Source organism: Mytilus trossulus, chromosome 5, assembly GCF_036588685.1.
Source record: "Mytilus trossulus isolate FHL-02 chromosome 5, PNRI_Mtr1.1.1.hap1, whole genome shotgun sequence".
NCBI classification, from domain to species: domain Eukaryota; kingdom Metazoa; phylum Mollusca; class Bivalvia; order Mytilida; family Mytilidae; genus Mytilus; species Mytilus trossulus.
The window spans coordinates 38,003,345-38,075,433 of NC_086377.1; the positions used below are offsets into that span (position 1 = coordinate 38,003,345).

The 72,089-nt window shown below is 33.5% G+C and overlaps 1 protein-coding gene across 1 annotated transcript; it reads right to left on the reverse strand.

Annotated features, from left to right (window-relative positions):
* Positions 1 to 38,949: 38,949 nt before the first annotated feature.
* LOC134717916 (zinc finger MYM-type protein 1-like) lies at positions 38,950 to 41,814 on the reverse strand. Its single transcript, XM_063580416.1, has 2 exons — positions 41,543 to 41,814; positions 38,950 to 40,990 (listed from the first exon to the last, which is right to left on the reverse strand). The coding sequence occupies exons 1-2, from the start codon at positions 41,812 to 41,814 to the stop codon at positions 38,950 to 38,952; spliced, it is 2,313 nt and encodes a 770-aa protein (XP_063436486.1).
* Between the last annotated feature and the right edge of the window lie 30,275 nt (positions 41,815 to 72,089).

Below are 72,089 nucleotides of genomic sequence, written 5' to 3' on the forward strand. Positions count from 1 at the left end.
TATTGAAAAGCTCAATTTAAATTTATCATTGCAAGATAAAATTTCTGTGATAACAAAGTCGAAGCATTCCATTCATTTTTTTTTAAGTTCTTTATTTTAAGTGTGTCATGTATATAGTTTTAGCTTTTGAAAATGTTTATATGTTTTAGTAGAAAGGAAATTGAATGACTGTTTAACTTTGTAATTGTGAACTATCATATAAAAGTAGGAACAGTCCATCAAATAAAAATAAAAATTATTTTTTATCCATTTTACGATTTTTTCATGATTTTCGAAGATTTTCAACCCTTGTTGGTAAAAAGTATTATTTAATATTTGACGGACAATTTCTTCTCTCCATAGAAATTATGTCTACCCAACCACGAGGATTGGTCACTATTAAAGATGGTGAGAATTTATTAAGAGTAACTGGATCATTTGGATCGTCGAAGACGGTCCAAATAAATAACTATAGAGGCGTGACCTATATCCCATCTAACAAGTCCAGCGGGAAAGACTAGGTCAAGCGCATGGAAAACCTTTACCATGTCCTTTGCTGAGTATTGCGACTTGGTGAGAATGGTGAACGTGGAAGAATTGACAGAACTGTGTGAACAGTTCCAAAAGCAGGTAAAACTCTTTTAATCATTTTATTTATTTATTTGACCTGCGCGGTAGGTCTGGTATCCAGTCAACTGCGTCCGTCCCCATTCCCGTTAAATCCGTAATTCAAAAACTATGAGATTAGCATACCATTTATCAAAGACCCCGAAGAAGAGATTTTAAAAATTTTGTAGAAATAAATTTTCGTAGATTCATTAGAAAAATTAGAAATTGATAGTGATAAACTACAAAAAAAAATAAGTAATACTATTTTTTATGAAAAACTCAATTTTCGAGACAAATCCTTTAAAATGGTGGGTTACAAATCAGAACAACTTTCCTAGTCTTATAATTTCGGAAAACTTGTATATATAACCATTCTCGAAAAAACAGTATCGTAAGATAGAATTTTTTTTTCTGCAGGACTGTTAGTTAGTTAGAAAGCCGACTTCTCCAAAAAATTACACAAGTTATATTACCAATAACAATAAATTCGTCGTACACCGTAGTTACCCTCCATAAAGCGCCAAAGACTTCTAATCATCTCACCTTTGTAAATGTGATTTCTTTACGATTACGGAATATAATTGTTGTTTTTATCAGGTTTGATTTTGTAATTATTGATGTCCAATTTGTATTTATTAAATTGATGATTTTAGATAATTGTTAACTTACTTACTACATATATAGTAATTAAAATGAGCTTTTAGTTGCGGGTTCCCACATAACCAATTTCAATGTGTATATAAAAGGGATGTTAATTCGGTGAGATATTTTAATTACTTCATATATTTTTCACAACGTCAACTTAGTCGTTTTTTAAAAAAGAGGAGGAGGAACTGTGATATAATGGGTGTTGTTTGAAAGAAAAAAACGTGTAAATATGTATATTCTCTTTATATTTTCTTAAATCGTTGCCGAATGTTAGTATTTTCCCACTATCTCATTATTCGCATATTTGTAGAACAGAGTCCAGATGAAAGAAGAGGAGGCAGCCTTGAGGCTGTTGGAGGAGAAAAGCCGGGAGCCTCCACACAAGAGGGTGAGGAAAGTACCCGCCAGAGCATTCCCAATAGAAGACAGCAGCAGTCACACGGATTAAGATTGAGGGAACTGTATAAAAAAATTATAAACCTATGTAAACCATGTAATGCTTATACTCGCGACATAATAGTCAAACTACCAAATTTACTACTAAGGGAAATAATAATTTTTTTATCTTAAGACATTGAACGTGGGGATGACGATGTATTATCTTTAATACAAGAAATCATTTTTCAAAGGAATTTTGTTGAGGAAAACACGGATATTTATTTGGATGTCATAAAACAATGTGCATATTTATCAATAGCAGAAATTAAAATTTTAATTAAAGATTATTCCAATAAAGTTAAGGTTGATCTAATTGACCTGTTTCCATTTGATTCTTGGGCATAATACAATTCCAAATTTAGTTAGAGATTCCGAAAGGTAGGATCACTTTTTCGAGACTGATCACTCATTCACATATATATATGTTCACTATTCTTATATAAATAAACATGTACAAATCCATTATGTCGTCTTTACTCATACCCAGTCTTCTCACATGACTGTCCGTCTGTTTGTCTGAATGATTTGATCTTGTTTGGTTTTTTCTCCTTCCTACACGGTCTTGTCATATGGTCATATTCAGAACCTGCGTCTGATCTAATCTTCTTAGGCTGAGCGGATTGGAACATTTGTTCTAGACCTTTTGGAACCTGTTTCCCAGTTTTGTTTTTCAATGGATAAACCCTCGCAAAACGCGAAAATATATCAATGGCGACTAATAAATATCTAGCACCATTCTCTTTAGATTAAGATTGCATATCTGCAATGTCTACATCCCATTGCTCATTAATGTCCGACACAACAAATTTGGCTCGTGTAAACCGTCTACGTGTAGGTTTTTGCAAGCTGTAGTCGTCACACAATATCACACACCTATACCCCCCTCCAAAAAAAAATGACCCCTAAAAAATACCTTAATGCAAAAAAATGCACTAATTTTCCCCAAAAAAGCTAAAAACACGCCAAAACAATTTTTTTTTACCCCCCCCCCCCCCCCCCCAAAATAAAAAAGCCGGGAGAACAGGCAGAGAAAGAATTCTGTGGGATTTAAGAGAAAAAAAAATTCCCCCAGTGCGCCCCAACGGTAAAAATGTAAATTGTGATTTTTAATATATTCATGTTAAATTCCTGGTCTAGTTATTAAAGTGCTAATCAATAGGACATGACTTTTTAAATTTATTTTTAGTCTATTTAAATCGATTATTGCAAATATTTACCTGGGTGTCAAGAGTATGTTTACATGTGATTAACAACGTCGGCATCACATGTAAACATATAGCAGACTGGTGCGGTCTTTCGTTTCAAATTAACAGTGGTGAGAAGATAATGTCGCAAGAAAGTTGTTCTACTTTAGAACTTCAAAAAGAAAAAGATGACTGTTTATCCTCTTCATCTAAATTGCTGGAATATTCAAGAAATGCAGAGACATTAATTTTACCTTCAAATCAGTGTGAACGTGAAGCAGATATGGAATCAGAACAACAATGGACTTCTACCCAAAAACAATTGATTATAGAATTAATTATCAAAATATGGGATTGTTGGTTAACTAAATTGATTCAAATGGACCAACCGGAAAGATGCCGAAGCTTCCTAAAAACCCTAAACAACGGCTTAGTGACGTTTATGGACCGAAAAAAGTGAATAAGGAAGAAATTACCCCTCAAGAACTGCACAAATATCTAACAGAAAACATTGCTGATATTAACCACACAATTTCTAGAGAAACATTCAGCTACGCTTATTTGCTTTCTGGCAAAGAGAGAGACGAACATTGTGGATAAATTAAATAAAGGGATACGAAATCTAAAACGACAGGATGCTCAAACACTTTTAATTTATATTAATTTTGGAAATTTTTTAAATCTTACCAAAGCCTGGCTGGAAAATGAAAGGAAAGAAGGAAGAATTAAACAATCTTGGTCTGCATGGTTATAAGAGAAGACAGGATATTCCGATGACCACGCGAGGAAGCTACGTGCTCTCGCAAAGGTTCTTCACGGATACGAACAATTTTTTAATGTGGGATTACCTCTAAATTTCATTTCATTTCATTTATAAAAGGGAACCGCTCGCTTTGTTCACTAAATGAAGTTTCTATTTCTTTCACAGATGTTTCTGCATTACTTGATGTTTCTAATAATTCTTGTCCTTCTTGTTGTGTAGATATTTCTTGTAATGGAATTTCTATATTATTGAGTTCACGAATTGGTGCTTCATTTAACATTGATCGTCATTTTCCTAATCATATATCTGCAAAGGTTGGAGCGAAACGCGCACATCCCGCTAGAGACTGTGTAGCTTGTAACTATAAAAAGTCTTTGAGACAAGCATGCAAAAGAAAGCAAACAATATTCTGGTGTCCTACATGCAAAGTTGCATTATGTGTGCCTTATTGTTTCCAGGTGTACCACACGCGACAGAACTATTGCGCAATCCTTTTACCTGCAGGAGAAAATTCCTCGGACTCTGAATAAACAGTTAACTTACCTAGTATTACTGTTTTTGAAAAGTAATTTTGATCATTAGTAACATTAATTAATTTTACAAAGTTTTGTGTTATATTTATGCTGTTTTATTTACATTTTAAAGTGTTATTTGTCCTTAACAAGTTTTTCGACTTACCTGTGCCATACCTGCAGTATTACCTGTGACTTTTACAAGTTTTTTTGCAAAATAGTTTTTGCAAAATATCTATACTTACAAATGTTCTTGTTTTGCAAAGTTTTATGTTTATTGAATTGTTAAATTATATTAAATTATAAAACTTTACCTTTGTATACCTTTATTTACAACTGCACAGAAATGCCAAATTCAAAACCTAACAATGTTTTTTCATATAAGTTTTATTTATGTACAGTCAATATTCACAGAGATATACCAATTTAAAGTAAACAAGACAATTTCATAAAAATATCATTTTTATTCAGCATTGCACAATAACACAATGGAAATCAATGCAGCAGTCTAAGGGTTAAGGTTACATCCTTGAAACAAACAGGTAAATCAATCAGTGTACTATTGATTTGATTTAAAATTTTAATTAGCATTTCAAGCTCTGCTGGTGGACTATTAGTCCCCGAGGGTATCACCAGCCCAGTAGCCAGTACTTCGGTACTGGCATGAACATACGGATTTTTTGTGTTATTAAAATTTGCTGTTACAAAATATTATAAATTATTATAAATTAAGGAATGTATCTCCCTCATGCAAAGCTCTGATTCCTTTCACGGATTTGGCTATACTGTTTGGACCTTTTGAATTATAGCTCTTCATCTTTTATATAAGCTTTGGATTTCAAATATTTTGGCCTCGAGCATCACTGAAGAGACATGTATTGTCGGAATGCGCATCTGGTGCAAGAAAATTGATACCGTTAATTTTATTAAAAACAAAGTTGGACATAAGTTTGGTACTGATAATAGTAAATCTTTTACAAAACTGGATATTGTCTTAACAATATTTTTATACATTTTTCTTTCATTACAGGTGATGGCACGTAAATCAAAAAAGAGAAAAGCCTCCAAAGCCAAAGAACAAAAACTAAGAATGAGAGAAAGAAGGTAGGCAGAGGAGACTTTGCAACAGTCTACTGATATTGATAACATTGAAGGTGAAAGCACTGAGAATGGTTGTCCTGAAAGAGAAAACACTGTTAATGAATTTACTGTCAATAAGATTGAAAGAAATGACACTGTTAATGATTTAACTGGGCAAACTGATGCCAATAACACTGAACAGTATCACTGTTTACTCTGTTGTCAATAAAACAGATAGTAATCACACTGATAATGAATTGACTGTTAACTCTGTTGTCAATAAAACTGATAGTAATCACACTGATAATGAATTGACTGTTAACTCTTGCTTACTTACATTATTTATGTCTAAAAAGGTTTATGATATGGTTAAAACCCTGAAGGTCCATCTGTTTACAGAACTTGGTATCACTTGATGATTGGAGTTATCTTTCTTTTTTAGCTTCTTCTACAAAAAAAAAAATCTGCCATGATGGGCTTTTTTCAACCCCCTCTATAAAACAATCCAAATTGCTGTTCTTCATTGATTTATATATTGAGGGTCAAAATGGTTCTACAGAGAAAATTAGAGTTATCTCTCATTATATACAAACTGATCACTGGCTGGGTAAAATTGTCAAGCAACTTGGATTACAGACAACTTCTCCTTCTGAAAGAATTGAAATAAATTTTGTTCTTCATTTCATGTAAAAGAAACCCGAGATGTGGTGAATAATGAACAACAGTAAATAACTATAATGAACAACAGTAAATAACTATTCGTGTTCCTTCGTACACAAAAACTTAGAAGCACATGAATTGTGACTATACAAACTAGAACAGGTTGAATCATGATTGAAGACTGATATATAAGACTTCATTGGAATTCAGTTTTACGATACCATGCATGAAAGTCTAATCCCATGTAGTAATAAAGAGTCTTTACCGAATGGGTTAGAAATAGCTGGACTAATCTACCTCTACCCACCCACCTCTTCACTATGACCTGGAATCAACCGACCCTGTATCACCCGAAAAAAGCTGGCATGCCCTCCTTGCTCTTAAAAAAGTGGTTTTTTTTTCTCTAAAAAGCCAGCTTCCTATGCTGGTTTGTACCTATTAAGACAACTACTGACACTATCCGCAATGGGGAAACAAATGCAGATTTCATAACTACCCATGCATACTAAATATTCACCCTGTGTACTAATGGCAGCAATGGGGGCACCAATTCAGATTTCAGAACTACCCATGCATACTAAATCTTCACCCTGTTTACCAATGGCAACGATGGGGGCACCAATGCAAGTGTTGCATTTACAGCAAAGTCAAGAAGTTGTAAATTATACACTAAATTGTCAAAAACCAATACTAGGGGTATCAATGTATCAACAAGATTCAACCTCAATGTTTATCCGTGCCCAGATTAGAGGATACAAACATACAACAACTCCCTTTAAAAGGCCGAGAACCTCAGCAGCATATGACCAAGTACGGGGTAAAAGATTAAGATTTACAGAGCAGTATGAAACCATATCTCCACCATCGGTTTTGTATGAGGACTGTGAAAACATACCTCAAGAAATGTTTACTCCATATTATTATCTTTCAACGTTGTATGTTATAGAATATAAAAGATAAGATTGATTGATTGTTTGTATCTAAATTGTACTCATCTATTTGAATGATTTTCAAACATAATGTACCAGAGTACAATTTAGAAACAAATATTGATATAATGTACAAGAATTTTTACAATATCTAAAGTAAATTTAAACGATTAATTTAGGAATTTAAACGACTTTATATTTCGATCGGAAACAATATATCATTAATTTATTCTGTATCTTATTTATTGACCTTTGCACATGCTCATATTGTGATGATTGAAGAAGATTGGAAAATCAAAAAAAAATTAACTTGTTGGTTATGCTATTTATCCATAAACGGGTTTGTTCAATTTGATGTTCCACATGAATGTATCAGAACTTTCCCATCGGAAATTTACAGTTGTGATTTTAGGACACCAAATTACTATGTTTTGTTCGGAGAAGGAGTCGGCAGAATCAAAATTAATAGAATTTTACCTGACACCACGTTAGCGATTTTAGAAGAGAACATTTCTGGCTTAACAATCATCAAGATTAATAAGGGGACATGCCTTATAATAGTTTCAAACAAACCCATTAACGTTGAGCTAAAAGGACGTTTATGTGATGTAAGTACATATTTGACATTTGTATACCTACAGTACTATGTAACTACCTATCTCATCATATAGAATCACTTTGTTGCTTGAAAATTTGAGGAATCAGTGTTGTTCGTGTTTACTTTGTTGAACTTTTATTCCTTAGTTAATATTTGAGACTACAAACCATAATAAAGCTTTATTTTTTGTACAATAAAAAAAATGCAAAAACTTTCCAACCATATATATGTATAAATACATTATAACAATCATACGATCGTATAGTCTAGAATTTCAACAAAGCTATTGTTTCATACTTAACTATCATTTCTAATGCACCAGAAATAAACTGAAACACGATCGGTGAATTAAATGAAATATGTATCACGTGTATCCCTGGAATCATGAGACAACGAACTTTAAAAAAAATAAAATACGGGAGTACGCGCATAATGAAAAGCTTAAAAAGTTGCACGAAAATACCGCTCTACCACCCTCGTAACAACATATTTTGTTTGTCCTAGAAGTAATTGATAATATGCACTATTATCATGGATTATACATTCTTTGCAGTCTGTTAGAAATCCGACCATTCACAATGTAGAATGTTTATCTTGGGGTTTGTTTTTTACATCTTCAATTTGTAGACCCAACTTTAAATAAAGACACCATGCCAGTTAGTTTCACAATATGTCAGAATTTAAAATATAACCTTAAAGAAGTAGGTTCTTGTCAGTATTTCGGTATTCTGGTATGTCATAATATATATTAATACAAACTTGTTTTAAGTGATTATGTCTATTGTGTTTATTATTCTAAAACAATATATGATTTAACATCTTTGATTTCTGGATCCAATTTAAAATTAAAACACTTTTTTTCAGAGCAGAACTCAATTGGCAAAGGAAGAGAAAGCTTTGCAGATGGTAGAGGGAAAGAAGAATGTGTCGACAACAATACCCCCGACGATACCAAAAGATGTGGCGGCGTCACCGACAATAATAGAAGAGCTGTCAACAGACGAGGATCTTCCTGCTTTACTGTCGGATGAGGAGGAAACGCAACTACCACTAAAGAAAAGAAGAATAGTAAAAAAAATCAAGAAACCCATAGTGGAGGAGCTCATAGACGACGAAGCGTTGGATTAAGGGTCGTATGTTTGAAAAATCAGTCCATCAATAGAATTATTCAGGTGTTAATTGAGTCACCAGTAGCATTAATGACTCGTGATGTTTTATGTCAAATGCCTTCTTCAGTATTAACTGAAAGATATTCACATTTGAAGTTAAGATTTCAACAAATCAAGGGTTACCGATCTAATGATGTTGTTGCATAAAGTGCTTTGGCAGAGGAATTTTTCGACTGGTAATGAATCTTTAAATAATTTGGAAACTTGTATAATGGTAAAAAAATGCGGCTTTCAACTACCAGTCAAATATCTTTTTTGACAAGAAAATAATTATCTTTAAAACAATTGGATGATATGAGGATATATTTGCTTATGATCATTGGCATTGTCGTGTCATGATTTTAGGAGTGGTAGTAAAGAAGTTAAAACACACGTCACGTGTGCTTTTGAATAATAAAGCATATTGAGGAGTTGCTTGTGTAGGTGTTGCGGTTTTATTATATTCTAGCTCATATTTAAGCATTCCATATTTTATGACCCCATGTAACCATCTCAAATTTTACATATCCAAGGCTGTGGATGTTCAGTACAACCCAATGTTTTAATGTCCCCAAGTAAGTATATACTCAATGGGTATTCAGTAATCATCTCATATTTTATAATCCCCAATGTTGTGGGGTGTGGCGTTCAGTAGCCATCCCATATTTTATGACCCCAAGTAAGTTCCCATGTTTTATGACCCCAAAGTTGTGGTTGTTCAGTAATCATCCCCTATGTTATGACTCCAAGTAAGTTCCCATGTGCTATGACCCCACAGTTGTGGGTGTTCAGTAACCATCCCATATTTTATGACCCCAAGTAAGTTTCCAGGTTTTATGGAACCACAGTTGTGTGTTCAGTAACCATCCCCCATCTTATGAACCCACAGTTGTAGGTGTTCAGTATTTCAATGTGCAGTGACTTGTTCAAATGAGTTGCAGATGTTTGTAAATATTGCAAATACCAATCTGTATGTATTTGCAAGAATCGTTTTGATCGGGTGTATGAATGGAGGAACCTTCAATAATTCAAATGCATAAACACTGATTTGTTCAGTGGAATAACCATTCATTACGAACTGAAAAAAATATGTTACCAGAGCAGATTTGGATTCATCAGCTGCTTATAAACGAACAGCCTGATTTATAATCTTCTTTTAAACAACCACCATCAAGTCCTCCAGCCGGAAGTCAACAGATACTACAATGTCAAGAGGCTGATACTTTCATGAATTATCATCAGGTATGAGGATGGACTTCATACAGCACTGACTACCATACTTAAATAAAATAAGCAGTCAACAAACTTTGATCTCTTCAGTGATCGATAGAGGAATAAATAAAAATGAGATATGAAAATATATCTCCCGCGCAAAACGTTTGTCTCTTGGGAAGTATTGTTTTGTGTGTTATTGTTAATGTATGTTTATTTTTATTTGTTATTAATTCTTCATATAAACATAAAAAGATATAGTATGATTTTCAATGAGATAACCCTCCCTCCATACAAGACCCAAAGCAGTGAATATAAATCATTATATTTAGTCATACTTTTTTTTCCATATTCAACAGCAAACTAATGTTCAAGATGTAAGAAAGCAAAGGCGACTACCAACCCCACCAGCTGGTTTCAGCTTTCAGTTCCAAATTCCATCAGCTAACTTAACATATGCAATTTAAAAAAAAAATAACAATTGAATCAATTTCTCTTATCAATAATATAAATCATATTCCAATAAGTGTGAACGATAAAGATAAATAATTATCTCTTTACTTACAGATTACAAATGAAGAATCTTTGAAGACATGGCAGGGTTTCGGGGAGTGGAGAGTAGTCCGATTCATGTAGGAACATTTTCCACCAAATGTTTCGCAAGTTTATTTTCTTTTCTTGTTACTCGATATGTCAGTCTGAACAGTATTTTATATATATATATTTCACATTCAATTTTTTACGGAAAATTCTTAATAAAGCACAAAAGTGTCAGTATTCACCTCAGAAACTAACAAAACCTTTGAATAGACTTATTAAGAAGGGACATAGCTACGATACTGTTGTCAGGTTAAAGATTGCATATTTTGGCGTTAATATTGATTTACTTATTGGGTCTTTGCGTCGGAACTAAACACATTTATTCAAAAACCAGTTGGTATCACACGGGTTATGTTCTTCCCATATATGTTATGATGGTATTATACTAAACCCCTAACGGGAAGGACTGTCCCTGATGAAATCATAATCTTTCAAGCAGTTTTATTGAAGCCTGGAGCTGGCATTTCAGTTAGTAGTCTGTTTATTTATGTATTATTGTCATTTTGTTTATTTTCTTTGGTTAAATTTTCTAACATCAGACTCGGACTTCTCTTGAACTGAATTTAAATGTGCGTATTGTTATGCGTTTACTTTTCTACAATTGTCTAGAGGTATAGGGGGAGGGTTGATATCTCACAAAAATGTTTAACCCCGCCGCATTTTTACGCCTGTCCCAAGTCAGGAGCCTCTGGCCTTTGTTATTCTTGTATTATTTTAATTTTAGTTTCTTGTGTACAATTTGGAAATTAGTATGGCGTTCATTATCGCCTCCGGGTGCGGGAAATTCTCGCTACATTGAAGACCTCTTGGTGACCTTCTGCTTTTGTTTTTTCTATGGTCGGGTTATTGTCCCTTTGATACATTTCCCATTTCCATTCTCAATTGTATTACTCTCCATTAATGACTGAACAAGATATAGGACTAGCGTTTAATAATCTAGCTTTCCAACTGCAAAGGTTAACAAACAAATTAGGGGCACAAGGGGGTGGTTTATCAAATGATACCGAAATTTTCGGAATATGCTTCAAAGTTTAGAACATAGATTCAGCAAATAGAAAAATATATTGTTTTCCCAGGGTTGGGGTAGAAATGAAGCGAAAACGGTGGCATATCAAGCTAGTGAATTATTGTGACAGATATTAGACATACATTTTGGACGTTACAATTATTAATTAAATTTTATTCAAATAAGAAAGGTAATGATTTTTGTTAATCTCTAAGTATACAGTGGGATAATGCAAACAGACATTTTAAGATTATTTATTATCAATTAAGTCAAAGTGACCTCTAGTATATTTGGAACATTTACTTATGCAACATTTTGACTTTATTTCGGACAGTAACGTTAGTAGGTATTTTCTTGATAAATATCGACAAAGAAAACCACGTTGGCATAACATCAATTAAATGATTACTAAATAAGTAGAAGTTCTGCTTTGAGACGTCAAAGTTTGAATTTTGAAACTTATAGGTAAGTGATGATTTTATAAGTATTCAGATTTAAAGTAAAAATTTTTTAAATAATTTGAACTAAAATAAGGATGATTAATAGCGATCAAAAATAGTTTATCCAAAACATTTATTGATTTCTGTTAGGGAAATAATTGAAGATATTTGTTTTACTTTATTGTTGTTTGTTTTCTTTTTTTTTCTATTTATTTTATTTAAAAAAAAGTTTGAATTTTTGAAACTTATAGGTGTCAGTCGATCCAGCACTGTCTCTACATCGGCAACAACGCCCGGTCTGCCTTTACAGCGGTAGCAATGCCATGTACCATCGAAGGCATTGTCCACGACTAGTTCCCCCACAAAATGTAAGATTCCAGACTCAGCTCTCACAGATGTAGTTCGTCTGTCGCGAGTCCGAGAGAAAATAGCAACAAATAGAACAAATTACAGCAGACGAATAACCATCAATAATTGTTATAATAGAATCGCAGGTTAGTGATTTCATCCATAGGTGGTACGAACAGAATGACAGGGACGAACCTATTGGGTGAATCGAGTTAAAAGCTCGATAAGATGTAAGATTTTCAGGAGTGTCGGATCCACAAAATGCTTTCGACCTTTAAAGCAAAATTAATTCAAAAACCTGGTAATTTTTCCATCTTCGCTTAAAGACTGTATAACCTCGCGGAAGAAGCTTTCAAGGATCATATGTAAATTTACCTACAATTCAGAAACAATTGATAAACTTTCATAAATGGCCTTTCTTAAGACTACCTGGAAAAAAAAAAGGTTGTTGTTAAAATATTAAGGTATGTTCCAAGTAACAAAATAAGCTACGTTAATATATATACAGGTATATAAAACAAATTGGTCAGTAATAGCTCCTCTTAAACAAGTGAAACTGCGAGCTACTGCTCACTGATGATACCCCAGCCGCAAGTGGATAATATTAATAGTGTAAAAATATGCAAGTGTTCGGTAAACAGGAAGTTGTCGAGTGATGAATCTGAAAACGCATCACACGGTATAGCTGCCTTCATATAAATCCTGAAACCAAATTTCAGAAATCTTTGTATTGTAGTTCCTGAGAAAAATGTGACGAAAATTTTCAACTTGGCTATCATGTGTAAAATCATACAAGTGTTCGGTAAACAGGAAGTTGTCAAGTGATCAATCTGAAAACGCATCACACGGTGTAGCTGACTTAGATAAACCCTGAAACCATCCTTGTATTGTAGTTCCTTAAAAAAAATGCGACGAAAAATATTCATGGGACAGACAGAGGTAAAACAGTATACCCCTTTTTTTAAAGCGGGGGTATAATTATTATTCTTGTCTACTATATCGGTTAAAAGTCCATTAGAGCTTATGTTTGTCTATGTATATATACCTTAGTCGACATGCACATAACCTACGTTAAAATAAAGTCGTCTTAAAATAATATTGGAAAAAATTCAATTCGCTTAAACCGATCATTCTCGTAACACAGTTCATATTAAATTTGAGTTTAAGACTCTACAAAGGGTGGTCATTACAACTACTTAATCTGGATAAAACTGCTAGCACTTCATATGTCATTCGTTGTTTTCGTTAACAAGCAAGGTTTAGACTAGATAAATGAAGAGCTTCTACATGACTTAGCTAAAGTTCAGTATGATTCACGCTGGCGTATGACCCTACATCGTTATGCTATCATATCAATCTGTCAACAAAAGGTGGGTCCTAGGTAACTAAGCTACGTCACATACAGGTAACCGAAAATAACTTTGTCGTATGTAGTATACATGACGACTGTAGATGGAGATCGTATATACGTTTCCCTTTCGTCCTACAATGTTCGGCAAACATCGTATATGTAACAAGACTCCGGAATTTCACCAAAGGAAACAAATTGATAGACCTACATGGTATCGTCACTGAAACGACATAAATATATTATGCCATACCTGATATGTCACGTCATAATCATTAACAGATTACAAAAAATAACATTGACATTGTTAGTTCAGAAAAATGTAAACAACAGGTTATTAACTTTTAACTACATGAAAATTAAATCATGAGGTCTATAAAATTAATAAGGTGTGTTCCAAATAACCCAAATGGGCTCCGTTACATACACAATTTTGTCGTTTTAAGTTCTTAAAATATTATTCTCGACTACACTTTTAGATTGAAAAAATAAATTCTAATTTAGTATAAAGATGCATAGACCCTACGTTAAATTGGCGTCGTCTTTATATGATATCGACAAAAAATCAATTCGTCTTTACCAATCAATCTCGTAATAAAGGTCGCTTATAATTTGATAGGTTTTCTTTAAAGGGTGATCGTTACAACTGCTTAAATAGGATAACACTGCTAACTTATGTTGTATTCGTTAACAATGTATTGACAAGATAAATGAATAGCCTCTACATGACTTAGCTGAAAATCACTATGATTTACGCTGTTAAAAGACCCTTCTTCGTTATGCTAACATGTCAATCAAAGTTATGTAACTTAACCACGTCACATACAGGTAACCGAAAATAACTTTGTCGTTTGTAGTATTCATGACTGTAAATGAAGGTCGTATTTACTATGTTTCCCTTTCGTCCTACAATGTACGGCAAATCCTTGTTAAACCTACTTAACTGTATATAAAACAATTCTCGGGAGGTTCCCTAATTTTTTTTTCATACCTGATATGCCACGTCACACAGGTAGGTTCACAAAGGTACATTGAAATAAAAAAAAATGACGTTGACATTGTTAGTACAGAAAAATGTAAACAACAGGTTATTTTATTTCAGGTATTATCGCTGTTCATATACAAATTCACCAGATTTGCTCAAAGCAGTATACATAATAGAGCTATGTTGGATAATCACAATGAAATTAACGAGTAACTATTTCATGACCATGAATATCAGGAAATCTGTAATCTGTTAACGTAGTTCTGCCATCAAGGCACACCTCCATTCACATAGAGTAAAATGTCAATACACAATATATCACAACACAACGCGCATCACTTTATATATTAAAATATAAAAAAAATCCGCCACCTCAAGAATTTAAGTTTCATACACAAATAAAGCATGGGAAAAATCTTTGATAGAAATAAAATGAAATGTTCTTTGAATACAAAATCAACTTATTCTGGGACCATGTGTGCCCGTTATGTACTTGCAAGGCCAAGCTTTCTAAACTTCACTATTAAGTATTTAGAAGTAAGATTTTCTACTGCCTTGCTTATCTATATTATCTAATAAAGCATAGCGTTTGTTCTGCGAATTATAAAGCAACTGTCTACACAGGAGTTCCAAAATGTTACTGGTTTCCTCAAAAACAGTTCTGTTTGCATTATTAAATGTCTACATTACAGAATGGATTGATAATTAGTTGGATAATATCACTTGGAAACGAAGTTGCAACTTTGGCTAGGATCAGGCTTCCATTATCTAGGATCTTTGATAAAAGTGGTATTCTTGACTCTTCTAACTTTTTACACAATAGAATAACATGTTCCATCGTTTCATCCGCTTTACTACAGAGTTTACAAGTTGGGCTTATATAATTATTCTTTGAAAATGATGCCTTGTGGGTTTGTAGGATATAGTTCCCAGTTGAAATTTTAAGACGAACAGGAATTTTTCTGATGTCCTTTAGATTTGCACTAACAGAAATAGCTAAAAGATGTACGGATCCAATATTATATTTATGGTCGATGAATTTAAGAGTCATTATGTCACCTTGAACGGTATTTTGTTGTTGAATTTGGTCTTCCATTGAAAAGTCAGATTGCTTCTTTAGTTATTTAACAGTATCTGAGACAGAAGTTAAATGATCTTTTAAGTCAGATACTGCCTTTGAAAGTGTATTTAAAGAAGCTCTTATTTCATCATTACCATTGTAAATTGTTGTGCTTGTACTAATTTCTTCTAAATTTACATCTGGCGGTTGTACTGCATTTTGAAGAATTTGATTTCTGGTATATAAAGGTGGATTGTTCTTGTTTGTGGGTCTTCTAGCTGTGATAGAATTCCTAGAATGTCCCCTGTCTGGTTTTGTCTCGCTGACCGCCTCTCTGTTTCTGGATTTATTCCTGCAGGCATCCTGAAATTAAAGTTCTACTGACAAGTGTCATTAAAATATTTTAATTGTAGTAGCGACTAAATTAACTAAATTGATTAGTATTGATTTAAATATATTATAATATACGAATATTGAGTGCCAAATAAGTCTATGCTTAGATGGTTTTTTTAATTTTATACTGGTAGTTCACATTCAACACGTATAATGTACATATATGACTGTTAGTGTCATACCAGATTGTATAGACATTATATATATGTAATCAGTGCATACTCGGTTCAATTATTAGAGTCATTATGTACATTGTATTTATAATACATATACATTTGCATTATAGCCTTTCATTTCTAAGTAACATATTATTTATGTTTCAATAATTATGTCTGTATCTGATGACAGTATCTATACTTGGTGACCAAATTTAGCAAAGAGCTGGTTACATGTGAAAGAGGGTGCAATGTACATATTCAGAATGTACAATGAAAAATGACAGCTAAAATCTGTATTAAATGTTTATATTGTACATATTTATATGTATCAGAACAGCAAAGAACTGTTCAATGTATGCATGGAAGATATTGTATATATGCGTCTAAATCTTTGTGTAAATGTAATCAAACATGTATTTAAAAAATATATACAGTAAAATTATATTCTACTTTTACTTAAATACTACAACATATTTAACGTAAATACTGAAACAATGAGTTTCTTAGAGGCCCATAACCAAGAAAGAGTTGATATGTGAATTTAATTCATTAAATACAATGTATCAGTTATATGGATTGCACTGATATGTACATGTATTTTTTAATGTTCTTATTTATTTCATTGTTTATTTTTTTAAATTACCCTATTTTTTCTGCGTATATCAGGGCTCCTCTGATTCTCAACCTTAATCTTTTATTTCCTTCAGTATTTAAATGTACTCCGTGCTTGTCTAAAATTTCATGTGTTGGATACCGAAGCCCACGATGCACCCAACATGTAATTCTTTTGCTGAAGAAACGTTGTGAGTGCTGCAGCTTAATTCAATTACTCTCTCATTATACTTGGACACTGTGAGTCCCCGTTTTGCCAAAACCTTATTCCGATTGAACAATAAGCCAACCATAACTAAAGGAATGTTAATTAAAATTAATATTTCTATAAAATACTGAATAGCAAATTCAATGTGCACCACTGAATCTTCACTGCTGCCAATATCATTACTGTCGATCTGCATAAACACAACATCAGGGCTTAAACGGCGTATGTCTATCAAATATTTAAATAAAGAAGAGATCATGCCCCATTAACACCTTGCATTTGTATCTCGTGATGTTTAAGTTTAAAGTCGTTTATCCTGCAATTGGGTGTCCTACAGATATCGCTATGCTGTATCTGTATACTATACAGATATGCTGTATCTGTATACTATACAGATATCGCTTTAAAGCTCCACCCACTGTCGGATTGAGTATTGTTTGAACCTGTGTGACCTCATAATGTGTATTCCAGTTGCATTCCAACGACGATAAAAATTGTCGACTTCAAAACTTGAATGTGCATGATTGTTTTGAAATAGATAATTATTCACCTTGAGCGATGTATTATTGTTGAGCATTCGAGATTCTTTTTTTTTGCGAACCCGTCTTCAGCGTAATGTGTGATTTTGATATTACTACGCGGGCCTCCAGGGACTACAAATCAAAAATAAATATTAAATGTGTTAGTTTTTGTGTCTTTCAAAATACGAACAATTTACAGAATTAATTGCAGGATAAAGACAATAACTGTTTAGTGTCTTGAAATATCAGTTTTCACAAATTCTACACGTCTTACATATGTCATCTGCTGAACATTTTTCGAGACAGGATCGGCTAGGTACATGACCGTCCGTGCGTTGATTATTATAATTGCATGAAATCCGATGGCAATGGGTACACGTTTTACATTTCCTACATCTATCTCTGTCCGTGCATGATTTCCCACACGGAACGTTAGGTGCATACCCTTCTTCGCTCGACATCTTTTTGTTTGGGTTGTTTCGAAATCGTAAAAAATGTATTTTCTCGGTTATTTCTTCGTCGTATCTTTTACTGTCTAACGTTGATAACACCAATGTGTACCTTTTTGTTATTCAAAACAATTTTTATACTGCCACTCACCGCATTTATGTTGTTCCGGTGAGCGTTTCTGTCGACACAGAATCTTATGACAGTTTTTACACTGGTAAAATCTTTCGCACATCGTTTTGCTGTTTTCCTTGTCCCTTCTAGACGTTTAAGTATTGAGTCTGTCATAACAATCTTGGCTGTGACATGTTTGGTTGCATTGGGTGCAAATAACAGGATGATTACTAACGCGACACGAACGGCTACCACGCACGGCACATGTGTCGACGCAAGAGTGTTTTCCTTTATTTTTGTTAGGTTTAAAGCAAGGTTAACCATTTTTCGTAAATTAAAGTTATCTTTTACAAAAATCTTCTCCCCTGAAACTACTGGGCCAAATTAATCCAAACTTGGCCACAATCATCTTTGGGGTATCTAGTTTAAAAAATGTGTGGCGTGACCTGGTCAACCAACCAAGATGGCTGCCGCCGCTAAAAATAGAACATAGGGGTAAAATGCAGTTTTTGGCTAACTCAAAAACCAAAGCATTTTGAGAAAATCTGACATGGGATAAAAATGTTTATCAGGTCGAGAACTATCTGCCCTGAAATTTTCAGATGAATCGGTCAATCGGTTGTTGGGTTGCTGCCCCTGAATTGGTAATTTTGAGGAAATTTTGCTGTTTTTGGTTATTATCTTGAATATTATTATAGATAGAGATAAATTGTAAACAGCAATAATGTTCAGCAAAGTAAGATCTACAAATAAGTCAACATGACCAAAATGGTCAGTTGACCCCTTTAGGAGTTATTGCCCTTTATAGTCAATCTTTAACCATTTTTCATAAATCTAAGTAATCTTTTACAAAATCTCCACTGAAACTACTAGGCCACAATTATCTTTGGGGTATCTAGTTTGAAAAATGTGTCCGATGACCTGGCCATTCAACCAAGATGGCCGCCACGGCTAAAAATAGAACATAGGGGTAAAATGCAGTTTTTTGCTTATAACTATGAAACCAAAGCATCTAGAGCAAATCTGACAAGAAGTTAAATTGTTAATCAAGTCAATATCTATCTGCCCTGAATTTTTCAGATGAATTGGACAACTGGTTGTTGGGTTGCTGCCCTCCAATTGGTAATTTTTAAAGAAATTTTGCCATTTTTGGTTATCTTGAATACTATTATAGATAGCGATAAACTGTAAACAGCAAAGTAAGATCTACAAATAAGTCAACATGACCTAAATGGTCAATTGACCCCTTAAGGAGTTATTGCCCTTTATAGTCAATTTTTAACAATTTTCATTAATTTGGTAAATTTATGTAAATTTTTACCAAATATAGTTCTCTGTTACTAATGGGCAAAGTTCATGATAGATATAATTGTAAGAAGCAAAATCGGTCAGTAAAGTAGAAACTTCAAACACATCACCATCACCAAAATACAATTTTGTCATGAATCCATTTGTGTCCTTTGTTTAATATGCACATAGACCAGGGTGAGCGACACAGGCTCTTTAGAGCCTCTAGTTCATTTGATTCAAGGGATATGCATTTTCAACTGGTAAACCATAACTGATAGAGACCTAGGGTCTTCATGAGGTCAATGTCAAAGGTCAAGGTCATATTATAAATTTTGATTTTGGCTTATTTTCACTTCTTTTCAAATACTGTATGACATTTTGACAAATAATTTTTCCTAAATTATTAGTTGCGACATGTCCTTACTTGTATATTTTGGTTGAAAGGCTGCGCATACAATAAAAGGGAGTTTTTGTCCATCTTACATTTAAAATTACGCATCAAGTGGTAGTACTCATTAACCAAACATATTAAAGACCTAGGATATTTTGATTCAAGGTCCATGGTTTGTGACCTTGAAATTGAGGTCAAGGTCAGAGGTTAATAGGACGTCATAAAGCCATAGGAACTAACATTTTAAACTGATTTTTCATATTTCAATATAAAAATAGATCTTTTCTAGTGGAAAGACTTCAATTGTTCTCTGAATAATTTGTTTTTAATTTACTTCATATTTTGTTGGAGAAGGGGGTATCAGGTCTGTTTTTGCCCAATACACTTTCGCACCTCGCACGTTCACACCCAAGGTCCGTTCGCACTCTACTCATTCGCGCCCAATTTTAATTCAAATTCAAGTTGAATAATTGGAAAATTATGATTGTTGTTTTAAATTGCTTTGGTGTAAATTCTGAATGTATTTATAGCTTGGTATGAGTAAAACATTGAAGATTTTAAAGGAAAAACACAAAAGATAATTGTTTTTAAGCCCTTTGATCTGAAACAACGAAACAATAAAATATAGGAACCAAAATATAGCAATCCACTATTATAACCAAAACATGATAAAATTTATTCAACACACAGAAAAATAAATAGTCAGAATCTCACTTCATTATGAAAGAGGTCAATGAAACAAAGTATAGCAATACACTAACCAAAACATGATTAAGAGTTATTCAACGCTAAATAAAACGTTGACAAAATACCACTTTATTTAGAAAGGATTATTATTATCTTTAACAATACGCTATCCAAAACATGATTAAGATTTATTCAACACAAAAAAAAATGCTGTCTCACTTTATTTTGAGACAATGACAACAATTATACTTATAAGAAAACACTTGCTTACAGAGTTATTAAACACAAAACCAATTAAGATTAGTTGCGAACATGTAGGGTGTGAAAGTGAAAGGGGGCGAACATGAGTTGGCGCAAACGTGAATGGGCGCGAACGGACCCGGATTCAGCCTATGTACCAGTGAGAAATATAGAAGCCTTTCTACGGTATTTATTTTTACAATTCAGGTAGTCTTGACCTATTCATTTGTCTTAAAAAAAAAACACCAGCCAGTTGGCACCTTCACTTCACACACACATATACGAATATCAATTATATGCTTACGAGACATGTTGCATTGTTAAACTAATTACGGTATGTGAAAATCAAGACTTGCATAAAAACTATCCCAATATTAGAGACAGTGGCGTCATTTTTCTTCAGAGCTTTCAGCTCTTTGATTTGATTGAGTTAAGGTTTGTGTACCCTTCTGTAGTCATTTTTGTACGATTTTTTCAAACCGCAATTGTATCAAAACTACAGATATAATGAATAAATATATAGATAGGCCATTTAGTACATATTCCTATCCCCAAGGGTGACTGGGGTATAGAAGTATGGTCACTTGGTCTTCTCCCGACCGGCAGTAAAACGCTTGCCGAAGTGGGGCGTCCGTTTGGCTGTGCGGGATGTATCAAGTTCGCAGTCACGTCCGGTCAGAAAGGGGACGTTAAATCCGATGTCTCGTGTAAAGAGAGTGCCACGCTCTTTGCACGTAAAGAACCCTTGCAACAACTCTTTGAGGGGTCCGTAGGTGGCCTGTTGCAAGGCTAAATTTCTGTCCATATCCAATATACCCTCCTTTTCCGGTGGCATTCCAAATTTCCCCGACCATCATCCCAGATGGCCTCTATTGTAAATACCTACCTATTGTGAACTTGTTCTCGTCCTGAATATGCATGAAATATTTGCCACTGGACGTTAAGCAACCAACAATCAATCAATAGTACATATTCCAAGGGGAAACTTGATGCAAAGCATTATTTTTTTACTGTTTCATTGCATTTGATAGAAAATGAGGACTTTGTGGCAAATAAATCAAGATTTTTATAGAAAATCCACAGCCTTTAATACAGAGTGTTTTGTTATAAAATCTGAAACATAAATTATTCACTTGATTTTCTATGATGTGCTAGTGTTCATTTTTTATAAAAAGTTCTAAGCAACCTGTTAATTGTTGTCTCTTTGACACATTCCTTGTTTCCATTCTCTATTCTGTTTAATCTGTTTACATGTTTTAAATTTTAAAACTTTTATTCCGATTTTGATTGACTGGTGACAGAAGGGGTATGTTATATAAAGTGGCATTAAGACCTTGCAGACAGATCTAGACTTAATAATAACATGCTGAAGTTGCAATTACAGTTTGATGAAGGCCCACATGTAATCCCATATTGACGGTTGAAGAACTTGTACCAACAGATTTCACTAATACGATAAAATATCAATTGGCAGACTTAAGGTTTATGTACCCTTCTGTAGCCATTTTAGTACGAATTTTTTAAACTTCAATTGTATCAAAACGAAAGATATATATGAAAAATAGAAATCGGCCATTTTGTACATATTCCAAGGGGAAACTTGATTCAAAGCATATTTTTTTACTGTTCCATTGCATTTAATAGAGAAAAAGGAGTTTGTGGCAAATACATCAAGATTTTTATAGAAAATCCACAGCCTACATCCTTGTTCTCTCATATTTGGCAGTTTGAGGACTGATTAATATATGATTATTGCATGCAGTGCTAGTATTGTTTTCCTTAAAACAAGTTTAGAAATGTAGTTTTTTCCAAATATAAATATGGCCAAAATCAAGTACACCTTTTAGGGTGCAAAAACCGCTCGACTTTAGTGACTCAGCACGAGGTGTTTTGGAATTAACAGGTTAGTCCAGCAGCTAGTTCTCAAAAGCGCGCTAGTTAAGGAGTTTGTGTTACACCCCAGGGTACCGCGATTTTTTTGGATAGAATTCAACTTCATTATCTTATTGATAAAATACAAGGTGTTAGACTAAAAAAAAAGTGTCCAAAAGAGAATTAAAAACGTCCCTTCCAATGGTCCCCTCATTTAGCAATCACGACTAAGAAATTTGTAATTAATTTTTTTAATAGAAAGCGATTAAAAAAAAATAAAGTATAGGTTTAAACAACTAAAAGAGATACAAAACTCATCATATTAAATGTAACTCGGAAGATTTTTTGTTTAAAATGAAATATTTTTTACATTGCAAACAATCCGATTTTTTTGGTTCAAATTAAGGCATATTTTCACCTTTCATAAAGAAATTCGTTATACAATTACCCGTTTTAGCTAATTAAACTTGAGAATTAATCATTATGCAATGTTTAAATCATTTGCAGTATTTATATATCGTCTAAAATATTAATTATTTAATAAAATATATGTTTGTATGTGCAAATACTCGTGAAATACCGGAATTCATCAAATTACCGTCTTTGATTCAGTATACAACATGTACAATGTATTCACACATATGCATTATCAATTTGCAACTGAAAACAAACATTTAATTGTCGATTTATGATGTTTTTGTGAGACAAATTATTTTATAGAGTGAATGTGGAACGAAATATTTATGAAAAAAATACAAATTAAGGTGAATTTCTTCTGCGTTCAGAAAAGGTGCACTCTATCGAACTCGATAAAGGTGTGCTTGATAACATTTTGTGTTGTAGCTATGAAGTGATTGACTTAAGATTGTTAAGTCTTTCAATCGTCAAACAACGCTTTGAACTAACGTCAAATAGTCAGTTGTGGGGTTTGGCAATACTTTTTTACTCTCTAAGGTTTCTTAGAGATGCAAAAAAAAAATGGCTTTGTTGGTTTCAGTTAAAATAAAGATTCTGATAAACGTTGGTTGTTAAATGCACATGAAAGAGCTTCATTTCATTGAAATGGCGAGACGTGGTAGGAATGGTTAACCCTGGAATATCCGCCCAAAAAGAACTCAGAAAAACTCGAATGAAGCGAGACGAATCTGATGTTTTGAAATTGTTTCAGACACTGCAGAGCTGGCCAATTCCAGTATAACATCTGAGCAGTAAAATGGCTTGTTCTCGGGTTCTGTTGCTTCTTCGGAATTAATGTGCGACCTTCTTAACGCGTATGAAAAGGGAAAATTTGCTTCAGAAATTTTCATTACGGAACGGCTTATTCAAAAGTCAACCGATATCTTCAAGAAAATCATTGCTTACATTTTTAAAAAAGGAAATAAAAGGCATGCAGTTAATGGCTGATAAGAACAACAAAACATTGAGAGCAGATGAAAAAAATGTGCCTGCCTGTCATAGCCCAGACATGATAGTTGGTTATGCGATAGGTTCTCCAGTTTGATTTAGGTCCTCTTCCAATGTCTCTTGCAAACTTTGATTGTACACATGTAATGAAAAATTTAAACCTGTCCTGAGTGGTCTTTAAGAACAGGCTCATTCCTTAGGAAAGCATGTGGATATTTGATGATATGGCAGTTTTTCAAACAATTACTAGGATACCAAGCACTTTTTTCGATTTGGCAATTGTTATTTCAAAAACCATCCTTTTAGTTTCTAAAAGTGGTCCCGCATTGATTTTGTCACTGAATAGAATCGCACAATATGTTGATACGTGAAAACTGTAATCTGAAAATAGAAACAATGTACTCGTTTAATTTTATCAATTTAACGGAAAACTTAAATTATTCAATGTCATTTGATTTATTTACATCTTTATTGTATTTGTTAATTATAACCATTTTAATTTGTATTTTATTTTGATATTTTTTATTGTATTATAATAATTAAACAAGATCTGTAAATTCCAGCTGAACAGAACTTAGTGTTTTTATTTAAAGGTACTATTTTTGAAACCCTTGTGGTATGATAAAGTCATAAACACGAACAGCATAAAAAGTACTGGTTATCTGCCTATCATATAAAGTTTCATCCAACCTCTCGCTAAACCAAGTAGAGTTAGTCAAACCCCAAAACCAACTATAAAAAGTAGTGCAGGACAAGAAACATTTCCGGTCGATGAAGCTTAGAAGTGGCAAGACACCCAGACGATCACGGAAAAACAAGATGAATAACCTCCAAGGATTCCACCCACTATCACCAGCACCCGGAACCAAAGTTGAAGAAGGGACGATAGCATAGGAATTCAAAAGTATAACAGAAATAGAAACGGAGGAAGCACATCCAGATACTAGTGAAAACTTGGATCAACCAGAAGAACAGGGATCTGCAGCGCCAGTGCCGAAAACAACAGAAACAGTAACAGGAGGTGCAAGAGTAGAGTTTGGAAGAAAGACTCAAAGTAAATATAAATTTAATTTTATACCTAATGTTACCAATGTACCACCAAAAGTGAATTATAATTTTGTTAAAAGTCAGCCAACAACGTCTACTGCTAATAATTCAAATTTCATACCATTGATAAATTCAAATCCAGTTGTTAACCATCAACCATTAGTTCAGGCTGCAAGAATGCCTTATGTGATTTCATTCACAAAATTTACAGAAAAAGAATCAGCCAAGCAATGGGTTTAAAACAAGCTTTCTTAAATAGATTTTCTCCTGACAAAACGTTATTTCATACAAATGTTTTATGTATTAAGCAGATACCGGGTGAAAATGTGGATGACTATGTTCCAAGGGTAATCAAACAAACTGCTGAATGTGACATACCGGCAAAAATGATTGTTGGTATTGCTATTCAAGGTTTACGAGGACCTTGCAAAAATAGTAATGCTACAGAAACCCAAATCAATGGAAGGGTTGCGAGAAATGACTTTGTTGGCTGAAAAAAAACTATAAAATGTACTAAATCACCAGATGAATCACTAACAGCAACTATTGTAGGGATGCAAGGTGAAATCGCAAATTTATCTGAAAAATTAAGCGTGGCATCTTTGGCAGCCATTTCAACAATTAATAGAGGAGATTATGGCACTTCACACAGAGAAAATAATTTTCAGTCAGCCAAGAAATACCAATTCAAGTTTTATTTGCTTTAGATGTAAAAGAATAAATTGCGATCTCGGCAGGTGACCAGCTTAAAATAAGATTTGTTATAATTGTAATAAGATAGTTCATTTTGATTCGGCATGTAGATTAGGGCAACGATCAAACAGTGGTCAACAAAACATGAGTTCAAGAAATACAAATAATGCGTTTCAAAGAAATCAATATCATTATCCACATACTTATCCTATTCAACAACAATCATACCCAGCTATTTCATATGACCCGAATTATCAAAATCAGCATAATTCACGCTAGGGGTACGCACCTATCCTAGATAATAGTTTTCGGGGTAGGCACAAAGGCAGAGTCGCGGATGTAAATCTAACATCATCAATTGAGGCAAAGAATAAGATAAACATTAAAATAGGCAATTCAAAACCCTCAGCTTTGATAGACACTGGGTCAGAATTAACATTAGCACATTCAGATTTCTTTTATAAAACTATAATTTTATAAGAGGAGTAGAAGGTTGTCAATTGGTTTTGTTGGGAAAAATAGTTCTCTAATTGCTATTGCTGATAAAAAGTTTACATTTCCTGTTCACATTGTACAAGACTTGAACCATTCATTCATAATAGGAATTGATTTTATGGAAAAATATGATGTTTCATTGAATTTTTCAAAAAGAAATTTGTATATTTCGGAAACAGCTACAGTATGTACCATAAATGAAAACAAAGGTTTTGCAAGATCACAAAAGAACCTAAAGATAAAGCCTCTACATCAAATTGATGTTCCAGTAAAAATTTCAAAATGTGTTGAAAATCAAGTTATATTATTGGAACCAGTAAAACAATTAGAAAATGCGAATTTAATGGCAGAAAAATGTTTAGTAAAAGTTAAACGAGGAAGAGCTATGTTCAAACTATGTAATCCTACTGACAGTGCAATTTTTATCAGATATAATACTATTTTAGCAACCATTTCCGATATAGATACATCTTGCATTATACCATTAGAACAAAATGAAGCTTCCGTAAATAACCAAAAAGAGCAAAATTTCCTTAAAATTACCAAATCAGGGGCAGCAACCCAACAACGGGTTGTCCGATTCATCTGACGGGTAGATCTTGACCTAATTAACAATATACCCCATGTCAGATTTGCTCTAAATGCTTTGTTTTTTTAGTTATAAGCCAAAAACTGCATTTTACCCCTATGATCTATTTTTAGCTATGGCGGCCATCTTGTTTAGTTGGCCGGGTCACCAGACACATTTTTTTAAACAAAATACCCTAATGATGATTGTGGCCAAGTTTGGTTTAATTTGGTCCAGTAGTTTCAGAGGAGAAGAATTTTGTAAAAGTTAACGACGCCGGATTACGACGGACGCAAAGTGATGGGAAAAGCTCACTTGGCCCAGGTAAGCTAAAAATAAAGAAACCATATATATGGGATTTAAACAATGAATTGTCTATGTTGGATGTTTTTTTAAATATCTAAAGACATTTGTTGTATTCATTTTGTATAATACATTTGTGTAATAAAATGTGTATATTCCATTATTTGATGTCTTTATATAAATAAAGATATCTTGACATGCTATATAAAGAGTTTTTATTAAATGTTATACCTGTAAATAATATCTAAATTCATTTAACTTTATAACATGTAAAGGGGATTATTAGTAAAAAACTAGATATAGTTTTAAAAAAAAACCACCAAAACAAAAAAATATATGCATACCTAATTTATTTCACAAATATTCACAAATAAATACACTGTACAATATCGTAGTGTATTTATTATCACGAACTATGAATGTCGGAGTATAGAGGATATAGGAAAAGAAACAGACCGTACTATGCAATCAAGTAGGTCTTCAAACGTTCCGGCAACCCAGTGACATTCTTGACTTCGTACAGGTAAGCTATAATTGTATTGTTCCCCAAGGCATTTAACTTGTCAAACAGGCCTACTCCTGAATATCATATAATTATTCCATTGTTATAACAAATCATTGTAATCATTGCATGAAATTTAAAACCCGCAAGGGTCCTTAATTGGATTAATAAACTATTCTTATTCTTATAATGTTCATGTATCCATCTCATCATCTATCCATCTATTTCATTATCCAAAGTCTGGATTGATTGATTGATTGTTGGTTGCTTAACGTCCAGTGGCAAATATTTCATGCATATTCAGGACGAGAACAAGTTCACAATAAATACAATAGGTAGGTTGTACAATAGAGGCCATCTGGGACGATGGTCGGGGAAATTTAGACTGCCACTGGAAAAGGAGGGTATATTGGATAGGGACAGAAATTTTGCCTTGCAACAGGCCACCTACGGACCCCTCAAAGAGTTGTTGCAAGAGTTCTTAACGTGCAAAGAGCGTGGCACTCTCCTTACACGAGACATCGGATTTAACGTCCCCCTTCTGACCGGACGTGACTGCGAACTTGATACATCCCGCACAGCCAAACGGACGCCCCACTTCGGCAAGCGTTTTACTGCCGGTCGGGAGAAGACCAAGTGACCATATTTCTATACCCCAGTCACCCTTGGGGGGCCAAAGTCTGGAAACTATTGAATGGTGTGAGGATGTTTCAACCAACATGGAAATCAACAAGTTCTGATAAACCACCCCTGAATTACAGCAAAAAGGCACTACTTTACAATTTAAATACTGCCTTTTATAAATTGAACGTTTTGACTTAATCTCTTTCTATTTCTGATACTCCGTTGACGGTAAGTGTAACACTATCGTGTTCCAGAAGGATGATACATATTATAATCATTTTAAATATAAATAAAATATAGACAATTATAGACTAGTACACTACAGCGAGAGATTTAATGACTATGTAAACTTTATGTTGCAATTAACTACTTATTCAAAATTATGCCCAGTTAAATACGGATGACCACATTTATTTTAATCTATATGTGATTATATAAATTATGTCCAGTTATTGATTTAATTCTGATGACGGTAGTAAAGGCGAGTTTGAATTGTAAATGGGATCATTACAATTCATATAATAACTTTAATTCACATTGTTATAGAATGATATACATATGAACATCTTTGTAGTTTCGACCGATTAAATACTTTCCATCGGACCTAGTCGTTTTACCTTGATGCTCAGTCGACGTTTGTTTGATACCGCTCCCGAATTCTTTGCTACTGTAGGCTTACATAAATAACTCCCCCAATACCTGTTTTTCAGACACTCTTACGTTTCGGCCAAAACTGCAACGGCAATTTAAATTTTGCCATCAGCAACAACGGTTCCATACCCACATCTACTACACCAATTTCAATGACATATGCAACAACAGCAGCATTAGAAATCTCAGCAAGGACATACATACCTTGTATGAACATAACTTATATGTCTTCCATATTACAGATTGAAAATTTTAAAATTGACTATCCGCAAAATCCCGAAACCTGGATGAATATTTGTAAACAATATTCATTTATTATTCCCTGAGTCACTTCACCTGTCAATTTAGCTTACTTCTGAACATCATATAATTTTCATTTATCTATTATTTTTTATTTGTTATTTTATATGCGTTTTCTTTCATAAATAAATACACACCGATATAACTGTTTTCTTGGATAAGTGTTACTTTGCATATGTCTGTTTAGATATACATATTTTTATATTATTTGCTTTTCAGAGAACAACTAGATAGGCACGTGGACAAGATTCAACCAATTTGCTGAGGGGAGATTCTCCCAGGTAAAACAGTTTAGACATATATATAAAAATGTAACTGGAGAAAAAGCATTTAAAAATAGTTGAGATGTTGCAGGGGATGGCAACACAACTAGACACATAAATCCCAAGAAGACAGACACTATAAACAACATTGTCATTGTGCCAATTAAGTATTTGTACTTGTACTTGTATTGTTTTTTTAATAACACTTTCAGTACTTCTTCTTCTTTGGTATGTATTATCCACCACTATATTGGTGCACCCCATAAATGGGTAAATGTTCATTAATGATATGTATAGTCACATTAAAGGGATTATCTTATCAATACTATTTACATAGAAAATTCAATATAAACCTTGATGTCTCTGAGTTTAAAGTCAATGTTCTGAGTTAATAATCACTATTCTGAGTATATTATCACAGTTCTAAGTTTAACAATCAATGTTCAGAGTTTATGATCAATGATCTTCCACAATGGAGGGAGAAGCCCATTTTTGAGCAATCCTCTATTTTAGTGAGAGTCTTTTCACTACATGATAATATTTTCTGTACTAGAAATGAATTGCACAAAAAATACATTGAGTTAATTTCAAAAAGTCATTTGCTCATGCTGAAAATTATCGATAGTAGACACATTAAAAATCCTACTAATATAATAAATTAGTAGCTTCAAAATGTCAATTGATTCTGTAAACCCACAACTATTTATGTTCAACAGGTAAATAATACGTTGTATAATTCCCTGAAGCAATTTACTTGTCAAATTGGCTTACTCCTGAATATCATATAATTTTCATTGATCCATTTCAAATGTCTCTCTCTGTATATATATTTTCGAAAAAGAAGATGTGGTATGAGTGCCAATTGGACAACTCTCCATTCAATTCAGAATTTGTATAGTAAAAGTAGACAACTACAGGTAAAAGCAAGTCCTTGAACACGAAATATTGAAACTTTTTCGGAATTCCACCCTATTTGCAGGGTCTCTGCAAAACAAATATTAGTTTGAGATAATTTTAAAAAATGCGTATTTGTATAAAATATTATCAATTGATTGATTGATTGATTGTTGGTTGCTTAACGTCCAGTGGCAAATATTGCATGCATATTCAGCCCGAGAACAAGTTAACAATAAATACTATAAGTAGGTTGTTATAATAGAGGATGATGGTCGGGGAAATTTGGACTGCCACTGGAAAAGGAGGGTATATTGGATAGAGACAGAAATTTTGCCTTGCAACAGGCCACCTACGGACCCCTCAAAGAGTTGTTGCAAGGGTTCTTAACGTGCAAAGAGCGTGGCACTCTCTTTACACGAGGCATCGGATTTAACGTCCCCATCTGACCGGACGTGACTGCGAACTTGATACATCCCGCACAGCCAAACGGACGCCCCACTTCGGCAAGCGTTTTACTGCCGGTCGGGAGAAGACCAAGTGACCATATTTCTATACCCCAGTCACCCTTGGGGATAAATATTATCAATTAAATTATGTTAGGTTTAAATATGTAACTTTGTTTTAGTAAAACAAAACTAATAAGGATAAAATGTAAAACTTGTATTCATACTGCCATAAGCTGAAAACAATAAGTTTTAAAAAGTGCACTTGAATCACTGAACAACAAACTAAAAATGGCATTATAATTTCTAGTTTAAAACAAATCAAACAGATACATATATAAGTAGTATATATTGTGTGGCACCAGCAAATATTTTTGCCTCGTCGACAAAATGGTTGTTGACGTTAGCTAAATAGCATAATATAATTGTTGTTGAAAAAAATCAAAATATTGATTTTTAATTTGTAAAATATAAAAAGAAATTTGTTATATGTATTTATAATTGTATTAGAAGTAAACTTAGAACCAAAGACACCATTACATGAAATTGCAACATTTTTTGTAAATTTTACCACATATTTGATTATTCATTTAGATGGTACCTTAAATCGATCATATTCTTAAGATAATTATATGGAATGTATCGCCAAACTGCCATCGGTATTTTACTATATTTCTGCATTTCACTGTAAATATTTATCAAAGGTACCAGGATAAATTTGACCACATTTTTGATAATTATATTTGATGTAACCTTAAATCGGTCATTTGATTAAGAAATTTTTCTAATAGTAATGTATTGACAATTGTTATACAAAGATTTTTAATTTGTAAAATATAAAGTTGAACTGGAATGTGTACAGACTACAAGTATTTAGGCCTTAAATTTTCTGCTGCAGGGGTCTTCTCTCATGCGAGACAGGATGGAACAAAAATAGTCTAAAATGCTATTATAAACTATGCAAAGATGTTACTCGTTCACATCCAAAAATTATTACCAGTCTACATCTATTTGATCACATAATCAAACCTATTTCTTTATATTACTCTGAAATTTGGGGTACGCTTAACCCAAATGTTAAATTTGTCATTTGATAAAAAAAATGGTATCATATGTATTGACAATTATATTAGAAGTAAACCTTGAACCAACGACACCATAATATGAAATTGCAACATTTTCAGTAAATTGTACCACATATTTGATAATTCATTCATCCCCAAGGGTGCCTGGGGTATAGAAATATGGTCACTTGGTCTTCTCCCGACCGGCAGTAAAACGCTTGCCGAAGTGGGACGTCCGTTTAGCTGTGCAGGATGTATCAAGTTCGCAGTCACGTCCGGTCAGAAGGGGGACGTTAAATCCGATGCCTCGTGTAAAGAGAGTGCCAAGCTCTTTGCACGTTAAGAACCCTTGCAACAACTCTCTGAGGGGTCCGTAGGGGGCCTGTTGCAAGGCAAAATTTCTGTCCCTATCCAATATACCCTTTTTTCCGGTGGCAGTCCAAATTTCTCCGACCATCATCCCAGGTGGCCTCTATTGTATCAACCTACCTATTGTATTTATTGTGAACTTGTTCTCGGCCTGAATATGCATGAAATATTTGCCACTGGACGGTAAGCAACCAACAATCAATCAATTGATAATTCATTCAGATGGTACCTTAAATCGACCATATTCTTAAGATAAATGTATGGAATGTGACACCAAACCTGCCATCGATATTTTGATATTTTTCTGCACTTCACTGTAAATTTGACCATAATTTTGATAATTGTATTTAATGTTACCTTAAATCTTTCATTTGATCAAAGAAATTTTCTAATATCTATTGACAATTGTTATACAAATATACTTTGAGCTAGTACACCTTTATCTTAAAATTGCAACTTTTTTATTAAAATTTACCACTTTGTGGATAATTCATTCATATGTTGCCTTAAATCGACCATATTCTAAAGATATTTGTGGAGAATGTAACACCAAACACATGGACTCATAACATTTCTTTTAGTTGTTCAAAAGATTTTTGGCAGTCATTCGACCAAATAAATTCATTTGACTTCTTTGTGAGCTCTGTTAAAGGCTTCACAAGAGAAGAAAAATCTGTTTTAAAAGGATAATAATTGCTACTCATCCCAATAAGTTGACGGACTTGCAGTTACATTTGTTGGAACTGACCACAATAAAAATTTTACAATATTATTTACTTTTTCATAAAGCTTTATATGAAAAATCAACTAAAACAGAGAGAGGTTAAAGATACAAAAGGATCATGCAATCTAATCTTAAAAGTATTGAATAAACTGACAACAGCATGGCTAAAAAAGAAAAAGACAATCAGACAAAACACTAAATAGAATACAAAAGATAAAGTAAACATATTTGGGGCGATTGCATATGCATAGGAAGGGTAAGTAGAACCTACTACATATGGCACCTATCATGATAGTTTAGTTTAAACATATTTATTTATAGTGGATTGGGAAACAAGTTTTGCAACTTATATTAATCCCTTTCCACTTTGCGGGTGCGAGTGCTGCCTTGTAGCGGCATTAGCCTACTCTTTTTCGAGATCTACAAGGGTGTCTTTAACGTGCAAGAGATATGGCTCTCTCTTAACACGGGTCAGCCATTTATCGTCCCCTTCCGACGGACTATCATCGTTTCCTCAAGACCATACTCGCCAATGGTGTCAAGGGAGAGCCGAAAATCGAGTTCCTGAAATTTTCATCCCGAACGGGAATCGAACCTGGACAAATCAAAGGTCAAGTTCAAATTTTAATTTCCGGACATTAACTTAAGTATCAAGCTGTGACCTGCGTAGCTGGTAATTTTTATTTTTTATTCAATCTCAATTTGCTGCAAAGCATAGGATTCCTGCAAGCATGTGTATCATGCATGAACAGATTGTGAAATTAGTTTCGGAAACAAGGTTTATCTAATTGTAAACCAAGAGAAAAATTTAAATTGACTTATCCAAGTCAAGTATTTATTGATATGCAAACCACATAAGAATTATTAAAAAATCATTTTAAATGAGAATTATAGCAACATGATAACTCAATATTTACACTTATTTGCATTATTATATGCATTTCACTTTTCAGGTGTGGCCTCACTGCGAGAGGAAAATACAGGGATAATTGTTCATCAAAAAAATGGAGAACCACCTTTACCCGACAACTGTAAGAAAAACTGGTCGGGTACAGCAAAGGGCATGGAACCAGACATGTTAGTTCAGTTGGTGAAGGATGTACATGAACAGAATATCGATATAAATGAACTAGAAGGTTATGATGATTCAGTTTGGTTTGACAGGGCAGTCTTAAACCAAGGCAAAAAGAGTTGACACAAATGGTAATTTTAAAATGGAATTACCAAGAACTATTCCTAAATGATGGCACAAAATCAAGGTTTTCCGGAAAAAAAGAAAAAGAAGTCAGAGAGATGATCGATCGTATGTATGGGAAACATGAAAACTGTGATATAGAATGGTGTGTTTTTTTTTAGACAGAGCGTCATACAGGCACAAATTTACCATTCGAAAAGGACTTGAAATCTGAAAGTCACAGAGCTGATCTGGAGAAATTGTCTCTGGAAAAAATAGAGAGCTAATCAAAGAAACTATCAAAACTTGCCAGTTCCCATGCAAATGAGAGCTTTGACCATACGGTCTCAACCAAGGCAGCAAAAAAATAAACATTATTTTGGCTCCTCTAGTTTAAATTTCCGTGTCAGTGCTGCAGTATTACAAAAGAATGAGGGATATGGTTATGTGTCAAAGATAATATTAAATATTTGCAAATTACACTTGTATGTGAGTTTTTTTCCATATAAAAGTTATTCCGATGTACATGATGCGTATTGCTAAAAAAATATTCTGTTCAAGCAATGACAAAAAAATATTCAGAATCCAGATTTTTCCCCGACAGGTTTTAATTTAAAAGTAACGTTTCATCCATTAACTACAACTGTACTTATAAATTGAAATAAAAACGAGTCAGTGTCATCTGGTGTTGTAATTACCGGTAAATACAATTCAACAGCTTTAAAAGCAAATTATCTCAACTGTCAATCCTCTTTCCTTTAAAAATTCTCGTAAACTGGTTTTAGCATTATATTCAATTCCGCCGCCATTGTAAACATTGTTTGTTGTGAATACGTGTCCGATGTTCCCGGTAAGTAACGCGACTTTTTGCGTCTTCATCACAGAAACGTTACTATCTCGGAACTTGGGTTTTCAAATGAACTCGCTGGGCAATAAGGTGAATCTGTAAATAAAAGGAGTACATGTATTTTATAGTCCTCATACTTCTTTTTTTCAATATAAACGACAGTAGGCACATACGCACATGATATATCATTAAGTTTTACCTGTCTTATACCAAATATTTTAAATGATCAATAAAGTAGTGGTGATAAAGTCTTTATGTATACATTTTATTTTAGTTTCTTGTGTACAATTTTGAGTTTAGTATATATATTTGTTGAGGACCAGCCGAAGAACACCTCCGGGTGTGTGAATTTCTCGCTGCATTGAAGACCTGTTATATCTGTAATATCGCATACTCATTTTGGGTATGTTATGCATATAATTGATAAACTACGAAAACTGTTTAGAAAAAAAGAAACATTTGTCATTTGTGTCTAATTCTCGTTTTGTAGATATTCTCAGTGGGAGGACCTGTTTTAGATTCTAGCAATTGTTCCTGTGCTATCGGATATCAGATACATGTGACAATGTTTCTGGTCTTTTTTACACACAAGCACACATGAAAGTTTCAAATCTAAAATCAATTCCATCTGACATCTTGAAGACTTCTTTGCCTCAGACCTGGCATATACATAAGAGGTGAGCAGCTTGTAGGCAGCCAAGTTGATGATGTGGTTGTTTGTGGATACAATTCTAAATCTTCATATAGGAAACCTGTGGTCTACGATCAACTCTACAATCCGTCAAAAATAGATATTTCACCTGTCACAGAATTATGTGAAGCAGTTGCTAAAGTTCACATCAGTATTTTAATGGTTTCTGTTAGCAGCGGTACTAGTCAAGAAACCAGACACAAAATTTGGTAAATTTCCAACAGGCTCTGCAATAGGTAGCCAACAAAAGCGTTTAGCAAGTTATATATTAAATATCTGAGTTAAGGACTGTCAATATTTTCAGAAGTAACTTCATGAAAAACACACTACAAGTTGCCTTAGACAGGAATAAAACTGCCGCTTTAATGCAATTTAAGTCAGTCAATGAAATAAGGACCATATAAGTGATGACAAGGCTCCAGAGTTTTTATCCCGTAGAGACAGGTTGACAGCATCATTTGCTGGTAACAGTCAAGAGGAGAGCTGGTTTGTTGCCGTCAAGAAAACTCAAGGGGTCGTTAATTATGACCATGAATTTTTACAATATTGGTCAAACATGCATGGACAATAACGTGCGATCGAAAATTTTAAATTGCCCTAGTCCTTCCGCGCCTACACGAAACAAAAACGTTATGTACCTTTGATACATCAAAATCAAAGAAGACGGATAAGCACAATACTGATAAAAAAGAAAAGGCACTATGCAACAGGTTTTTGAAAAGTGAGATGGCATTCTTAGTGAAGACAGAGAATCCTTTAAGTAGTTTGTATCAGTATACTTCCTTTTCGTGTGCTATTTATAAGACAGAAGGCTCGATGCATCACCAAGACACAAAGTCAAATGCAGCTAGGTCTCTTTGTTGCAGATACGAATCAGTTCAATTAGAAAGGTTACCACATTCATTAAATGAAAACCTTGTTTTAATTCAGGGAATGTTTATGATCAACAATAAACCTATTAGAGCCTATCACAAAACATTCAAAGACATTAAAGAATATCTGGTAAGCAGACGAATTTTACCCCATGTAAAACTTTAAGTAGATGAAATATATATTTTATTCGACAGACCGAATTCTCTTATCAATGAATAATTCTTATACGATTTGCATATCTCTATATAGTTAACTGTGATTGGTCAATTCCACTTTCTATTTTCGGTTTACACTTCGATAGACTGGGTTGCCGGAACTACTTTTGTAACTTTTGAAAACAATATGGCGGCTCTAAATCGGAAACGGCAATCGTGTAAATATAACCGGGCTTAAAATAATTTATATTTTATAGTTGTAGTAAAAATTTAATAAAACGGAATTCATAATTACAGTTGTAAACCATTCATCTAATTGTTAAAAAATACGGAAGTCACATGACCTTCCATTCATTCAAAAATAATCGTCTGCTAAATCTGTACAATAAACATGGAGCTTGATGCGGATTTTGACATATCTACGTTACCAGATCTGCCAATAACTTTCGAAATGCAACTGCCAGAAGAAATGAATGCCGAAGTTGTTGGAACTATTTGAAATGCAACTGCCAGAAGAAATGAATGCCGAAGTTGTTGGAACTATTTGAAATAATGCACCAAGAAGTTGAAGGTTTTGATGAAATGCTTTTTCATGCTGTGACACGCATCAACAATGATCAAACCCTACCAGTGCCCAGCACAACTTCTGCTGAAACAGTTAATTTCCAAGCACAACAACATAACCAAGAACCTGCACCAGTACAGGACTCAGAAAATACATTAAGAAGATTTAAAAATCTAGACAAAGATACCCTGCTTGAAATAGAGCAAAATCAATACAGTGCCTCTACCAAAAAGAATACAAAGTGGGGAGTTGGAGTCTTTAATGGTAAGACTTGATAAAACAAAATCTGTTTGAAACACAGTCGTAGAATTGTCTGTTGTTTTTCCACCAAACCTACCCAGGCAATGATCCGTTTTGACAGATAATATAAATCAAAACATGACCATTTCCCAGAAGGGAGTGGATTCATCTCAAACTTCACTTGAAATACATTTATTATATAAATACCGAAAGATAAAAATAAACATTAAAGTAAACATGAATTAACACAACATAATATAATATTAACCTTATACATTTCAATGTTTATTACCTGACTAGAGCAAAAATACTTTAAAAAGACAACTTTCTCATGTGTGCACTGTTCTTTCCCCATCAATTCTTAGTTATATCACGGACAGTCACACAACACTAATATTATAACCTTGTACAGTAAGAACCGATTCTTTTCAATGTCATGGTTTACACCCAATGCCCATGGGTAAAAAAAAAGAACTTGAGATTCCAGTTGTACACAATGTTTTATATGACCTTATTAATAAAATACAACAAAACAAACATAAATTTTAGAAAATATGAAATGAAAGGAGATGGGGCGTAAACGTGTATTCTATACAAATATGTTTATTAGACAGCAATCAAACAACATAAGTAACCCCAAAAAAATATCTTCTCGTGTAAACATGGTATATCGTAAATAAAAATAAACATAAGCAAAATCAACTTTTTTTTTTAAATAAAACTATATTTGTACATTATCACTTTTCAGCTTGGTGTTCAGAAGGATTGGCAAGCACTTTTGACTTTCAAACCGTGTCTGTTGATTGTCTTAATAGCAGTTTGAGGCAGTTTTATGCAGAGGCTCAACCTCAAAACATATCCAAAAGGGCTCTGAAAATGCCAGAAGAGCATGCACAGGAATACCACAAAAAATCCTTAAAAAATGTACGTGCTGCTTTGAACAGACATCTGAAAGACATAGGCCGTGGCATTGACATTGTCCGTGATTCAGAATTTAAAGCAGCAAATTCCATTTTGAGTGCTAAACTGAAATTTAACTTGCGCAATGGATTGTCAAGACCAACACAGCATCACCCTGCAGGGGCGTAGCTAGCATTCAATTCAACTGTAGGCACAAATCGGCAGGGGGTCTGGGGGCCGCCTAAGGCCCCCATCCGGTCCAGGGCGGAGCCCTGGTAGGGGGTTCAGGGTGGCGAAGCCCCCCGCCGGAAAACGGTTTTCAGCATTTTAGTTGCATAATTTTGTGTACAAAAATATCATGTTTACTGGTTTTTATCATGATGATATCCATGAAGAAAAGTTCGAAGAATTATGAGTAATTTTACATTAACAAGTGAATTAACGTAGTACAATCAGTAATCTGAAAAAAATAAATAAAATATTGATATTTACAATATGCCCAGTGTAGATCAGACTAGTTTTAGAGAGGGTCAAAGGAAAAGATTTTTAACTTTTTTAAATGTATCTTTTAACTTAAATTTTGGGGGAAAAAATTGTTAAACAAATCTTATATTTCTGAACTTTTATAAATAACTTTCAGATCCAAGTTACACACAATTTCAAATACAATGATACATTTACTCAAAGTCAAGTCGACGGTTTTTCCTGCCGATAAAATCAGTAATACTCGCATCAATTTCAACATTGAGGTGTCGGTGAATATGAAGAAGAGATAAATTTGAAAGTCGTTCGTCTCCCATTGTCGATCTCAGGTAGGATTTCACGCGTCTCATCGCGCTGAATGATCTTTCACTAGTTGCCGATGAAACAGGCATTGTCAATAAAATCCAAATAATCCTATACACTGAAGGGTACAGATCGGCGTTTGTTACGTTAAGGACACCAAGAAGTCTATCTGGTCTGTTGTCTTCAATACGCCAACGGGCTTTCCATCGTGTTATCTCATCATCAATTTTTTTTTTATCACCTAAATCCGAACGGTAAGAGTTGTAAATTTTGTCTGCTATTTCTGGAGTCAAGTTCCCTAATTTGGCCGGAATGAAATAAGAGGCAAGGAAGCGTTCCTCGTTGCTAATCAACCGCTTTGTAATCTCAGCAACCAAGTGGTCGAGAAACACGTAGTATAACGAAACTCTCCAATAGTCTGACGGCTCAAGAATTGGATGGTGAGCTCTGTGTCGTTGACGTCTAGCCACACGCGGAACTGATGGCTGGATGTCGTGTTCTGCTGCAATATCTGTTGCTCTTGCAAACAAGGACTCCCAAACTGTATCATCACCTCTTTCATCGGAAAGCCTTTGAATTACAATTTTAGCCTCTGTCAAAGATTCAATCAAATCAATATCGGTTTTCTGTAAGTAATTTGTCAAGGCGACTGTTGCGCTCAATATGTGTTCAGCAACAACAAGACTAATAATAAATTCAAATCGAAGTATCGCATTCATACTCTGTGCTGCTTTGTCATCGTTGTCGTCTTTAAGTGAATTCAGGGAAGAGACAACAACTTCAAATGCTGTTCGAAATGTATACAGCGAATCTGCCCGGCTTGACCAACGAGTTTCACACAGTGTTCTCAACTTTGTTCGGCGTTCTAGTTGGTCTTGAACGTTTTCATTTTCTGACAGTTCTTCAGTGAAAGCAGTCAAGCTTTTAGCCGAATAATCAAATTTGAATGCTATTTCTTGTACAGTCGACATCATGTTTCTAACACAAAGTTCCTTACTACTATGAACGAGTGCAAGATTTAGTTGGTGTGCCTTGCAGTGGATGTAGGAAGCTTCTGACGATTGCTCTAATATTTTTGCCTGCACACCATTATACTTGCCGGACATATTCGCGGCGCCGTCATAACACTGGGCACGGAGATTCCTTATATCAAGGTTTACATGTTCAAGAAACTCAACGATCGTATTAGAAATGGCAACACCTTTTACACTTTTGGCATGTTTAAAACCAATAAATTCTTCTCGTATGCTGATGATATCGTTTTTCTTATCTAAGATCCTAACACACAAAGACAATTGCTCTTTCGTAGAAACATCCGTGCATTCGTCAGCAATAATAGCGAAGTATTTAGCCTCACGACAGGCGTCGATAATGCTATCCTGCACCTGTTGCCCCACAATTTTAATTATCTCATTCTGGATTTCAGGCGACAAGTATGTCGTCCGACTTCCTGCGCGAAACGCCAGCCAGTCCGAGAGCTTGTCATCATTTCTAGCTATTTCGTGTAGAATAGCAATAAAGTTGCTTCTTTCCTCTACATGACCTCTTATTGGTATGTTTTGTCGTCCACATAGCAGTATGACTTCGAAAATTTTCATTAAACCATATCTGTTATCGGCAGCGACCTTCTTATGACTTGACGATATCATGCTCGCGACGGAATCGCTCTTGTCTTTCTTCACGCGAAGGAAATCTTCTCCAGCTATTAAAGAACCTCTGTGTTGGGACAGATTTTCATGATACCTAGCCAGGGATAGCAGATTTTTCCAATCTGTTATCGCCGAAGCTGAGAACGATTTCTCCTTAGCATCTACACTTGTAAAAAGGACACAATATGCACAGAAAACGGAGTCTGTTGATGTAGAGTACCGCATCCAGTGGAAATCTTTGAGCCAAGTTGCTTGGAATCTTCTGTTCTTCTTTCCAAATAAACTGAAACGTACAAGTAACGAAAATAACATATGTGTTTGCATCCAAAGACAGTGCGAAGTATATATTTTTGTTGGCAAACATCACATAATTAGAAAACTCACAGCGTCATGCATTACCGAAGTCCCCATACCAAAGAAAACAAATAATTGCCGTTGAAAATCGAAAGGGAGCGCTTGAAAGTGTAAGATTTATTTTGATAACTATTTAATTGGTCAAATCAAACTACCTTATGATATTAAGTGTGGACGGACTGACGGACAGTCAGATATCTACCGGTCGGAGAGACGGACATATTGATTACTTGATGGCATCCGCTGAATGTAAGTAAGGTCTTAATCAATAATATTATACTGCTTCCCTATATAATACAGGTATCCTCAAGTAGTTACGCAACAAGTTTACGATGTGACTTGTCACAGACGCAGGACGGACCTTAAATGCTCATAGCTTTCTGATCAAATACAAAACTCTGCGAACAAAATCTTTTCTTTATTCAGACATTCAACATACTCTGCTAACAATATTGCCATTTGGTGAATATACAGTACTTACCGTGCGGGAAATTTAATGCTGTGACTCTCCGTCCATGTTTGTGTTAAGATAGCAATCTTCTTCTTGTCAGGTATTATTTGTTGGTGTTGAAAAGACTCGATATCTGGGTAAGGGTGGTGGTGCTGTGTACATAACGATGCATTACTTGACGTTGTCGTAGAAGCTTCAGTCTTGGATGATTCTCCACTATCGTCAATTGCAGTCCTAGTCTGACAATTTGGACTCTCTTCTTCATCTTTCTTTCGTTTCGAACGAACAACAAATTTATCCATGTTGAAATTTTGTTTACCTATACACGAGTTATCGTACTTAACCAGGAGACTAGTATCGGGATTCGGATACGGGTTGGTCATGTATAATAATACGCATTAGAATATTAAAATGTTTTATTTTTTTTATTTTTTTTTCCAGAGGGGGTATAATCGGCAAATTTATGTATAGGCACGTGCCTAGTCGAGCCTTAGGTAGCTACGCCCCTGCCCTATAATAACAACTCCTGAGTTGCTTAAAATAAACACCTACCTTATGAAAAAAGAGGAACCTGTAGCACTCCGTTTCAGAGTATGGTACCTTTTAGGCATTCATTTTGTCAGCCGTGGGGTAGAATTCCATCATCAATTGAGCATTAATTCCTTCAAATTTGAAAGCGATGAAATGGGATCCGAATTTCTGTCAATATCACATGAAACACACCAAAAAATCACCAAGGTGGACTTGACGACACAACAGAAGAAACACAATATAAGAGAATGTATGCCGTACCGAATTCTCCGTCCTGTCCTCTTACTACAATAAAGCACTTTCTTTCCAAATGTGATCCAGCCGCGAAATCACTGTTCAACCAATGCTGCAGAGAAGCTTTACGCTGTCCATCTATGTACAACACATGGTATAATGTAACGCCTGTGAAAGTTAAAAGCTTCTCAGCTTTCATGCCCGACATTTGTAAAAATGCTGACGTGAAACGTTATACAGGGCATTCACTCAGATCTACAGCTATAACCGCCATGAGTGATGCTGGCTTAACAGATATGAGTATTATGTTAATGTCAGACCATAAATGTGAAGAAAGTCTGAAATTGTATTGCAGGAGACCGAGCACGGTTCAAAAGCATACCATCAGTTCGGTGTTAGACAAGGTAGCAACGGGTAATTCTTCGTCATCAGTAGCACTTGTACCAGTTGCTCCTTCTACTTCCAGTTCTACCGCCATTTCTCCAACTCAAAAGAATGTCACAGACACAGAAACTGGACAATCTGTTCTTACCGAAAGAACCCCACTCCGCTCTCTCCGATATACCAAATCAAAACGTTCTAGTAAACAGTCAGTCAACTCTTCAAAACCACAAAATGTCTGGATTTGCAGCAAATTCAGTTATAATGTGACACTTTTGAACAGTGTAGTTGTGTATTGCGTGTACACATTGATGGCGTGGATTACAAATCCGGATTATTTGACTCTTGACTGTTAACATTCAGTTATTCACATTGAACGTTTTTGATGTTCTGTTATTGTTTCTTTTATATGTTTAAAGACATATTTATTTATCAGAATGTGTTGTTAATTCTTACTTTTTAGTCTTTTACGAGACGGAGTGATGACCTACATTTACTTCCCTGTGTATCGATTTCACTCTGATATATTCATACGCATTGCCTTTATATGGAACGCTGGTGTTCCACAAACGGAAAAAGACATTTTTTTTTTAAATTTTTTTACAAAAACAACTTAATATCTTTAATTAGGAATTATAAGGATTAAACACATTTTTTCTAGAGGTTATTGATGTCTAAACTCGGGTGATTAACTCACAAACTTAACATAAATAACCTCTAGAAAACGAAGGACTTTAATTCAGTTTGTGAGTTAATCACCCGAGTTTTCACATCAATAACCTCTAGAAAAAATGTGTTTAATCCTATATAATCGGAACAAAAACTTAGATGAAAACCCAAACACAGTATTGGAATTTAGCTTCCTATCCGAATTACCTAAATGAAAATGAATTAATGTTATTCAAGGTCGTTGTTGAGGTTAAACTTTTAAGTCCAATCAATTTGAAACTAAGTACACATGTTCCCTACGCTATGATCCGTCTTTTCTAATGCCAAATTACAGTTTTTCCCCAATTTCACGGGCCAGTGAACATAGTAAATGAAAGTGTGTGTGTGGGGGGGGGGGGGGAGGGGGGGGGCATCCTTGTACTAGGGACACATTATTGTTTTGAAATATACTTTAGAGTAGCTGTTTAATCTATTTTCATTTTAACTCTTACCAATTTTAGTTTGTACGTGCTGATATTCATTATTTATGAAAAGGACACACTTATATAGATTATTATTACGATATAATTATGTTATCAATTGTTTTATTAGCCTTTAAAGGAGAAAATACTACAAACATGCCCATAAATCCAGACAACATCCATATAAAAATATGTCATGGACCAATCAAAAACTGAGATTCCTCATTTTTTTTTATACCTGTCTTCCCTTACATAAGGAATGTGGAAATTGAGAACGCATTTGGTTGGAGCACTGGTGCATGACGTAGGATTATATGGATTTTTTTATTGGTACCAGTATGCACACTCCTCCAATTTGACAATCCATGTTATCCCAAGTATTCTCTTTATGACTAAAGACAGTCTTCCTGATGTTCTTTACCTTCAAATGGACAACTGTGCCAGGGAAAATAAAAACAGGTATGGTGATACTGTATGTTTTTAAAATAACTAAAAGAACATTGACACTTAGATGCAACAGTCAATTTTTGTTCTCATGTGTGATGCAGAAAATGTCATTCAACCATCAAATGTTTCCTTAAAATATCACAGGCACAAACTAAACATCATACACTAATTCATGACTGCTTGAAACAAATTGAATTTTAGTAATTGAATACAACTTATCATTGATAAACCTTGGTAACTGTTATTTAAAGATGAAATTTATGAAGATGATTTAAAAATACTTTTTTAGATGTCAATAGAAATAGGATTTGTTCATAACAAGATAATTTATCTTGAAAAAAAATATTTAAGAATTGAATACTTCCTTTTGTAACTTCATTGGGGTGTAAAAATGTTGACCGAAGCAGTTTTTGTTTATGTTCAATCCTTTTGCTTGTTTTTACCTTTTAAAGCAAGACAATCATATGAATCTGAGACATTGCTGATTGTTTAGAATAAAACGAATGACGAGGAAATGTAGCACGAGTCAAAGGTAAAAGTCTACAGATTACTTGAAAGCAATCGTATCCCAAAAATGAAGCTATTTAAGATTGATTGATTGATTGTTGGTTGCTTAACGTCCAGTGGCAAATATTTCATGCATATTCAGTACGAGAACAAGTTAACAATAAATACAATAGGTAGGTTGTTGTAATAGAGGCCAACTAGGATGATGGTCGGGGAAAATTGGAATGCCACTGAAAAATGAGGGTTATTGGATAAGGACAGAAATTTTTCAAAGGGTTGTTGCAAGGTTTCTTAACGTGCAAAGAGCGTGGCACTCTCTTTACACGAGGCATCGGATTGAACGTCCCCCTTCTGACCGGACGTGACTGCGAACTTGATACATCCCGCACAGCCAAACGGACGCCCCACTTCGGCAAGCGTTTGACTGCCGGTCGGGAGAAGACCAAGTGACCATATTTCTATACCCCAGTCACCCTTTGGGTTAGCTATTAAAGAAGAAGTTCGAATACCATAGAAAAAGATGCAACAGACAATGTTCGTACCAACATCGTACAGGAACATGAGGTAATAAATACAGCAGAACATGTGACTGTTACAATATAAACGCTGAAGATGAAAGCAATGAAGTGCCAACAAAAACAACTTGTTAGAATTAATCAATTATCAAAAAAATTGTCAAATTACCAGTAAAATGTAGAAAAATCATTATTAAAACCGTTGGCAGGTTTGGTGTTACATTCCATACAACTATCTGTAGAATATGGTCGATATACTGTTATATCTTATAGAATTATCAAAATGGGGTTAAATTTACTAAAAAAATATAATATTTTTAATAAAATTAATTTCGTTCAAGATTATTTTAGATACAATTGTCAATACATATTAGCAAATTATCTTGATCAAATGACCGATTTAAGGAACATCTAATACAATTATAAAAAAAATCAAATTTACAGTAAAATGTAGAAAAATCATTATTAAAACCGTTGGCAAGATTGGTGTTACATTCTATACAACTATCTGTAAAATATGGTCGATATACTGTAATATCTTATTGAGTTATCAAAAATGGGTAAAATTTTGTAAAAAATATTTTTTTTTATAGAAATTAAGTTGGTTTAAGTTTTCTTCAAATACAATTGTCCAGACATAATAGAAAATTATCTTGATTAAATATCTGATTAAAGGTAATATCTAATTCAATAATCAAAAAAAATGTCAAATTACCAGTAAAATGTAGAAAAATCGTTGTTAAAACCGTTGGCAGGTTTGGTGTTACATTCTATACAACTATCCTGATAATGTGGTCGATTCAAGGTACCATCAGAATGAATAATCAAAAAGGGGTTAAATTTACTAAAAAAAAAAAATATTTTTTAATAACAATTAATTTGGTTCAAGTTTACTTCAGATACAATTGTCAATACATATTAGAAAATTGTCTTGATCAAAAGACCGATTTAAGGTAAAATCAAAAACTATTATTAAAAAAAACCCAAATTTATGGTACAGCGTAGAAAAATCAATAAATTGGCAGGTTTGGTGTTACATTCTATTAAACTAATTATAAAATATGGTCAATATACTGTATTATTCAATAATTAATATAATTTAATAGAAAAGTTACATAGAGCTCAATTTGAATAAAAAAGCATATCCACCGGCGAAAAAGGATATTCACCGCGGGAAATTGTGCAAGCGGTTTATTTTTTAGATTTCGGGAATTTCCCCAATTATATTATCCAATGAAAATTAATCTGCTATTTCTCACCAGATCTTGTCGTCTGTTTACATCAACAACAAAATGGCAGATGTTCACGACGAATCAACTCAAAATGTAAAGAAACCACGGTTTGCAAGTATAAATGACGACAAATATCAACAAATTGTAAGGGAAAAGGATTCAATCAACACCCAAAAAGCAACCAAAAGAGCAATAAAGCTATTCATAAGTTATTTAGAGGAAAAAGACATGCCGACTGACATTGAAAACTATCCCGTCAATGAACTTGACAGAGTTCTTTCCAAATTTTATGCAGAAGCACGGAATAAAAATGGGGAACTTACAAAACCACAACATTAAAGAACACCAGATACGGGATAAACAGGTATTTAACTGAAAAAAGAGATATTGACATTATTAAAGACCCAGACTTTATGAAATCAAACAAAATGTTCAAGGCTATGTCGGTTCAACAAAAACGTGATTGTATTAGGAGGGATTGAGCACTATCCACCCATTGAAGAGGACCATATTAAGACAATTTATAGTTCTCTACCACAAATGGATCCAGTGTCTCTTCAACAAAAGGTTTACATAGATTTAATGTTGTACTTTGGTCGACGAGGACGGGAAAATCTCCGGGATTTAAAAGTAAAGGACTTTGAATTTTCTAAACAAGGTGGTGGTGACAAAGAACATAGATATATAAGAATACAACGGGATGAACTAACAAAAAAAAAACAAGGAAGATACAAATACTGCAGTTGGAAAAATGTACGAGGTGAAAGGTAGGTACAAAATAATTTTGATATTTAGGTACATTTGTAATCACTCTGAAGCAATCACTCAGTGTATAAATACTGAAAAAGTTTTTAAAAAAATACACCAAGGGATTGATTAAAACATTATGGCAAAAGATTAAAGTAATAAGGCCGTCCATAAAACAAAACAAAAGTAAATAAGGCGGTCCATAAAACTAAACAAAAATAAATATTGATCAATTTGAACTCAGGTACTGTGCTCCAGTTTATGGTGATACATTTGTACATGTACATGGACACGTTCATATAAACAAATTCAATATGGTAGTAATGAAAACACATTCAAAATGATATTGATAACATCAAAACATGAGCAAAGATTTCTGTTATCATAATTTGATTTATTTCATTGTGGCTTGAAGGTACACACTACATAGAGTAATACATGTATTTAAATATGAAAAAGGAAGATGTGGTATAATAGACAATGAGATAACTCTTCAAGCATTTAACTGTAATTTTGATTCCTTATTGACCAGTTTACTGTATTTTTCAGGTGATGCTATGTGTCCAGTAAAGAGCTTCATCAAGTACACAACCAAACTCAACACAAACTGTGAATATTTCTTTCAAAGGCCAAAAACCACTATAAATGATGACTCTGTTTGGTATGATGCATCACTATTCGGACATAACACCCTAGGTGCTATGATGCCGGCAATATGTGAAAAGGCCGGTCTCGGGAAAAGATATACTAACCATTCACTTCGTGCAACAACTGTCCATGTGTTGGATGAGGCTGATTTTTCTGGAAGGCATATTATGTCAGTAACGGGTCACAAAAGTGAAAATTCTTTAAAAACATATACCGGGTTTACATCAGACCGTGCACTACATAATATGTCAAACGTAATTAGTGAAAGTCTTCGGACATATGCTACATCTACAACTTCTACTGCTGCAGTTCCTGATCGTAATGTTGAAGATATGTTCCAATTTGAAAATGACAGTGATATTATTGACTTCATGCTTTTGTCCGATTCGCAAATGAATAATTTATGCCAAGACATTACTAGTACTTACTCTTTGCATGGACCGGTGGCTGCTTGTGATCAGCAACAAGTAAATGTTAACAAAACAGCAACATATTCAAGCTATCCATGTATAAACAATTTTGAAATGGATATCAAAATTATCCTGTCATTACAAACAATTATGGGAATATCAATATCAACTACATAAAATTCCAAAGTAAATTGTCTATAGACATTTTTATTGTTACATTGTGTAAAAGAACCTGTGATTACTTCAAAAATCAGCTTAATACCTGTTTTCAAGTCTGTTCTCTAATTTATGCAAAATTAAATTTGTGTTGGTATTAAAAGATTTCTTTTGATTATTATTCTTACAAAAAAAAAGGATATTTCAGGGAGATAACTTAACAATAACTATGAATAAATCATACAAATATCCAATAAATTGCAAAAAAAAACAAACAAGTTACCATGCACATACATTTACATGTATATTGAGAAATATCAAGGACAATACACTCTTTATTTTCTGTATTATTGAATAAAACAATCATTGTCTTTTGTTTCGGTAAATGTGTGGTTTTATTGACTCAGTGAATATCAGTTTTTTCAAAAGTCAATAAAACCACACATTTACCTCACCAAAAGACAATAATTGTATAATATCTTATTGAATTATAAAAAAATGGGTAAAATTTTGTAAAAAATACATTTTTTTATAGAAATTAATTTGGTTTAAGCTTACTTCAGATACAATTGTCCAAACATAATAGAAAATTATCTTGATCAAATGACCGATTTAAGGTAATATCTAATTCAATTATCAAAAAATTGTCAAATTACCAGTAAAATGAGAAAAATCATTATTAAAACCGTTGGCAGGTTTGGTGTTACATTCTATACAACTATCTGTAGAATATGGTCGATATACTGTTTAGCAGGTAGTGTTTTTGAATAATTTGAGTGGTAGGGATGAGCGGGTCACCATTTCAAGCTCTATTTTATATTGCATAATACAATCTAGAAATTTAGATGAAGGTGAAGTTTTCAACTTGCCTGTTTATATCACAAGTGTCTGAAACTAATTAGATGTCAGAATCTTTTGATGTTTGTTAATGTTTCCAATAGTGTGGTCAAATCAATTTTCCCATGCAATCTTACCAGCTATTTATTTATTTGCTGTTTGTGCTGTTTGAACCTATTATTTTGACATTTTCACCTAATTAACATTAACAATATATAATAATGGAATGTATCTTTCATTTGTTAAATACCTATATAAGGTTTATCTTATTTTCATATAAAAACATTTATATGCTTTTATGATAGATATACATTTTAGATAAGTAAAAATATGCTATGGGAAGGGTTCGGTACGTGCTGGATTAAAATTCTTATGAAAATAATTCTGTACGTCATATATAATTATATAAACAGTAGTCCAAAAAATAATGACATCTTGGAAGGCTATTTTAAATTTTGCTTTGACGCCTTCCGTCAACGAAAGACGTAAAAGAAAAAAAATACAATAGCCTTTCAAGACGCCATAGTTATAAGGACGATAATATACACGGGTAAATCTTGTAATTCTAATCAGTAATATGTTAGTCTAAGGACTAAGCTTCTCTTGGTTACGACTGCATATTGTATAAGCATGTATTATCCTGGAATTTCAGAAAATTTGGCAATGGTGAAAATATTTCCGTGGAATTTTAATTTCACAACTGATGTCATCCATAAAGGGGGGCTTATTTCTGGAATAGCATTGTTTTCTCAATAACAATTCAATCATTAATCTGTCAATAATCAATCACTAATCCATCAGTAATCGGTCTTAAATCGATCAGTAATCTAATCGATCATACTCCTGACAGAGTTTGATCGATGACTTCAAGTCATCAATCGAGTACTGATCAAATATGATTGATTAGTGTTCGATTACCGATCTGATCGATTAGTTAAAGTCTGGATTAATATTCGAAAATACACATTATAGCGATCAATATATTATGTGTGTTTATTTTAAACTCGATCGTTTAAAAAAACCATATATAATCTATAAATATAGGATATGGTATGAGTGCCAATGTGACACCTGTCATCCAAGTCATAACTTGTAAAAAGTATTGGTTTATATATATTCCGAAGCTGTCAAGACAAGAAAATTATAGTTCAAACTACGGCCTTCATCACATATTAATAGTTCAATTCAAAAAGCAAATGGTTTCAAAACTATTTGAAGATGAGCGGCTAAGGCAACTGAAGAAAGAGTTCATTGGTGAAGAAGGAGTTGATGCTGGAGGACCATGTCGTGAATTTTTTTCTCTTCTTTTTAGAAACACTCCCGTTTTTGAAAATGGAGGATTCTCACTTAATTCAGAACTGTTGAAAAAAAATTTACATGTATATAGGCAGAATGTCTTCCTTAGCTATTATAAATGGACATCTAGGTCCGAAATGCATGAACAATCACCTGGTTAACTACATATTAGAAGGCGTACAGCCTGAATGCACATTAACTCAACTTGAGATGATTAGTAGAGATGACGTTATTGAAGCTATCAAAGAGGTAAGACAAAATATCATTTTCTGATATGATTTTTTACATTTACTGAATGCAAAAGATCTTGATAAATTATCATGTACCAGTTAGAATTTAAATCAAAGGTTAAATTGAGAACATCAAACTAACTTGACCTTGACTTTAATTTGAATACTGGTACATATAAGAAGGACCCTGGGCTTATCAATTTTAATTATAGTTGTATGGCTGACAAGGAAAAAAAACTTAGGTTCTGCGAAAGCAGGATTCGTAACATCTGGCCTCTGATGGTCATTCCTTCTATCCTGTCCAATCAAAAGATTTCCCTATTTATCAAGGATTTCTTAGCTTTTAGGAAACTGATTTTATATTTAGTCTAAAGCTTGATCATGTTGAGTTGTAAAGTGTATACAATTATTTACCCTTATCATAGTGATGGGGTCATTAAGTTTTACCATTTTCCGTCTGCAAGTTTTCCCCTTCATATGTCTGTCCTCAAGTCAAAAAGTTGGTTTCTGTTTTCATAACTTAATTTTGCCTTAATCAAATGGTATGACACTTATACACAATGCTTGTAACCACATTATTCAGATCAAGGTTGAATTTTAGTGGCATCACTTTAACTGTTCTAGGGTTATGCCCCTTTAAAAGTGGAACATTTTCTGTTTCCATTCTCTTACTCAAGTTGCTTCAACAAAATGTTATTAAGACTTATATAGACAATTATTATTACCACAAACTCAGATCAAGTACAAATATGAATAGCTTCACCATTATTGCTGTTCGGTTATAAGTGGGGTATCTTCTGTGTCTCATGGTCACATTCTGAATTAATAAATTTAGATCTTCATTGCAGTCACCCCCGTTTGCCAATAGTTGAAATTTATCTACTTCATTTACATGCGAAAAAAAAATTTCAGATTTATTTTGTCTACTAGGAAAGAGAGTTATTATATATTTGATTCAGAACTCAATCAGAAAAAGCTAATTTGTATATGCCTGTTTACTTGACTTCCTATCCTGAATTTTACCAAACCTGGACAGAAGTGTCTTACTATCAAAAGATAGTATCGATCATAATTTTTTTCCTTGTTTTTCCCTCATTTTTGCTGAGCTTGCAATTAGCAGCAAAAGAAGGCGAGACACTGAGTTCCGGGAAAAGCCTTATTTTTTTTTATTACTTACAGATTTAACGTTTCTGAGTATTTTATTAACAAAAAAAGGAGGATTTCTTAGTTTTCATACAATATCTTTAAAGTGTTTTGGGCAGTTTTCATTAAACTTTGGTGAATGATTGAATAACTTCCCTGTTTTTTTTTTAATTTAACGTATTACTGAATTATGCACATTTTGTACATTATAGATTGATATTGTAAATGCAGATAATAAGTATGACATCGCAGAAAAATATGCAGAGCTTTCAGAATGTTCCGGTTTCAGGAAAACATTGAATGAAGAAACAAAAGAAGAGGCTATGAGAGCCATGTAGAATCATTTTTTTTTTCAAATGGTTGCCATCATTTCTACAGTTTATAGAGGGTAAATACTAATTTCTGATATCTATATTTGACTAAACTTTCGCAGATGCTTTATCAGACAATAACTTGTGTGTAAGTGTAACGATAGTTGGATGGGTGTATTTTAATAACGAAAGGTACTTTAAAGACAGATATTTTCAATTGAAAAAATCTCTTTTGTAGACTACAACGCAATTTATTATTATCTTAAATCTGAGACACCCTTTTGTAGATAATGGCCATAGGAACAACATATAATTAAATCAACCCCTCTAGGGAACCTATGCAGAAGCTAATTTCATTTGAAAGTTGATATTTGGTGAAAAAATATTTAAGACACAGTTAACATTATAATTGGTTACATAGTTGTTGCATAATACTAACATTGCATTAATTTGAAAGAGTAATCTTTTACCTATCCAAAACTACCACATTTACAAATTTTCAAGCATTATTAAGAAAGTTACAGCATTTTAAACCCTGGGAGTTGGAGTTAAAAAATCTTTGTATTGTGCTCCCTTCCATTATACATCCTCATTAAAAGGGAAAAAAGTTAAAAGAGTCAACAACCCATCCAAAATAAACCAAGTGATCCTACGATATATACACATATATACGTACATTTTCACTATCTATTCCTGTGGGCTCTGAGCTGACATTATGTTGTGGAGTGCTACCATACTGTTGAGAGCTAATAGCAGTCTTCATGGTAGTTTTCTCACTGGAATGACTGGATGGTTTGCTGATCTCAGTTGTCTGATCAGGTTTAGTGATCTCCTCATCATCATCTGTTGTCATCTCCACCACTGATACAAAAGTGGTGTCTGTCCCTGGACTGCTAGTTGTAGAGGGAAGAGGGGTGGACTGCAAACTTTGGTGCGTTGAGGTAGCTTCCACCTAAATTAGCAGAAAGACAAGAAATTAGACACTTGTTAACAATACATCAAATATTAGATAATAATGATAAAATTATTTAAAAAAAATAATATTATGATTCAGTATCAACATATAAAAGGACATTTCAGGTTCATTTCAACAACTTTGATCTGTAAGGGGAGGATTTTTTAGGGGTGTCTATATTATGATGTAATATTTGGGTGACATAATCTTATTTCTAAAAAAAATACTAACACAAGGTTTCCCGGCTACCCATATCTTCACATTCAAAGGGGCCTTTATTTGCTCACAAGACCCTTCCGCTAATTGAATCATCTCCAGTCCTGTCCCCCTGAGGGATGTTCAAAAATGATAGGTCTGTTAGGCGATCCATTGTTAATTTCCTCACAGTACTTGGGCTGCCTTCCTCAAATATGTTTAGTCCGGCGCCTAAGAATTTGCAATCATATTCATTTGGAATATAACTAATAGGGTCTTTCCTAACATCACATGTTGTTGCATCTACATAAATAACACTAATCATAACACAGAACAGCATAACAAGGAAGGAGGCCATTTTTTCAGTATATTATATAACTTTTACGTTGTTTACTTATTTATTACAGATTTTTTTTTATATTTTACTAATATTTTAGTATAACGAAAGTATAGCAAGTTTCTCTCTGCAATGTTAAAATAAAAAAATAAATTACATTTGCTAATTGTATAAAGTAGCGGCAATGAACGAACGATGCTTCCGAGAATGAAACAATGGGAGGATAACTCTTTAAGTCTTCTTCAGTTCATTTTTTTATTATTCTACTTTGGATTTAATACGAGAAATTGTATTTAAACATGTTTATTTACAAAACTTAAGATCAACTCTGTCACCCCTTTAACTCAGCATGTAATATTCCGTTTCGTCTACATAAGACTCATCAGTGACGCTCTTATCAAAATATGTATAAAGCCAAACCTTGTTATGGATACATTGGTTACAACCCCAACAACAATATATATTCCTATAATTTACTCATTCAACATTTTCATTTTTTGATACGCATATTTTTTGCAACGTTGCTTGAATATGCCTTTTGTCCATTTTTTAACCAGAATCAAATATTTTTTTGAGGTAGTTTTTTATTTTCAAGGAAAACAAACAGATTTTGCATTGATGTATTTATTTGCCAATATTTTCCCTTTAATTTCATCAATCACTGTGGCTTCTACTGGCAATGCAGATTGAAAAGTATTATTAGTAGTTAGGGTGAATGGTAAATTAGTAAGATGAGGAATCATACTTGTTGTTACTATTGTATGTAGCTATATCTGTAATTGCTCCATTTAGGTTATCATCTTGTCTCTGTTCTGTAGTGGTTCCAGTTTGATGTGAGGATGCGCATGGTTGGACCATTATGTCACCTTGAACGGTATTTTGTTGTTGAATTTGGTCTTCCATTGAAACATCAGATTGTTTCTTTAGTGATTTAACAGTATCTGAGACAGAAGTTAAATGATCTTAAATTTTAAGTCAGATACTGCCTTTGAAAGTGTATTTATAGAAGTTCTTATTTCATCATTACCATTGTAAATTGTCGTGCTTGTACTAATTTCTTTTAAATTTACATCTGGCGGTTGTACTACATTTTGAAGAATTTGATTTCTGGTATATAAAGGTGGATTGTTCTTTTTTTGGGTCTTCTAGTTGTGATAGAATTCCTAGAATGTACCCTGTCTGGTCTTGTCTCGGAACTAATACCCTTTCCTTTCCCCTCGCTGACTGCGTCTCTGTTGCTGGATTCATCCCTGCAGGCATCTTGAAATTAAAGTTTTACTAGCAAGTGTCCTTAAAATATTTTAATTGTAGTAGCAACTAAATTGGTTAGTATTGATTTAAATATATTATAATATATGAATATTGAGTGCCAAATAAGTCTATGCTTAGATGATTTTTTTCAATTTTATACTGGTAGTTCACATACAACACGTATAATGTACACATACAACACGTATAATGTACATACATGACATATATGACTGTTATACCAGATTGTATAGACAATATATATATGTAATCAGTGCATACTCGGTTCAATTATTAAAGTCATTTATGTACATTGTATTAATAATACATATACATTTGTATGATAGCTTTCATTTCTAAGTAACATATTATACATGTTTCTGCGTTTTGATATGCGTTTACTTTTCTACATTGGTTAGAGGTATGGGGGAGGGTTGAGATATCACAAATATGTTTAACCCCGCCGCATTATTGCGCGTGTCCCAAGTCAGGAGCATCTGGCCTTTGTTAGTCTTGTATTATTTTAATTTTAGTTTCTTGTGTACAATTTGGAAATTAGTATGGCGTTCATTATCACTAGACTAGTATATATTTGTTTATGGGCCAGCTGAAGGCCGCCTCCGGGGGCGGGTATTTCTCGCTACATTGAAGACCTGTTGGTGGCCTTCTGCTGTTGTTTTTTTATTTGGTCGGGTTGTCTCTTTGACACATTCCCCATTTCCATTCTCATTTTTTTTCAATAAATATTCTGTATCTGATGACAGTATCTATAATTGGTGACCATGTTCAGCAAAGAGCTGGTTACATGTGAAATAGGGTGCACTGTACATATTCAGAATGTACAATGAAAAAATGACAGCAAAAAGCTGTATTACATGTTTATATTGTACATATTTATATGTATCAGAACAGCAAAGAACTGTTCAATGTATGCATGGAAGATGTTGTATATATGCGTCTAAATCTTTGTTTAAATGTAATTATACATGTGTTTAAAATATATATATACAGATCTAACATTGTTGGGTTGATGTTTAGACGAGTTGTATATATATATGAGAGCCCAGGTGGTCGTGTGGTCTAGCGGGACGGCTGCAGTGCAGGCGATTTGGTGTCACGATATCACAGTAGCATGGGTTCGAATCCCGGCGAGGGAAGAACCAAAAATTTGCGAAAGCAAATTTACAGATCTAACATTGTTGGGTTGATGTTTAGACGAGTTGTATAAATATATATATATATATACACACGAGTCTAAATTGAAAACTACGTTCAAACCTATGATTGCATTGGATAAAAACCGCAATTTTTATACGTGTGCATGTCAAACAAATTTCGTTGTAGAAGGGTCTAAAAACAGCACAAACAACATTTTCCAAAAACCAAAAAAGTGAAAAAGTATATTTAAACAAAACGCATTTGACTAACAGGTCGAACAACTGATGTTCTTTAACCCTGCTGACTGCCATTGACGATTGCCAAATAAAATTGATCACAAGATGTAACAAACTGGATATATATATACATTTATATATCTATTTGACTACAGTAAAAGTTTATTCTAGTACGTTTACTTAAATATTAAAACATATTAAACGTTAATACTGAAACAATTAGTTTCTTACAGGCCCATAACCAACAAAGAGTTGATATGTGACTTTCATTCATTAAATACAATGTATCAGCTATATGGATTGCACTCATATGTACATGTACTTTTGAATTTTCTTATTTATTTCATTGTTATATTTTTTAAATTACCCTATTTTTTCTACGTATATCAGGGCTCCTCTGATACTCAACCTTAATCTTCTATTTCCTTCAGTATTTAAATGTACTCCGTGCTTGTCTAAAATTTCATGTGTTGGGTACTGATATTACTACGCGGGCCTCAAGGGATTACAAATAAAAAATAAATGCTAAATATGTTAGTTTTTGTGTCTTTCAAAATACAAACAATTTAAAGAATCGAATGCAGGATAAAAACAATTACTGTTTAGTGTCTTGAAATATCAGTTTTCACAAATTCTACACGCCTTACATTTTTCATCTGATGAACATTTTTTGAGATAAGGTCGGCTAAGTACATGACCGTCCGTGCGTTGATTATTATAACTGCATGAAATCCGATGGCAATGGGTACTCGTTTTACATTTCCTACATCTATCTCTGTCCGTGCACGATTTCCCACACGGAACGTTAGATGCATACCCTTCTTCGCTCGAAATCTTTTCGTTCTGGGTTGTTTCGAAATCGTCGTACCTTTTACTGTCTTACGTTGATAACACCAATGTGTACCTATTTGATATTCGAAACAATTTTTACACTGCCACTCACCGCATTTATGTTGGTCCGGTGAGCGTTTCTGTCGGCACAGAATCTTATTACAGTTTTGAAATTGGTAAAATCTTTCACACATCGTGTTGCTGTTTTCTTGTCCTCTTTTGGTATTGTCATAACAGTCTTGGCTGCGACATGTTTGGTTGCATTTAGAGCGAATAACAGGATGATTACTAACGCGACACGAACTGCTACCACATATGGCACATGTGTCGACGCAAGAGTGTTTTCCTTTATTTTTGTAAGGTTTTAAGCAAGATTCGCAAAAATCCCCATAGCCAAAAAAATTATTTATACTACCTATGCCATGAAAATGGACCGTTCCACATTTTCTATCAGATACAAGTAAATATTTTTACGCTGTGCTTTGGTACTGACTCGACAAAACTTGTTGCTCAATCTTGCAGAAAGTACCAAAATATTAACGTCTAATATATTTTCAAAATTTTCCTCGATATCTCTTATACTTAAAGCTTCGTCTGTTATCGCCATTGTTTTACTGTAACTTGTATTTTTTTTAAAGCAGATTCATTCACGTGTTTAAAATAACTTTTAGTCGTCATTCCGTGTTTTATGACTGTTTGAAAAGTGTTCATGTCTTCGTCATTTTTTTCCCACCATTTTGCTAATGGTAAAATTTTACAGAGTTTTAAAAAAACATCTACCAAAACGTTGCGCACGATGTTCATACAACACGACGTTACACCACCACGTTTACTGAAACTTTTAACGTTCATTTATTCAATTTGCTTTTTTATGTAGTTGGTTGATTCTATATTTGTCTCTATTAATTTTGTGATGTCTATTTACCATGAATTTATTTACCTCAAGTTGTGGAAATCGATTAAATAATTTTTACCCTTAATTCACCTTAAAATGTTGTATTGTCGTAAGTAATGAACTTGAAGGAAGGAAAAATGGGACAGAAGTATTTGGTTTTCAATAAATGAATTATAACAAAACTTTAATCGCAGGCTGCTAAAATTGCATGGTGCATATCATCTGTCATTGTAAATTTTTCATATCAACCCTAAACCTACAAATATATGCGATACTCTGCATGTAAATAAAAACATATTTACCCTTGATTAATTTGAATTGAATTGTATTAAAAATTTGCTTGACACAGAACTTGTTGAAATACAACCATTAAATAAAATCATTATAACCCGATCTTCAAAATTATTTTCCCAGTCATTTGAAGTTGCTTTCTTTTGAAGTGTGCTTATCTCCTCCTGAATCGTCCGTATAATACGAGGATGCATTAATTCAATGAAACTGTTTTTGTCGCTGTTTTCGATAAGTCTTTCAGTAACCTCCGTTTAATGCACAACATGCACCGTGGTTGGTTTTTTTTCGACAACCAGCATTTTGTTTTAAATTTCACCACGCGATTCGTTTTAGGTATCAGGAGTATACAATTTGGAACAAATGTTGCACATGTAACGTCGAAAAAAAGCGTTTGTTTGGATTTTTCGACGTTTGGACAAAATGGCTACCGTTTTGTTATGTATCGCAGCATTTTATTCCTGTAAGACGCAAACATGCAGTTAATAAAAAAAGAATCAAGACTTTTTGTTCTTTTCGTGTATCTCACTTTTGTTTTGGTAAATTATAAATTACTTATTGAAATATCAGTTAAAAACCCGCATTAATTGCTTGGACAAATGAAATATCAACTTGAACAAAATGGCTACCGCTTGAAAAAACGACTGTGTAGAGATGGTTTTATAGAATCTACAATTTTTGAACTCACGAACAATGAGGCAAATGTTTGTTCTTTCGGCAGATGTCAAATTTATCACACATTTTTTAGACATTTTTAGCTTTGTCTACTTATAAAACTACCTTTCAGCCGTTATGTCGACGAAAAACGTCATTGGACATTTTTCTTATTCCAGCTTAATATGCATCCGCCAAGTCAAACGAAATTCGGCAAAAGAACGGCTTTGATTTAACTGAGAACTGACACATTTCTTTGCTTCTGCCAAGTTTCGGGAAGATCAGAGAATAAGAAATAGGATCACTATACATAAGAGATAAAACAGTTGTTCAAAAACGTAACATTGGACATCCGTTTTTTTCACATAGCTTTGTAGTTTTAATCCTCGAAATATACTAGATATTAATAAGCACATGCCCAAGAGCTATACGAACATAAAGGAAAACATATACTGAATTAGCTTTTATAGTGGGTAGTGTTTGTTAACAATTTATTTTATTTTGCGGAGAAAATTTCGAAGATACTGTTTAAAATCATAGGGGTTGTAGGAACAGCGTGTTCAATAGACGTTGCCAAACACGTTTTATCTTCATTGCACACCTGTGAAATCGATCTTTTTTTCAAAGCCATTGAATTCGATGCCCCTTTTAGACGAACTAATGGCAATCTCCCACTACCTCTAGATACTGTTATATTTCCTATCGTGACATGCATTGACGTATCTAAAGGTAGGTTTTCCTCTGAATTCAGCAAATTCTCGACAGCTTCCATTACTCTTTGTGAGTTTGTGTTTGATCATTTATCTAAGGGTACAACGATGGAATTATTAAGTTCGGGATGAGAGATGATAACTCGTCCTAAATCGTTGTCATTTCCTTTTGCTTTGTTTAAAACATCATCTAACATGTTTCTCCAATTCCTTTTTAAGATTACGTATTTTTTTTATCCTTCCGAGTATCATTAAAAAGTAAAATCACAAAAATACTGAACTCAGAGCGTTTAAATTTTACTTTACATGTGGTCTCTTTTGCCAAATTTCTAGAGAATGTTTTTTGTCCGGACCTTCGAAATAAAGAGGGGGTTTCTTTGGGTTCTGCGCCGCAACCCTCTTCTTCCGAATCATTCATGGTCAGTGTGACATGTTGGTCAGTACCATCAATCACATTTTCTATGTTTGACCTATTGGTATCGGGGCAACTGGTGCCCTGAAAAGGTGATAAATTTGCGAGGAGCTTGATTAGAGTTGGCAATTGTGTTTGTGTTAAAATTAGCACTTGCATCAGAAGTATTTGTATTTGGTGCAATGTCTGATGATGCTGATAAATAAATCTAAAACAGAACTGACAACGCCATGGCTAAAAATGAAAAAGAGGAACAGAAAACAATAGTACACATGACACAACAAAGAAAACTAAAGAATAAACAACACAAACTAGGGGTGATCTCAGGTACTCCGGAAAGGTAAGCAGATCCTGCAAATATCAAACTTTACATGTTTTTACCAAATTGTATACTAAAAAAGGCTACTTAGTTTTTTCTTTATTGTCTGCATTAGCTGACCCTCTACTTGATACATAGTTTGCCCAAGCAATGAAAGACACTGTTCTTGTGGATACTGTCTTTGATAGGTTTACCACTACCTAACTTCCATGTTGATAGCTTACAGTCAGCCTATTTTTGAGCTCAATTTCTTTTCCACTGTTACAAAGTCATAAGTCTCGCTGCCACTTGCAATGCAGACATTGTCTCCAACTTTGAAATGCACTCCTATACTGTTTGACTGTGGAAGCTGTTCTGTCAATACTGGTGTAGGAGTAGTGACTGAAAAAGGAGGATAAATCATCGGAGATTGAGTGGGCGAAGTTTCTGGAGTATGTGCAGGAGTAGATAATCGTTTATTAGCAAAGAATATAGGATTTACTGATGCAGTGCGTTCTACTGCAATATCTTTTTGAAGTAGGGGGTACTTCATTTCTTCAAATCAAATCACCTCTAGTTTTCTGTGGGGTTCGTGTTACTTATTCTGTATTTTTCTATGATGTATCATATGTACTACTGTTTGTCTTTTTCATTTTTAGCTATTGTTTTTGGCGTTGTTAGTCCTTTTACCAATATGAGTTTGACTGTCCCTCGATCTGTCCTCTATAGCTTGATCTCTTTCCTCTTGTCTCTGTTTAAACGTCATGTCGTTTTCATACCTTAAAAGATCGACAGCAACGCCTCTTTCAATTTTCCCAATCAGACATATGTCTATGATTCCTCAAAACGAATGAATTAATAGTCTATAAATTTCTCCATAATCTCAGACTAAAATGTTGCCGGCTAAAATTATGTTTGTCAGCTGTTTTGTTTCATTTAGCATGCCAGACATAAAACGAAGAATTATGCCACCACATACGTAGCCCCAAATTCTTTTGGGAGAAAAAAGTCTGATGCTATCTAATACTTTAAGACCTGCTGAGTTATTTTTATTCAATACATTGCAAGTGAGGTAATTTATTTTAAAACTACCAAAGGCAAACTACTTATTTTCGTGATTATCAATTAAGGCTGAGTAATTTTTTTCTAAAATTCTCCTGCGGTTTAAATACATGACAGTTTAACAGCTAATGTTTCTTGGTGTTCAGCCATTCTTTCTTTACCTTTTGGAGATGGTATTGCGTTATGTTTTCATGATGATACTTTTGTCTGTAAAGATGGAAGTGTTGATGAAACATTTGTATCATAAGAAGATGTGTTTGATTTTGCTGGAATTTCTAAAATTGTTTTGTCGTTGGTAGATTCATCTAGAACTTTTGTTTCAGTTTCATCATAGTCAGCATTCTAAATAAGGTATGATTTCATCATAACAAAATTGATTGGTACTTCAATAGCTTCATTTTACCATTCAATATATCCTTTGAATGCTTATACATGAATGCATGTAAATAAAATAAGATTTAAACGTGAATATATGTATCCTATCTATCATCATGTGTACAAACAGGATTAATATAATCCAACAGTTATGACGGTGCTCTGACCACACACAGGTTGTTAACTGCTTTACACGTGTTTTTATTATAGTAATGTTTACTGTTGTAGAATAATATCATGATGTGTACCTTGTAATAAAGTGTAGTTTAAAATAAGTCTTTAATGAATACAGACGTATACACATGCCCCATGTAGAATATAACATGGTGTCAAGATGTCAAATGAATGAATAACCCCACCCATAGCCTTAAGTAAAGAGGAAATATTTACGAGAATTGGAGAAAAAAATCCAGTTTTCACCAGACGCTACCGAGTTAAACGAACAAGCAGAAAAGTTACAATGTTCGCTGTTACTTCATTGTATTGAAGAAGATGTCGGGGAAGTTTTCAATACGTTTAAGATGAAAAGGACAAAATTGAACCATTGCTATTGAAATTTGAGCAATATTTCTATCCGATTAAAAAAACAGATATACGAACGTTACAAATCACACGTGTTCACAAAGTGAAAGAGAAAACATAGATCACTATGCCACATATGCTTTAACTTACTTTTTAAAAAATCTAAAAGGATTGCCTGCGCAGGGGTCATTTCACGAAGTAAATTTGAAAAGGTATAAACTCATTTAAATATTTTCTAATATACTTCTTAGTTTTAAATGGTATAGGCGCTACCCATGTACCTTCATCATCATTTGTAAATTCTGATTACATAATTGTCACAAATTTCCTATCCTCGTATGAGGGCCTTCCACTTCATCCAATTGAGTTTTAATAAACAAGGAATTTTCGAAATGATAAAGAAATAGAACAGAAGCTCTTTCATGAAAAATATAAACTGACATCCGAGAGAGAATAAGTAAATCAAAAAGTAGTCCCCGATTTTTAAACTGATACAAACCAAAAACATTTATCATTTAAATTATTACATAATTTTCGTGTTGACTTTATGTACAATATGTTGGTTTTTTTTTGCAATTGTTTAAGGCATTGTGGTTCCCTACATGTATTATTCAAACGCTATTAAATAACATCCCCATCATTTGTGCCCTGGTCATTAAAAAGGGGTTCCAATACATAATCTCCAACTCCCTGATTTTGACATGCAATGTACCACTGGAATTACAAAATGTGTTCTAAAATGTACTGCTTGCATAGATAGGAGGATAGGGCGGGGCTTGTTTCGGGACGTCTGGATCAATTGTTTTTCAGGTAATTTTTTCCAGGATACGGGCTTTCTTCAAATTTTTGTGATGTCAGGAATTATTATTTCGTAAATTCGGGATTCATGTTAATCAAGACCCCCTTCGCACCCCCCCCCCCCCCCCCACCCCCAACAACACCGTTTAAGGCCTTTTTTCTAGATATCTAATTGTTGATAAAAACACATGTAGTGTTTTTTGGTCATAAAAATATATATGTACGACAGATTAATAGAGTACAAATAGATATAGTTTAACTGTGTTATTCATCATATTCACCAGATAATGCATCAGATTAGAGATTTCTTTGGTTTAATAGCCATGAGAAGGAGAACCATATTTCATCTCCTAAGGACGGAACTTTTAAGGTTATACAAAAAATGTTTGGTTTTTTTTTCAGTTCAGTTTTCATTTTTTTGCAGTATGGTATGATTAAGGTTCTACTACAAAAATCATAATTTGAAAAAAAATATACATACATTTTCTAGTTATATTAACCCCTTAAAGTGACAGGGGTATAGAAATATTGTCACTTGATCTTCTCCCGACCGGCAGTAAAACGCTGGCGTCCGTTTGGCTGTGCGGGATGTATCAAGTTCGCAGTCGCGGGCGGTCAGAAGGGGGACGTTAATTTCGAAGCCTCGTGTAAAGAGAGCGCTACGCTCTTTGCACGTTAAGAACCCTTGAAATAAATCTTTTGAGGGGTCCGTAGGTGGCCTGTTGCAAGGCAAAATTTCTGTCACTATCCAAGATCCCCTCATTTTTAGTGGCAGTCCAAATTTCCCCAACAATCATCCCAGATTGCCTCTTTCGTATCAACCTACCTATTGTATATATTGTGAACTTGTTCTCGTCCTGAATATGCATGAAATATTTGCTACTGGACGTTTAGCAACCACCAATTAACGAATGGTAAAGTAAATAAATATGTTTAAACTAATGGTAAAGTATATAGTTGATCAAAATTGCGTATAACAATTTATTTTCATGATAATGATTATCAAACGAGCTACTTTAAATTTGTTGAGGCAATGGCTTTTTTGCTCTACTTCACCTTATCATTAACTGCTAATCCGAATTAAAGAAAAAGTAACAAAAATCAATTAAATCTAACCTGTAACCTTTTTCATCGAACTTCTATTTATATGGGTTAAAGTACAATTAGTATGTAAGTTCAAGTTATAATTTGCTAAAAAAGCAAACATCATTTTTTTTAATTAAAGAAACCAGTAAACTTAAATTATAAAGATAACATTACACTATATTTTATGCAAATGAATTATTTTGGTAAATTAATTTAATTATTAAAAAAATGTAATTAAAAAGTGCATACAATTTATATTCTGTATTTCTACAACTCTCTTTGACATAACTTGTAAGTATTTCCTGAATTTGCAAAATAAAAAAAAGATTACCTCAAAAAATATAAATACTTACATCTTTATAAAAATTCTCAGCAGCCCAAGACGGAAATCGTGATAAATGTAAATCAATAACAATGGAAAAATTAACGCCACAATCAAATATAATGTAATGTTTTTACAAAATATAAAACAAATTGAGTCCACAAACATGAACCAACGACAACCACTTAAATTAAGGCTCATAACTTGGGACAGGCACATGCAAGATATGCATACAAATAGAGTTGAACATGTGAGAAGAACACTATTTCGCTTCCCCAGTAGCCCATTGGGCTGCACATTGAAGATAGAATTGAATATGAGGATGAGTTTGACGGGGATGATTTTGAATAAATTTTATAACAAATAAACTATAAGTATATTAATTGATCATGGTGCAATGTAAGCTTGCAATTAGGAAGATCTCGATAATGTAACGTATTTATCTGACGATATCGGGTTAGATGTATTTAGTCGGATCTAACATGCAATTGTGATTTGTTCGTATTGATAAAAATAATACAATATCGAAATGTAAGTTGATGCAAGCATACGAGCAGTATTGTGTCTTACACTTGAACAAGCAAATACACTTTAACTTAATTATATAAAAATATTGTGGGAAAACGTTAATTATGACTATGAAAATAAGTCTTAAAAAAAATTCAAAGAATTATTTTTTACAGTGGATTAGCTGTCGTTCCAAGAAGATTGTAATAGTGTAAACTATGGCACAGGCAAGATATCTCTTTGATCTTGAGGAGCCATAGGTAGTGCCAACCCATCATATTTTTTCATATGGAGTCGTGTACCAAGTCCGGAAATAATTTTATATCTTAATAAGACGGTGATGAATAACGATCAGGGGATGAATGAAAATGTACAGGGGATGAATTAAAATGTATAAGGTAATAAAAATATCGGCCCAATCCCACCAAAGAGGGAATCTATTTCTGAACATTCAAGAGATGCATATGAAAAGTAAATAAAGATGCAGGAACGTGTACCACAATTCGAAGATAAAATGTCGGAGTGTATAGACACATTTTTGTTTAAGTAAATTGTTGTTTTTCTTTGAGATAAAAATAAATAGTGGGATTGTTTGAATTTTTTAAGTGTTCAGTTTACACATATTAAAGCAGGCAAGGTTTCAGTTGTATATATTATTAAAAAACAAAGATGTGGTATGGTTGCCAATGTCACCAACTAAAGCTTTTATGACAATAAAACTTTGAATTGGATTGAATTTAGAGGTATCCAGTGAAAGCAGAAGTTGCCGAGCTGGCATCAGTTTATCTTGCTGTTTCTAGATCAAGTAAATCCATAAACTGCCCAGGTTACAATGAGCTCGTCAAAACAACATTGTAACAAACTTCTGCAGTGTATCATCAATGGACTTATCAATTAGATATATTAACGAAAAAGCTGATATTCAGGTAAGTGTTGCTTTTTATTATCATTGTTTACAGTTCAGTCGCAAGAGTTGGTGATACCCGGTATTCATTTCATTTGCAACTTACTACATCTCATTTTATATTGTATTTTTTTTGGGCAATATGTCAAAAGTTAATAAATACATGTTTTATTAGTTATCAAAGGTACCAGGATTATAATTTAGTACACAAGACGCGCGTTTCGTCTACCTAAGACTCATCAGTGACGCTCAATTTAAAAATAGTTATAAAGTTTTAAGTTATTGTTATTTTTTGATTGATGCAAATCGGGTTATACGTTTTAAACTGGTTTTTTTTATGCAACAGTAAGTTTCATCTATACATGTGTGATTGTAAATAATCGAACAAAGTATCAAATGTCAAGTTGATTTCACTACCGAGATAGTATACCATACCTTCACTTAAAATCTGATATAGGTGGGAAAAAAAACTTCACTTAAAATCTGATATAGGTGGAACGTACACATTGATTATCGTTTATTGCAAGATTGCTTCTGATTTCAAATCATGGCTAACAATTAAAGCAAATAACAGCCGAATATGATATTTTCTCCATCTGGAAACGTTCATGTTTAATTACAACTGCAGCAATGTTTCAACGTGAGGGTTTAGACAAAGCTAAAAAGCACCCTTCTATAACTGAAGGAGATTTGTAAAAGTTGAGGGAATCAGAGGTCTAGTAAATCAAAAGTCCCAAAGGTTTACAGAGAAAAGTTTTGTTTGATATGATGATAAGTTTTGGTCATCGTGGTAGAGAAAATCAAAGGAAACTTATTAAAGATACAGTAAAAATCAAAACCATGAATTTACACCACAGTGAAACTACAAAAAATCTCCGTGGAGATATTTCCAATGATAATTTTGAAGAAAGAAAAAACAGAATGTATAGTACATACAAACCCCCGACTGTCCTGTACAAGCACTTTAATTATTTTTGTCAAAAAGAAATCCTACTACGAACGATTTCTTTCGACTGTCACGTCCAAAAGTAGATGCAAATGATGAAATATGGTATACTTAAAAAAGGTCTTTGGGGGAAAATTGTAAAATAACATGATGACGGTCATGTGAAAAGTTTGTCACAAATATACACCAATCATTGTTTACGGGCCATTACTATTAATATTTTGGCCATGTCTGAACAAAACTGAAGCAGATAAAAAGACAAATATGTTAAATCATTAGAGAAATTGAGCGTCTGAAATTTGAAAATTCTGAATTTTGAAGAAATGACTCAATATATCTGTACAAAATGCAACCAATTCGGTAAATTGAACTTTTTGTCAGATTTTTCCTTGGATTTTCCAAGTTAGCTGTTCTAGACGCAATCAGAGAGAACCTGATTTGATGGAAAGTGTTCTTGTTGCCAAACAACAAAAAATCACAGCAAGAACAATGCGGACATATTTTAAGCACATGTAATTTTACGAAATTTGGAACAACCACCATAAACTAGAGGTGCAAAGAATTTGCTGGTTGGAAGATTTCTTCGTTGAAATTGAAAGTGAGTTCAAACAAGCATTCTGTGAATGCAATACACCGATACCGCTTAAATTTCATTGAATTGAAAGAAAATTCTACACGTAACTAGGTCTATAAATTGTCAATTAATATCTAGTCAATAACATCAAGCAAAACGAAAAATATGTTGAAAACAGATTATTTAAGTGAATTTTACACGGACCATAACAGCCCTTCAATGTCGTTAAAAATTTCCATTTATTGTCGCTAATCATTGATTAAAGAAGATGTGGTTCGATTGCCAATGAGCTCAAATGAACTGGGTGTCTATGATTTCAGCTTTTTCAAAAAGGCCACCAGATTCATAATAAAACTTTCTTGTATACCACCCGAACTTTCATTAAAATAAATAATTATGCAAATTGTTCCCCCTGATTAAACAACCAATTTAAATTGAAATAGTAGACAATTTAACATGGAAGCCCTATTTTAAAAGAGAAATAATCAATTTATATTGGATAGATCTGCCCCTGAAATTTGATGATTTTTCAACTTTTAAATATTGTAAATGTAATAGATAACATGCCAATTTGTAAAGGCATTTGCATTGATACATTTAAAGATATCATAAAAGACGATTTAAAAATGCATTTTGTATTAAAATCTCAAAAGTCATTGCATTAGCAGATGGAAAGGACTGAAGAGCATTTACATGCACTCATTTACTTTCACGCTTGACACTTCCCTTTGTTTTTATTGCAGTGATTTAATAAATGCTTTTTATATAAAAAAAAAAGATCTGTGTTTAAAACCAAAGTTATATTAAATCTTTTTTTTTTTTTTTTTTTTATTGCAAAAACATGAAACCATGACGGGTTAAAATGCAAACATAGTACATTGTATACATAAGTGACAAGAAACATAACTATACATGATAAATGTTTTTAAAAAGTGAAGTTGATATTAATAACATATATCTATATATAGATGTATATAGGTCCTTATTTTCGCAATTCCATAGATTGCTTTATATAGTCTACAACACTAGACAAAATATCTTTATTGGGATCCAGAATAGTTTTAAGTTTAGAGTTTGAGTCAAGCTGGTTAAAATTAGGATAATGGGTTTTAATTGCATTTATAAGGGAATGTCTTACATTACTGTTAATTTGGCAATGAAGGAAAAAGTGTTTCTCATCATCTAAAATTTTACAAACTTTGCACAGTCTGTGTTCTCTTTGAATTTTTTTATAACGTCTTTATTCAATTTCCAAATTATGATCACTTACACGTAATTTTGTAAAAAGCTGACGACTATTAAAATTGTTTAGATGGTGCAGGTAGTCCTCAAATTTAATTTCATTTTTAAGTTTACTATAAAGATAAAGTTTTGAACTGTTATCAATATTTGAAAGTTTTTGAAGAGTGGTGTTATTATACTTTTCCTTCACTATACATTTAAAAGTTTTTTTGAGTGAATTTTTTATAAGTTTAAAGGTTTATCAAAATCAACATATTGTTCTTCATCAATATTAAATTCTTTAAAAATATGGTTGGCAAAAGTGTACCAAGTATATACCGTATAGCGGGTGTAAAATTTCCCGATTTTCATTGAATGAGGTATACGAAAAATTTTGGCGGTTATTATTTTGGTGGATTCAACATTTTTAACATTACCTTTGCATGTACACTTTTAAATTGGCGAAATTTATTTTGGCGATTTTGTTCTATCCTCGAAAATAAGCGAAAATTTACACCCCGCGAAAATAACCCGATATACGGTATTCCATCTTCAGACATAGACTTATTTACTGCAAAACTTCTTTACGAGTTTGACTGTCCCTTTGGTGTCTTTCGTCCCTCTTTTACATATATTGCCGCATGTCAGTAAATTGCAGCACGCTCAGCACATTGAGAACCCTATGACCGTTTTTCAATTGGATTGTTTTGTCACTTTCCAAAAAACCGTTATTTCAAAAGCAAGTGGCAGTTATTTCATGTTCTCTACCCATGTAAAACCACTTCAGAAATAACCAAAATGAATTATAACCAAACGGTTCTATTCTTTAAAAATGCAATAAATATTTTGCTACTGACACAAACAAACAGAGAAATCAGTCAAATATGAACAAACGTTTGCTCTGATTCATATGTTTTAATTCACTATTTCAAATCTAGATGTTCTGAAAATTTATTGTAAATGTTATTCTATTGAAAGAATTCGAACAATTTGTCCTTCTGTCGTTTTGACAATGATAATGGCAAATTTGCTACTAGTAAATAGTTATCAAACATACCAGAGTTATAATTTAGTACGTCAGACGCGCGTTTCGTCTACACAAGACTCATCAGTGAGTCTCAGTAACTTAATATAGTGCGAGGACATACTTTATTTAGTTTCACTAAAAGGACATATCATATGACATACAAATCTTACAATCTGTTTTTTTGCAAAATGAATTAATTCTTGAATAAATAGTTATCATGGTTATTTTATTCCCGATAAGTTGTGTTTTTGTCCTTTTTAGCTCACCTGGCCTAAAAGGCCATGTGAGCTTTTCTCATCACTTGGCGTCCGTCGTCGTCGTCGTCGTCTGTCGTCGTTAACAATTTTTCAAACATCTTCTCCTCTGAAACTACTGAATGGATTTGAATGAAACTTAGCATGATTGTTCCTTAGTATATCCTGCACAAAATGTGCGCTTCGATTTTTGTTCCGTCAAAAAACATGGCCGCCGTTACTTAAAACAGAACATAGGGGTCAAATGCAGTTTTTGGCTTATATCTCAAAAACGAAAGCATTTAGAGCAAATCTGACATGTGGTAAAAATGTTCATTAGGTCAATATCTATCAGCCCTGAAATTTTCAGATGAATCAAACAACCAATTGTTGGGTTGCTGCCACTTAATTGGTAATTTTAAGGAAAAAAGCATGAATGAGTCGAGCACCTGTCTGATTTTTCTACAGGAAGGAATATTCACTCTTAAATGTGGGGTTCATTCTTGTTAAATATTACAATTTTACTGTACCCTATAAATCATAGAGGCATTTGTAATACTAAACAAACAGACATTAACATGTAAAGGTCATTGAAGGGTCTTCAACAATAAGCAAAGTCTATACCGCACAATCAGTTATACAAGTATAGAGTATACATGTTGTGTATCATATAAATCATAGAAGCATTTATAATACTAAAAAAAACCAGACCATAACATTTAAAGGTCATTGAAGGTTCTTCAACAATAAACAATTATGGCCCGTTGAAAAGGTGAATATCAAAATTGTCAACACGAGAAGTTTTTTCAATGAGGGCGTAGCCCGAATTATGATTTTTTTTCCGGGTTGGTAGAAAATTTGTCCTTTTTCATGACAAATCCGTATCGAGTAATTTTATTAAAAAATCCGTACAGGTAAACACCTCTGGAATGAAGTCGAGTATATGGTCTATAATTTAAAAAAAAACAACAGTGAAGCAGGATGACACAATTATCATTCAGTAAAAAATCTCAAGTTACGTTTGAATGCGGAGAAAGAAAAAAAACAATGTACAGTACTAGTGTTTACCTTTTCCTCGTTCTTCAAGACATGGATTTGATATTTGATACACATTCTTTGGCAAATTGTTTGAGGAATTTGTGAAACTTGAATGGGTATTTTTTGGCAGCAAGTTTGAATCATGATGCGATTCTTTCTTCCGAATGAGACCGAGATAAACTTTGCACTGCCAGATATCTAAATTAAAATTTTCATCGGATAATCGGGTCAACTTTACTCATTCCATTTTTTTAACGTTATGTTCTGTTTTCATATGTTTTTGGTGGTTCGCCTTACTAATGAATTTGAAACTTCAGTTATCAAATGATCATTCGTATAGGCCTTTATTTTGGTGCCTTGCCGACGTAAACTGATTGATTGATTGTTGGTTGTTTAACGCCCAGTGGCAAATATGTCATGCATATTCAGGACGAGAACAAGTTTACAATAAATAAAATAGGTAGGTTGATACAATAGAGGCCATTCAGGGATTATGGTTGGAGAAATTTAGATTGCCACCGGAAAAGTAGGGTATATGGATAGGGACAGAAATTTTGTCTGGCAACAGGCCACCTACGGACCCCTCAAAGACTTGTTGCAAGGGTTCTTTACGTGCTAAGAGCGTGGCACTCTTTTTTTCATACGAGGCATCGGATTTAACTCCCCCCTTCTGAACGGACGTGACTGCGAACTTGATACATCCCGCACAGCCAAACGGACGCCCCACTTCGGCAAGCGTTTTACTTCCGGTCGGGAGAAGAACAAGTGATCATATTTCTTTACCCCTTGGGGTGCAGACGTAAACTGGAGTTTGTCTTTTAATAGTTTGCCACAGCGTTTACATAGTTGGGGTTCATCAGTAGACTTTTCTTAAACAAAATTAAAAAAAAATAATTTAATGTCAATACAAATAATAACATTACCTGTACATGTTTGTCACGAGAACCTTACCATTAAGTCTGTCAGACAACCATCGCCAAACATACAAAG

Excerpts from the sequence above, each read along its gene's own strand:
- LOC134717916 (XM_063580416.1), bottom strand. The coding sequence starts at position 41,814 with ATGGATAAATTTGTTGTTCGTTCGAAACGAAAGAAAGATGAAGAAGAG. Across the intron at positions 40,991-41,542 it reads AGCATTAAATTTCCCGCACG|TTTATTTGGAAAGAAGAACA; the intron begins GTAAGTACTGTA and ends TGTACGTTTCAG.